At 43.0% G+C, this 72,089-nt stretch overlaps 1 long non-coding RNA gene across 1 annotated transcript; it reads right to left on the reverse strand.

The window, feature by feature from the left end:
• Positions 1-28,284: 28,284 nt before the first annotated feature.
• On the reverse strand, positions 28,285-42,280 carry LOC124231627 (uncharacterized). The gene is made up of 3 exons (XR_006886624.1): positions 42,116-42,280; positions 29,671-29,986; positions 28,285-28,512 (listed from the first exon to the last, which is right to left on the reverse strand). It is a non-coding gene; the product is annotated as an uncharacterized LOC124231627 (long non-coding RNA).
• Between the last annotated feature and the right edge of the window lie 29,809 nt (positions 42,281-72,089).

Here is a 72,089-nt window from a genome sequence, read left to right on the forward strand (position 1 = left end):
ATACCCCTAGAGTCAGCCCTCTTTTTCAGCTCTGTGTCCTAGACAATGAATGCCACGAACTGCTTTGCAACAGAAGTACCCAGAAGGGGGCTCTGCTAGGTTCCAGGAACCTCCTCTCTGCTCAGAACAGGCTCTTCTCTGCCTTACAGCCCAACTGGCTCAGTCCCCACTCCAGGATCACTCATCCTTAAGGGGATCGAAGGAGGGTGAGGGGAGCTAGAAGGGAGTGGGCAGCCCGCTTGCTAATGGTGGTCCCTCAGGCATCCAGGAGTCAGGAGAATTTCTGAGGGGCACGTGCTGGAAGAGCTGGAGCACCTTCCCCACTTCCCTCCCAACTGGACCCCATCCATGGTTGAACAGGATGCGTCTTCTGGGCTGCAGTGTGCATGGCCTCGTTTCCGGGGTCTGAGTCAGGAGAGCTCACTTTCCCACTTCCTGAATGGGTTGGATGCTCTGGGGACCTTTCAGTCCCTTCCCCGGTCTGGGGTTCCCCACAGAAAGAATGGCACCCATTCCATCAGTGATGATACAAAGCTTAGATAGACTCCAGACCATAAGAGCCTGCAAACAACTCTGGAAATTGCTTCCTTCAAGGTGAAGACATTTGAAAGATAAGGAAACTGAGGCCCAGAGTAATTAGGAAAGAAAATGTATTTGCAACATTTGACATAACCACTCACCTGACATTCACATGCTTTCCAACTCCAGGTTCAGTTGCTGCATCTAGGTCTTTCCATTTAAAAAATGTTCATAATGAGCAGATTTGCTGAGATGACTCAAGGTCTAGGTGGAGCAGTATAAAAAATCCTCTAGCACAGATAGGAGACTGGCCCAAAAGGAGGAGAGACTCCTGTCTCTCCACTGCAGATAAAATGTGGTGGACAAAAGCAGATTATAATTGGGAGCATGTTAACAAGGACAGCCGATTAAGCTAATTCTCGCTTCAGACACTGTCCGACTGCCAGTGGAGGTTATCATATCTTTTGTGTGATTAAACCAAAACCAATGTCCTGGGCAGTCACTGTGAATGTAGATATTTTTCAAACGGAAATGATAGCTCTTTACATGTAAGTAGAAAATGAATGAGCAGGAAAACTCGCCCATTCCAACAAAGACAATGCAAGTGACTGACCCTTTGGGAGCTGGTAAAATCTCTAGATGAATAAAACTAGTTGTAATGTGCCAGTTAAATGTTAAAAACAAGCCATTTAAACCAACCAACCAACAAACAAGCAACTTGTGAGTTAGCTAACAGAATAGTCTAATAAAGAACACCGAAGGCTCCCAAATGTGTCGTTTCAAAGATGGCCGCCATTACCATAACCACCCAGCCAACGGCAGGCGCAGTGCATTCTCGTTGCTCTCACATGGACAGTTCATCTTCTTCTTCTCACCCTGCCCACAAGTGTTTGTCTGGCTCCAGACTTTTCAAATAGCTTCTCATTTTGTTCTGCAGCTTTCCTAGTAAGTCTTTAGCCCAAGATAAATCACCAGGGAGGACTCCGGACTTTGGGACATGCTGGGGGAGCCTGCAGTTTCCATCCCTCACCAGCTGGAGAATGAAGAGAAGCACAGCCGGAGCACAAGCCTGGGCCTCCAAGTGCGGTGACTCTCCGTACTCCTGACTGGGTTTGTGTTCTCATTCTCCTGAAAGGCAACCCTAAGGTCTTCCCTAATAAGGACTTTCAGACATGAGAGCTTTCAAACGTAATCTGAAGACCAAAATGTAGTTTGGAAGCTTTTGAGGCAGCATTCGGAGAGCTGTAGGCTAAGCCTGATGCCAGTTACTTATTTTATCAAGTATCAACACTTATTTAACACCTGCCCTGTACCAGACACTGTAGACATGAGAACGTGAGTAGAAGAAAATCTGTTTTCTAAGAGTTTGAAATCTAGTGGAGAAGACAGATAGAAAGCATCTCTTTGCAGCATATGATAATCGCTATAATAAAAGGTAAAACATGATAGGGAACGGAGTAAAGACCTTTTGCCTGTTCTGAGTGAGGGAGAGCTTCTGAAGGGGGTGACACTTGCCCCCAGAAGGAAAGGATGACTAAGAGCTCAGCAGGCAGAGGGGATGAGGGTGTGAGCAGAGCAGGGTGTGGAGGGCATTCCAAGCCAAGGACCCAGCACATGCTAATCCACAGAAGCAGGACGCAGCGTGAAAGCAAGTGTGAGCTGAGTCCTCTTCCTCCCCATCTAGCTTCTTCCTACTCATCTGCAGGTTTTGGTTTAGAAAACAGTTCCTCCAAGATGCCTTCTCTGACCATCCCCACCCCACCTCTTGGGACTCTCTTCTTCCTTTTTGTTTTTCTTTTTGGAGAGGTTTTTTAAGTTGACAAAATATTGGCTTAGTTTTAGGCATACAACATAACGACTTGATACACATATATTGTGAAATGGTCACCACAAATTTAGTTAACGTCCGTCATCACATATAGTTGCAATTTTTTTTCTTGTGATGAGATCTACTCTCTTAGCAACTTTCAAATATACAATACAGTGTTGTTAACTACAGCCGCCATGCTATACGTTACATCCCCAGGGCTTATTTGTCTTATACCTGGAAGTTTGTACCTGTTGACCCTGTTCACCCATTTCCCTCACCCTCTACTTGCTGCTTCTGGCAACCACCAATCTGATTTCTGTTTCTATGGGTTTTGTTTTTTTAAATTTCACATGTAAGTGTGATCACATAATATTTATCTTTCTCTGCTGACTGATTTCCCTTAGCATAACGCCCTCAAGGTCCCTCTATGTTGTCACAAATGGCAGAATTTCCTTCTTTTTTAATGGCTGAATAATATTCCTTTGTATATTTATATATCACATCTTCTTTATCCATTCATCTGTTGATGACACTTAGGTTATTTCCATATCTTGGCTATTGTGAATAATGCTGCAATGAACAGGGAGGTGCAGCTATCTTTTCAAGATGGAGATTTCATTTCCTTTGGATAAATAGGAACTTCCCTCCTAATCACAGTCCTTATCCTCCCGCTCCTTCCTGGTCTGTTCACAGGTCTGTGTTCTCTGTTGTTGTAAGCTCCACGAAGACAGATCATTTTTGTCTTGCTCACAGTTTTAGCCCCAGTGCCGAGCAAACAGGCATATGGAACATGGCCTGCAGTAATCTCTCAAGAAATATCTTTTATATAGTTAAACTAAAATTTCTACAAAAATTGCATCATATATGTTTTCTAATAGAAGTGGAAAAAAATTCCACAATGTGCTCAAGAAGTCAGTGGTTAAATGCTAATTAAATTATCAAGCACTTGCAGTATCCATTATGTGAGATCTAGTTGAAAAAACAGGGGGTCTCAAGACACAAGTCCCGTCTCTGTTACTAAGGAGTTTTGTAACCTTGAAGGCACCTCCCTTCTCTGGGACTCATTTTCCTCCTCCGCAAAATAAAAGGATTTCAAAATTGTGTTCAATGCTCGTTCCCATCCTCACCCACGACTCTTCACTTGTTTACTGAAGCCCAAGGCAAAGCCTGCATCCAGAATTTTTAATGCAACTCAAATTATGGTCAACCATGAATACTTTTGGAATTTTCTCTTTGAATGTTTCAACACCTCTCTCTTTGCCTTTCAAGTAAAAACTTGATGTTGGGCCCAATTCTCTAGGGGAACCTAAGACACGTGCCCAGGGAATGACATGGCACTGGTGAGGATCTGGAGAGAAGACATTGGCAGAGCTTAATTAGCTGAGAACAGAGAGACATTTATGATGGTGCTGTTCTGTTCCCTGGGACCTTTGGGAGTCACAAGAGTGCAACTCTGAGAGTGGAACAAAAGGTGCGGCCTACTGGCAAACTTCGGACTCAAGGCACATCTCCCAGTTCCACTATCATCCAAGGAGTTCAGCTAGATCTGAACCAAAACAAACAAACAAACAAAACCAAACACTACCACGTAACTGCACAGTGTATTCTGCTTCCTGGGGGAATTGCAATGGCGCACAAGAAAACGACAGAAATGACCTCTTTAGCTACAGAGCCTACTGATGTTTTCAATTAGAACCAGATTCAATAGATGAAAATTGCTAGCTGAATGGGTGGCATTTGCCTCCCGGCGAAATTAAGATGCCAACAATATTTAGGATTTTTGAAGCTGTGAAATTCAAACAGGGTGCCTCTGGAATGTAGGATGCAGGTTAGACTATGTCAACATCAGGACTTGAGACTAACAAGAATCCATGTAAAATTGAATGATATTTGCCATCTTCCCTCCAAAAAATTACACACCAAAGACTGCTATAAATGTGTTGCTGATGAAGCTAGAGCATTCTCTGAATATTAGCCAAGGACTTAGAGTACTTCCCAAAAGGAAAGCCTTCATTTAGAATTCAGAATGAAAGATAAGTTGTAATCTTGGACACTGAAACATATCCATTATGAGGAAGTAATGTCATAACGGAAGTTTTAATGACTGGCCAGGAATATTGGAAAGAGATAAGTAAATTGTCAGAATTTGTTAGTGTGTGTCTGGTGTGGTTGTGTGCAGAGCACCCTGCCCCTTCTGGTCTGCATTTGCTTTAGTGAAAATGGGTATATTAAGCAATCAGAACTTGAACATCTAACTTCTTTATTCAACTCTACACCCACTGGGCAGCATTCTGATATTAATTTGACTTTTCAAGTAAATTTCCATATTGGAAAGAGAATGTGCTAACCTGCCAACAAGAGTTTTGAAGGACCTCCTTAGGAGATCTATTTCACAATAAAATTGATGACTTGCCTTTTTGGTCTGTTAGGCAACATCTTAGAAGTTGAGCATAAATGAACCAGGTTCCCATGAGCAAATAGGTTCTCCGAGTGAGCTGACAAAAGTTTCTGTTGTAGTGATGCCACCAGGAAGCAGCCATCCTGGGGAACCGACTTTAACACACTTGTTCACTGCCACACCAAGCTTCCAGTGGCCAGGAGCATGAACGGACCCTTGACAGGATGTACATTCCAGAGTGTTTTCTTTGAGAGGAAGTACATTTTTTAGAACACTTTCCAAGAGAATTGAGAAAGAATCAAACTCTTTATGGATAGGAAAGACAATACCCATGATGCTCTTTGTGAGTTATAGGTGCTGCCATTTGCAATGAGAGGATCAAGCCACAGCAGTTACTGTGGAAATCGTTCACCAGATATTTATGCAGTGTCTGTCACATGCAAGATAGTGTGAGAGATACAGAACAGAAACAGGCATGGATTTACTTCTAGGAACTTTCAGTCTAGGAAAGGAGAGAAGATAATTTGTATAATAGAAAATAGAAACTGGTATGCACCATAGAAGATATATTGAAATGTTATTAATAGTTCAGAGGAGGAAATCTATTTTATTTAACAAACACTTCTGTAGTACTTAGTGTGTGCCTGGCACTGTTTTAAGCCCTTAATATGTAATAACTCATTTAATGCTCCTAATGACTTTTGAGGTACATACATTTTTATCCCCATTTTACAGATGGGGAAACTAAGGCAAAGATACAGCGAGAAACTTTACCAAAGTCCTGTGGCTAGGAAGTGGCAGAGCTGGGATGTGAATTGTGGTGGTCTGATCCTGTAATCCTTGCTCTGCCCCGACCCTGCCATCTTACGATGGGCTGTTGGAGAATCCAAGGACTCTTTCACGAAGGCGGAGGTATTTACACAGAGCCTTGCAGAGGTTGGGCAGCTTAAGGATGTGCAGACATGGAAGGAAACACATTCCTGGCAAAATAAACAGTGTGAGGGAAGGTGGGAGTCTAGCATGCTTGGAACTATTGTTTCCTAGTAAACCAACAATAGTCTTTCAGCCTTAGCACAAATTCAGGTTCAGAAAGAATAACTTGTCAGAATAAAGGGCCTGAATAAAGGGTCAATTATGAGGAACAAACAATGGTTGAGAATCTAGCCTTTTGAACTTCAGTTTCCACGATTTCCATTAATTCTCTCTACCCCAGTCTTCAGGGGAGTAATTGACTTGACAAGAAGGCGTGGGTTTGATAGGAGCAAAGCTACATTAGGGCGCTGTGACCAGAGCAGTTCAATCATATCCTGACATGGCATGGATCCAAAGGCAGGGTTAACCACTGCCCTGGAACCTCAGGGTTTGGTATTTCCTGATCTATAGGGAGAGGTAAACAGACTACATTTATTTTTGTATATCCTAGAGCAAAGGAGAAGGCCATGCTGGAAGACCAAGGGTAATCCTCTCTTTCTTGAGAAAAAATCCACCCTATTTAAAAAACAAGATCTCTTCTACTGCTGCAAGGATGTCTCATGAGGCTTTAAAAGCAACCAAATCATGATGGTAGCACTCTTCATGAGCAACGAGATTACTCACTGAGTCATGGCGCTGAGTACACAGCTTGAAGAAACTGTGATGGGCAAATGTATGATATTTCCTTTAACCACTTCCTGATTTGCTTCATATCCATCTCCTGAATTAGGACCATGATTAATAACCAGGAAGACTGAAGAACAGGTATGTGATCCTACAAAAGCTGAGTCAAGACAAGTAAATAAGGATGCCAGGGTTCTGGACCGTTCCCTTCCAGGGTGATGTGGCTAGGGGCTGTACTTCTTTTGACCTGAACACCAGCCTCTGGCTCATGTCCACGGACTCTGGTGGAAGGCAGGGAAGGCGGTGCAGTGGTGGTGCAAGTAGTTCACATTTGAATAAAACCTGGTCCAGATGTTGGATCCCCAAGCTTGCCATCACCATCCCAGGGTCCTGCCTGGTAAAGAGGAGGAAGTTGTGAGCCTTGGCTCCAGATGGAGCTGGGTGTATGTTCTCACTAGCTGTGCAACTTAAAGGAAGCTACAGTGAATCTCAAATGGAAAGTGGAGATTATAACATTTTATTTAAGAGGCCATTTGGGAGAATCAAATGCAGTGATAGAAAGCACTTAGCACAATAATAGATGCTCAGAAAGAGGTCCCTTGTCCGTCTTCTCTTCTCTTCCTTGATAGATTCATCCACACCCTTGTAACACCAGACATCCTGAGTACATATATCACATCCACTCCTCACATGATTCAACAAGAAGGCAATGCTGAAAATCAGAGACTCAAGCCTTGTAAAGGAGAAAAGAACTGGAACTAAGAACTAAAAGTGGTATTACAATTGGAGCCTGTTGGAGCCTGTGACAGGAAACACAGGCAAGAGAGAGGCATTCAGCTTAAAGGACATTATGAAATCAAAAGAGAAAAGTGTCCACACTTCCTGAACTAAGATTTCGAGCATTGCTTGTCTGCTGAAGTCATGCCTCTGGCTAACATAGTCCCTAACAGGATCTTCACACGAGGAACCTGAACCCTTTACCTCCTTCATCAAGCACCAACGGACTAGGATGGCTTGCCTGAACCAGAGGAGAGGGACTGGTTATTGACGACACACCTCCTAAAAAAATATATGAGGTTCGGGGTTGGTTGCAAGCGGGAAAAAGGCAGTCCTAAGCAGCCAGCACCTGCTATCAATTTCTCGACAGATATTTTTGTCCCATCCCAAACAGAATCGCTGTGGCCTAGGTCTCAGGCGCGCCCTAGGAGAAAAGCATGAGTGTGGAGGCTGGTATGTGGCAGAAACTCCCTAACAATCACCCTGCCCCTCCCTCCCACCCTTCTTCCTCCAACCTCCGGGCCCTCCCCAGCGTGAGAAAGCGCTGAAGCTGGAGCAACCACTGGAGGCCATCATTCCTTGCAACCTGAGCCTCCATTTCAAAAGGGGCAGAAACTCACAGGAGCCTCGGCTCTGCCTTTGCAGTGCTGTCCAGCTCTCTAAGGGCCAGGTCTTCTCCCAGTTGGTTGATTACAAATTTGCAGAAGGTGAAAGTGCTGTTTTCCCATGAACTGCAGGACGAGGAAGGTTCTGATCAGTCACTGGGATGTTGATCTGTAACCCGAGGTTGGGACTCCCTGGCTATAACTCTTTGGGGATTTCTTACCCTCCCTTCTCCTCCCTAACTAGCAATACCGGGAAGGCAGCCTGGTGTGGAGAAAAGCGTGGTTCATTGCACAGCCGGCTTAGGAAAGAAAACACTGTATGTGAAAGTAAAGAAACCCCACTCTAGGTCCACTTGGGTGACAAACACATTTGAAGGGTGTAAGGAATAAAGTATAATTAAGGATAAAGCGAACTTAAAGTTAGCATAAGTACATAAGCCTAAAAACAGCAAGTTTGAGGCCTAAAAGAAAACAAAATATTAGCATAAGAAAAATGACAACTATAAAATCAAAATTTTGATTTTCTACTAGCTGTTTATCAACTGCTGTCAGAGAAAAAGTTTCTATATTCCTGATTTTGAGGCCCAAGAAAATCTTAGTGTGCATTGCTAAATGTTTCTAAAATAACTTAGCTTTTCTCTTATAATAAAGATAATACGTTTACTGTTTAAAATTTGGAAAACACACAAAAAAATCACCATGAAGAGAATAAAAATTATCCTGAATTCTAGAGCACCAAGGTATAGTTGTTAGCATTTTACTTTTCTTCTGCTGCTTTTATGTATTCATAGATATATTTACATAACTGAGATTAAATTATACATAAAATGCTATCACCTGAATTTTTAAATTAGTATATCATTAATAACTTTGTGTATTATCTTATAATATGTATTCATATAGAAAATAACTGCCTTTTCAGATTTTAAAAATAATGCATGCTTTTTGTAAATAATTCAAAAATAAAAGCATATATAATAAATTCAAATAAAAATCATGCCATTAATTGGTACTTAACAAAGACGGTTTTCCAAATGGGGAAAGGAAAATGTATTTGACTAATGCTGTTAGAGCAACTGGCTATTCATTTGGAAGTTTTTTAAATTAAATCTTTATCTCACACCATACACACAGAGAAATGCCAAATGTGTTACAGTGCTAAATATAAAAAGCAAAACTACAAAAACCATTAAAGGACCATATAGGGACCTATTTTTCTGATCTTAAGGAGAGAAGTTCTCAAATATGTAACAAAAAATCAATAATCAGAATATATGTTGTTAAAAATCTTACCAATTATTAACTAAAAGATAAGCAACCCAACATGAAAATGAACAAAGAATACAAATATGGATTTCCCAGAAGAAAATCTAATAAACGTAGGTATAAGGACTCAATCTTGCCAGTTATCAGAGAAATGCAAATTAAAACAATATAAAGACATATTTTCCTCCCTGTCAAGCCAGCAAAACATTAAAAGATTAGTAATATGATTCAGTGTTGACAAGAGAATAGAGAAATGTCATTCTCACCTAATGTTAGTAGGGGAATTAGTGTCACTTTTGGGAAAGACAGTTTGGTAGAAAATGATGATATTTAAATGCATAAATTCTTTCATCTGGCAATTCCACTTCACAACTTTTGTCTTGAGAATACACATGATATTTACAAAGAGAACCTAATGAGATGTCACTGCAGCGTTGTGGTTTGTGACAGCAACAGAGTGGACCCAGCTTAAATGCCCATCGTGGGGGAGTGATAAAATAACCTGGAATGCATCCATACTAGGTAACACGTGCATATTATAGATTATTGTGCAGCAGCTAAAAAGAACAAGAAAGGATCACATGTGCTGACATGGAGAGAACTTCAATATATATTGTTAAATGGAAAAAAGCAAATTGCAGAACAATATATACAGACTAGTCCCATTTTGTTTAAAGAATATTCACAAATAAAACTGTGTTGTTCTCCATAGGGTGTACGTTTCCACAAGTCTAGAGGGATATACACAAAATTGATAACAGGGGTCATCTCTGGGAAGAAGGGTGGGATTTGGCAGGGTGGGAAGAGGAGAGAATGAAAGGGAACTTCTGCTTTTATCTACATAGTTTTTCCATATTGTTGGAAGTTTATACATTGAGAGTGTATTTGTATATTATTTTTGTATTTATGGATGTAGATAGGGAGTAAGGGGTTGAGGAGATGGGAGAGAGAGCATCCATCACACAGAGCCAACCAATGCCAGCCTTTAGGTGAACTGAGCTTCCAGATGTCTCTCTGTATGACATATACAATGGAAATAGAGATACATCATATACAGAAGTGGAATTCATGTATTCATCTGTTCATTCAGTAAGTATTTTTGAATTCCTATGATGTTCAAGATTCTGGGTATGGCAATAAACAAATTCCCTGATCTTAGGTTACTGAGGGCAACAGATAATAAACAAATAAAAAATATATAATTTCAAGTGGATACAAGTTCGACATAAAAAAAATGAATGAATGCTCACGCTATAAATGCAACCAGTGCAATCTATCCAACAATATGGGAATCTTTCCATATATGTGTACATCCACAGAAATATTTTTAATGGGTGTGCATTCCATTCTATAGATGAACCATGGTTTATTTACACAATTGGCCGTTAATGAAAACTTGATTTGGTTTTACTACTATAAGCATCTTTGTCTCTTGTTATTATCTCCTTCAGATAATTTCCAAAAGTAGACTTGCTAGATGTTTCAGTGGTAAAGGAAGAATTTCTTCATTCCAAAAGTGCCACCAAGGGAAAATTTTTTTCTCTAGTCACGTGGGTCCTTAGCTGTAGATCTCTAAGGAGTCTTGTGTCTCTATCATTCAAAAGAGGAACAGCAATTTTGTCAGCCTGTTTCAACAGTTGAAACAGAAATGGCACAGAATGGAGGGCATGGCCTGTCACACTGAGTTGGCCCTGTGGCAGGACCACATGGCTCTTTTAATTATGGTGTAAACTGGGCATTAAGAACGTGGTCATGGCTCTTAAGGAAAGTGTCCAGGCATTTATAGGCTGAGATACAAGTAAACCATCATTCTTCAAAATGTCAAGCACACTGACAAAATTCAAACATCTTGGCACCTAAATTCAAACTGTTTACTATCATGATATCACATCATCTCATTAGTAATTTAGGACCTACAGGTTCAACTAATTTAAATGACGATGATAACTGGTGGTCAGTAGGAAAAAAAAATCTTCTTATAAGATGATTTTTGCTTACAGGGCCCCAACGATTTCAGAGGATTTTCATGAAGACCACTACTGATATATTAACAACAAACAGTCATGTTGATGTGGGTTCAAAATGGTGCCATTCACCATTTTAACTGCTTTATAGATATTAGTTCAATAAATCCTCATGATAACCCAAAGAGGTAGGTATTTAATATTCTCAGTTGACAGACAATAACAGTTAAACAGAGAGATGATATAAATTGCCTAGTATCACACAGCAAGTGTGTGGCAGAACCAGGATTAGACCCCAGGTAGTCTGATGCTGAATCCTGTGTGCTGCCTCTCACCATGTTGAGTCAAAGGGAGGTGTGCAGGATTTTTCATCTTTATCCGGTTTGCCAACTGACCCTTCAGAAAGAGTTTATCAATTTAGAAACTCACAAAAGGTGCTTTAAGGGGTCTGTTTTCCTAGTTCTTCTCCAACATTGAGTATTGTGTTGTTGTTTTAACCTTTACCAATCTGATAGCTTAAAAAAAAGAAAGAATATCTCTTTTGTTATTAGCATTCTATATAATAGAATAATTTTTCAAAGACTTACTCACTTTTTATTTCTGGAATTGCTTTTTCATATATTCTGCCTATGTATTATTTCTTTGTTCATCTTTTCCTTATTGATATTTTAGAATTTTTTGATATATAAATATATCTTTTGCTTGGCATACAAGTGACAAAATTTGCCCTATGTTTTCCTTACTTTTTAAATCTTGTTTATGATCTTTTGTTTTGATATTTGCTACATAGAAGTTTAAATCTCAATGGGTTAAGATTTTTCAATATTATTAGGATTTCTGAATTTCATATCATGCTTATAAATATCTGTACCATCCCAAGTTATAAAAAATATTTATCCATATTTCCTTCTAGTGTTTTTATAGTTTTATGCTTTTTCTTCATTTAAATCTTTGATCCATCTAGAATTTATTTTGTTGTAAGGAGTAAAGCAAAGATTCAGCTTTATTTTATTACAAAATTGCAAGATAGTTGACCCAATGTCAACTTACATAAAATACAAATAAAATTATGAAGACAAGTAGAGGAAAAAGATACGTTATACTGAGAAGAACAAAGATAAGAACTACAGGAGGCCTTTCATAAGAAACTATGCAAGCTAAAAGATAATGGAGGGACATCTTCAAATACCAAAAGAAAAAAGCAAAAATTGTTAACCCAGAATTCTATATTGAGCAAAAATATCTTTCAAACATTAAGGTGAAATAAACACATTTTCAGAAAAATAAAAGCTGATATTATACATTGCCAGTAGACCTGCACTACAAGAAATGTTAAAGGAAGTTCTTCAGGCAGAAGAATATAAGATCCGGTGGAAACTTGGATCTACACAAAGAAGCAAAGAGTGCCAAAATGGTAAAAATGAAAGTAGATATAAAATCCATTTTCCTTATTTTTAATTGCTCTAAAAGATAACTGATTGGATAAGGCAAAAACAGAAACAATATGTTGTAGGGTTTATAATGTATGTAAAAGTATAATGTATGACAATAATAACACGAAAAATAGAAGAAATGAATTTGGGAGTAAACTGCTGTCAGATTCTTATGCAATGTAATAAATGAAATAATATTATTTTAAGGTAGATTATGATAAGTAATGATGCATATTATAAACCCTAGGACAACCATCAACTAATTTTTAGAGAAGTATAACTAATAAGCTGATAATTAGGATAAAATGGAATCATAAAAAATATGCAATTAATGCAAAAGAAGGAAGAAAAACAGAAAGAAAGGAGCAAGAACACAGGGACAAATAAGAAACAAGTAGCAAGATGTTAATTTTAAATTCAGCCCTATCAATAATTACATTAATTGTAAATAGTCTAGACACACAATTAAAAAAAAAGATTGATTGGATTGGAGAAGATATTTGCGAATTATTCATCTAACAAGGAGTTAATATCCAAAACATATAACGAAGTTATACAACTCAACAACAAAAACAGAAACAGCCCAATTAAAAAATGGGCAGAGGATCTGAATAGACATTTTTCCAGAGAAGACATACAGATGGCTAACAGGCACATGAAAGGATGTTCAACATCATTAATTATTAGGGAAATGCAAATCAAAGACTCAAGATATCACCTCACACCTGTTAGAATGGCTATTATCAAAAAGATAAGTAATGACGAGTATAGGAGAGGATGTGGAGAAAAAGGAACCCTCACACACTGCTCATGGGAATGTAAATTGGTGCAGTCACTATGGAAAACAGTATGGAGATTCCTCAAAAAATTAAGAATAGAACTACCATATGATCTAGCTATTCTACTTCTGGGTATTTATACAAAGAACACAAAAGTATTAATTCAAAAAGATATATTCACCCCTATGTTCACTGCAGCATTATTTATAATAGCCAAGATATGGAAACAACCCAAGTGTCCATTGACAGATGGATGGATAAAGAAGATGTGGTATATGTATACAATGGAATACTACTCAATCATAAAAAATAATGAAATCCTGCCATTTATGACAATATGGTTGAACTTTGAGGGTATTATGATAAGTGAAATGTCAGACGCAGAAAGACAAATGTAGGTTTTCACTCACGTAGAATCTAAAAAAGCCAGACAAATGTAAAGAAACAAACTCATAGATACAGAAAACACAGTTGTTGGTTACAGAGGGGAAGGGGATTGGGGGTTGGTCGAAATTGGTATAGTAAGTCAATTGTACGATAATGGATGGTCACTTTGTGCTGTATACAGATTTCAAATTATAATGTTGTACACCTGAAACTTACATAATGTTGTATACTGATTTCACCTAAATAAAAAATAAATAATATATGAAAAAAAGAAATTTATTAAAAAAGAAAGACCCCAATATATACTGTCCAAGGGAAACTAACTTTAAATATAAAAACGTAGGTAGGTTAAAAGTAAAAGGATGAAGGGGCTGGTCCAGTGCAATAGTGGTTAAGTTCATGCACTCTGCTTCAGCGGCCCGGGGTTCGCAGATTCGGATTGCAGGTGTAGACCTACACGCCTCTCATCAAGCCATGTTGTGGTAGCAGCCCATATACAAAGTAAAGGAAGATGGGCACAGATGTTAGCTCAGGAACCATTTTCCTCACCAAAAAAAAAGGTGAAATGATGAAACAGACACACCACGCACATACTAATCAAAAGAAAGCTGGAATAACTATCTTATTTATCACAGAGTAGATTTCAGAATAAAGAGTATTACTAGAGATAAACAAAGACATTACTTAATGATCAAGAGGTCAATTCACCAAGAAGGCGTGTATGTGGAAGCTCTGTTGCTGGGTAAGTATGTGTCTAGGATTGCTATATCTTCTTGGTGAATGCACCAAACAAGGAAGCCCCAAAATACTTGAGGCAAAAAGAGAGAGAGTGGAAATTTCTCAATAGGCAAATCCACAATTTTAGTTGGAGATTTCGACATTGCTCTCTCAATAATTGACAAAACAAGTAGACAAAAAATCAACAGAGATACAGAAAATGAAAAATTTGACCTCATTAACTTTTATAGAATGTTCCATTCAGCAAGAGCAATATGCACATAATTTGCAAGGACACATAGAACATTCACATAGACCCTTTTCTGGGCCATGAATTGAACGTTAACAAATTTAAAGGAATTGAAATCATGCAATTATGCTTGCTGACTACAATGCAGTTAAACTAGAAATCAGTATCAGAGCAATATCTGGAAAATCCCCGAATGTTTAGAAATCAAACAGTATTAGTTGTCCCTCTGAGAACAAGATGTCTCATCATTTATTCAGAACTTCTTTTATGTCTCTTGGATGGATTTCACTATTCTCTTCATTTATCATGCACATATTTTTAAAGTTTATCCTAGGTATTTCATTTTATCGTATTTTATTTTATTGTTTTGGCTGCTTTTGTGAATGGGGTCTTTTATTACATTGTTGTTTTCTAACTGGTTCTTATTTGGCTCTAAGGACATTGATTTTGCTGTTTTTAAGAATTTGGTCACCTTATTGAACTTAAGATTTCCAATAGTTTTGTTTAATTGAGGTTTTTAATTAAGTGATCAGATCATCTGTAAATAATGTTTCCCCCTTTTAAAATATTTATATTATATTTATTTATCCTTTTGTCTAATTCTATTGACTAGCACTTTCAAAACAATGTTAAATAAAGTAGTGGTACCTGGGACGTTGTGTTCCTGATCTGGAATGGCATGGTTTCTAATGGCTGCCGTGAACTGATGGGTTGTGAAAGCAGACAAAACACACAGTGCAAATGAAACTGAGGAGCCTAGCTCCACACAGTGAACAAACCGTGCGTGTGTGATGGGGGGAGAGCTGATCTTAAAGCCTCAAACTTCAGCAGAGAACCAGGATTGTTGGATCACAGAAGCGCAAGGCCATATACCTACGTAGTTCTCTCCAGATAGCTTCCTATTGCCTTTGGAGAAGGGCGGGGCTGAGAGTGTGGTTTAAGAGGTGTGTGGACTCTGCCTGTCTCGGAGCCTGAAATTCCTCAAGGAGAGACTCATTTGAGATCTGGGTCTTTTTGTTCTTTGAGTGTCTTCCAGAAAAGATACCACTGTTAGCCTTTTCAGCTTTCAGGGATTAGCTGACAGCAGCCCTGGGGGTGAGAGGAGGGACAGTGGTTGAGAAAGGCACGTGTAACTGGCAGTCAGGAGTGGGGAAAAGGCTGCTATGGGGAGTCAAATACCACAAACCTCACTCATTTCACAGTGTCATCTGAGGCTACTCCACCCCAGCCCAGGGCCCTGGAACATTGTCAAATCTTAGTGGGGAAAGTTTCCCATCTGTGATGATCTGCTGGGGAACCTGATGAAAGAGCCCACGGCAGTCTTTGGTGCCAGAAAAACCTGGCCACTTCTTCACGAATGTGAGCTTCAAGGTCTTCAGTGCTACACTGGAAATCCACTTCCCGTGAAAGTAACTCAACAATACACATAAAATTCCTCGCCCCGTGCTGGGTACATAAATGCTTGTTGACTTGCTCTCCCCCTGTTGTAGGAGAGGGGAGCGAAAGATGTACCCAATCCTTATTGTGCGGATATGGCGATTCTTGAGTGAATTAGGGCCGCTGTGCCTCTGTGTATGCGTCTATTTTGCTCCTTTGGAGTTCCTAGAATTGTGGACTGCCGTGGTTAGAGTGGGGCCAGCCTGGGCTAATTTCTACAGTAATAAGAAGTGTTAGAAAATGCCTGTGTTTTGTTGCTTCCATTGCCATCCAACATACATGGACTGTGACAAAGACACTGTGGGCAAATCAAGTCATCTGAGATGATGGGACAATACTAAATCCCACCTTCGTGTTTCCCTAATAACCTACCAAAACGCCCAGAAGCTTCTCTCGCTACAATAGTGACACCGGCAATAAATGGCCAATGGAAAAGCATATGCTTTGGGTCAGGCAATTGCTGCATCTGACCTTGGCCTGGTCTTGCTTATGATGGTGGCACCAAAATGTACTCAGAAAGAACAATCATAGTGGCTGCCCTCCATGTGCTGACATAAATCTCCAGCAAGAGATCATAAACATCACCCCCATCTTCTCTCTAAGTAACTTTTCTTATGTGGGAAGACTGAGTTCACTCACAGAGGAGAAACACTAGGGGTGCTGGATGAAATGGGAAGTATGGATATTCCGTTTGGGGTCTGAATAGTAGAATGTTAGCCCCATGAGGGGAGAAAGTTCCCCTTCGTGGCCTCCCTGGGCTGTGACTGATACAGCAGAGAAGGGGCCAGGACTGGTGGCCTCCATGCAGAGGAGGAGGATTCCATCAGTGATGGCCAGGAGGGGAGACATCAGTCGCCATACTGATTGGGGTTCGAAGGAGCAGAGATGGTGCAGTCACAAAAAAGAACGTGCTTTCAGGAGGAGCTATGAGCCACCCCCGGCCGTGGCTCAAGCCAGAGGCTCTGCTGAGCATCCCTTACAAGAGGCAGGTCTGACCCAAGAAACACCCAGCTTACACACATGTTCCATGAAAAGGCAGTTTAAGCTTCTAAATGCCATGCATAAATTCTCAATTTTATAACTTCCCTGTGAAATAAGTTCCCATTAAAGCTACTGTTAGTGTTTCGTTATTCTCTAAGTTAAATGTTGGGGGGCCTGAATTTGGAGAGAGAAAAACCCTCAAATTTTTCTTTTACACCAGATACCATCCATGCAGCAAAGTAACACCCCCAACCAGCTATAATGTCATATGAAGTTGGGCCACACCTCTCTGACTTGGTTTCTTTGGCAGTTGACCCCCAGAGTGAGAATCTAGGGGGTCAGCAGGCCTACCCTCTACCAAATGACAAAAAGGGAGATAAGAGGACCCAAAGAATATAAATCACAGAGTTGTAAGTGTGTCTGGAGGCCGAGGGGCCCTGTCCCGTGCTGTTCTCATCTCTGGTCCCACGGCAAAGCTTCCCCTGACAGGTGCCAAGGAGTTGCTGTTTAGCACATGGAGGAAATTGGACACTTTAGAGCACTAGGTAAGAGTTTATGTCAACAAAAGCTTTCTGCCTTTTACATAAAGCAGCCACATTTACGCCTGGACTGACAGCTGTACTCGGGGTGGATTGCAAGGAAAACGCTGAAATGGAAAGAAAATCAGTCCTTCTGAAATAAAAAATAGAATGCAGAATAAGCTAACCTTCCTCCACATGCAAACAGCTTTTCCTGCATTGTGGCCCAAAGGCCTGTCCTGCACATGGCCTCTTCTCTGCTTAGACTGGAGGGCAGGCCCAGTGAGCACTTCAGGAGAACAGCCGGAGACCATTGAACCATAGCAAGTTGGAGACCCCCAATCCAGGCGGATCAAGTCCCCTCTGCTGGGAACCAGGAACTGAAAAACCAGAGAAATTAGTCTCGGCCTCTGCTTGTGACCAGGACAGAGGTGAAGCAAACTCTGGAACTGCAGGCCACCAGGAGGCCGGCCAGTTTGCAAAGAGAGAAGAGAAGGCAGGTCTAACCAGAAGACCATGCCACTCAGGGACAGCACCTAATGATCTTCTAGTCTCATGCCTTGCCTGGATTCTGTGAGAAACCCCTGAACCCTCATAACAAATAACCCCCCATTTTAGATAACATTTTTTTTTTAAAAACCCCAAAACCCGTATACCCACCCTGAGTGTTAAAGTGAATTTGAACTGGGCTTCTGTTGTTTGCCACCCAAAGGGTCTTAACTAAGACAAAGCGAAAGTCCTCCTTTGTCTGGGTAGCTCAGCCCTGTGTGACTGACTTCATTTCCCTTGTTCGTGGTGTTGGCCACCTCTACCAGCCACTTCCACCTTTTGATGGTGGGGGTTCCTCCTATCTGAGTCACCTCTGATTCTGTATGACCTGGGAAGGCCTCCTGGCCTCTCGGCATCTCAGCTGCCTGTCTGTAAGACTGCAGATGGCTCAATTGCCACACAGTGCTGGTGGGAGTACTTGGTAAGACCTCAGGAGCACTGAAACCCATTTTGCATAGGCAGGATTGTTGTACAAATGAAGCCAGCACTTATTAAGTTAGCCAGAGACTCTGTTCTTTCACCACCACATGTTTGGGACCCTCTGTGATCCTGTTCCTTTCTCAGCACCCCGGCCCAACTAAACAAAAGCCTCCTTGTAGGAGGGAAGTCTCATGACCCGAGAAGTAGGTGGAGGGTCCTGCCCTCGTTGGTGGCGTGGGGCCCACTTACAGGAGTGATAGAGTTGAAAGAGAAAGGGATTTGGAGTCAAGGGTCCTGAGTTTCAGAGCTGGCTTTAGTATTTGCCACAAGTATGACCTTGTGTGAGCCTGTCAAACTTGTTGAGCTTTAGTTTCTAGATCTGTAAAGTAAGGGTAGAAACGATCTCCCTTGTTGTGGCATTGTTGAGAGCATTCAAGGGGACAATATTTGAAAGTGCTGTGGAAGCCACAAATGCCTATTCAAATCGTGTTGTTATTAACTGCTATGGTAGCAAAATTTTTTTTCACACTATGCTCAGACTTGCAAAAGAAAAGTAACATCTTATTTTTCATAACAGACCTAGTGATCCCCAAAAGCGCCACCTCTCTGGGGAGCAACAACAGTCACAGCAAGGACGTTGATTACAACCTACTATGTTCCAAATGCTTTCTATGTGCTCTTCATCTATCCTCACAGCAACCGTGTGAGGTAGGCGCCAGTGTCAACTCCACTGTCAGCTATATCTGATGCTCTTCCTACTGCACCAGTCTCTTTTCAAGTTTCCAACAGTACTTTTCAAAGAAATACTCCGAGTTCTGCCCCACTCCATCCTTGTCCCCAAGATGACCTCTGAGTAGTATTTGGGGGAGTTTCTAAGTCCCTGTGGTCACAGAGGTGGCCTCTGATGTCTGTGGTGCCCTTGAGCTACTCTCTGTCCTGTGGGACATGGCGCCCCCTGTCTGCCTGGCGCTGCCAATGCTGTGGTAACGAGGCTGTGGCGGCTCTTGGTCTACCAGGCCCAACATTCCCCAGCAGACTCAGCCCCATCTGGCTCTCACTGGTGCTGAGTGTCCTCCTGACACTGGCTGAGGACACAATTGCCCCTTCAACTCAAAGGGTCCTCCTTGCAACCTCTGTGGTGTCAACATCCCACATAAGCTCACCCTCCAGCCCTCCCCACTCATCTGTGTCCTCCTGGGGCTCATAGAGAATCTTGGATGCCTTAGCCACATGGAGGGGTTCTGTCCAGAGGTGGCATCCCATCAATTTTACTCTAATGTAGTCGTCGCAGAAATATTTATTGAACACCCACTATGTTCCAGTCACTGTGCTAGGCGCTTGGGATCAGAGAACAAAATAAAGATCCGTGCCCTAGTGGAGCTGACCTTCCTGCAACTCCATGACAGTGGAGGGGGCACTCGTTGAAGGGTCTCCTCCCAGAGTCCTAATAAGAGGTGGAACAAAGGCCCTCCCATCTTGGCCTCTCTCTGAACTTATCATCTCCCTGGGAATCTCAGATCCACACTCCTTCTCATATTCTAGAGAGCCAGAGGGGTTGGCATTTCGCTTTATTGTCCTTGTTGGCAAGGACTTCCCCTGCCCCTGATCCATCCCCTTCTGGGCAGTGGATTGGGAAGGCTGGAGGCTACCTGCCCTCTCCACCACTCTTTGATAAGGCATAGCAAGGCTCAGTTCTTAACACGCCAAAGGGAAATACTGGGGATTTGGAAAAAGTTCCTCTCTCTCCACAGCCTGGCTTTCTAGAGTACTGTCCTGACCAGGCAAAGAAACTTTGAGACTCAAAGTCAAGTGGGATTCCTTTGTTCTAGGGCTCCTGCACTGTACTTCCCCGGGTGCATTCAGACTCAGGCTCCAGTGTTGGTGGTACACTGTTGACAGAACAAAAGCTTTAAGGGGAAAGTGAAAATACATGGGCAAATTCAGGAACTAACCAGGACAGAGCGCTCATCAAACCATGGAGGCTCATATTCTGACACATATGCTGAAGGTCAGTTACTTCTTAATGTGCTCCCTGGAGTTTTCCCTATAGCTCTTTACGACAATGCTGGTGGGAATTGTAAAAAGCCTGACACCCAGTAAATCTTTTGTGGAATGAACAAGTGATCTATTAGAGAACATGCTCCACGTTATTCATGTCAAGGAATAAAGTCTGAGGGCCGTAGACTACAATAAATTCACACAAAAAAATGTACCTCCTACTTTATACCCAGCATTGAAGAGTATACACAAAGGCCGTTCTTGCCTGTGAGGAGGAAAAGAAATTACATATGAAACAATTACTGACCTATTGACTCAGGGAAGAGAGAGACGAGAGTGGGATGGAATTGTCTGAGGCTCTTTCTGGAAGAGCTAGATGTTGAGATCAGCACAGCAGGAGGCAGAGGGCAGGAGGAATAGCAGGCCCAGAGCCAGGCGGCAGGAGTGAGCATGCTCAGAGCTAACAGAGACCTGGATGACCAGAATAGAGAAGGCAGAGGAGGGGACAGTGGGAATGGAAGACAGATAGGTGAAGGGGCAACTTACGGAAGATCTTAGAAATCAGATAGAGGACTTCAGACTTGAAGTGGGGGTAGTTGTGCTAGGCTGGGCTGTGGTAATAAATAGACCCAAATATTTTCAGACACAATACAATTTACTTCTTGCTGATGTAGATGTCTAAACTCATTGGTGGATGGCTTTCCTCCTCACAGTCATTCAGGGACCCAGGCACCTCTATTTCCTATGCTGCCATCTCCTGAGCTTCATCCTTGTTTGCTCTTCTTAAAGTGTTGGTTGTTTTATTCACATTCCACTGCCTAGAACTCAGTTATACACTACACTCAACTTCATGAGAGACCAGGAAATGTAGGCTGGCCACATGTCCAGGAAGAGGAAATGGATTTCTGATGCACAGGTAGCATTGTGTCTCGTGTGGAAATCCCAAAGGGGCTGCAAGAGCGGTTCTTGACACAGTCCATCATCTCATCATACTAGCATGACACAGCGCGTTTTGAGGAGAGAAATACCAATTGCAAGTCAACAGCTAGGAGATCATACCTGATGGTTTGAAGGCCCAAAGCTGTCTGATGGCAGTAGAAAGCCGAAGAAAAGAAGGTGGACAAAAAGAACAATGGAATTGGGAGGGGGAGAGCAGGATTGCTTTTAGGAAATGAATAGAAGGGTGTTCAGTGAATTTACTAAATCCAAGGAGACCCCAGAGTCTGTGACCTCGGAGACCAGAGACGTCAGTGCTAGATGGAGGGAGCCAGTCCAAGGGGAAAGGAGGCTAATGAGGTGAGACACCAAGTGTCTTGCAAAAACAGAAAGAGGGAATATCAATGAAAAAGATTAATGCTAACATCTCAGCTTTCTTATAGGGACTGAGACCTCAATCCCTTAGGACCATGTCCTCCTGTCCTCCTGTCTTCAGATGATGAATGGAGAGGCCATAGGTTCACAGATCTTCAAGGGCTGTATCAGATAAATCGGTGCCATCCTAACCTTCAGATTGGTCCTTGACCATTTTAGACACTGAAAGTACCCATGCTCTTTTTGAAAAAGGATCCAGAAAAATAGACACTCCTTCTACCATGAAGGCTAACACCTCTACCCGTGGCTGCAAATTTTAGCCTCTTCCCAAGACCCCATCTCAAAGGCTATAGTACTGTAAACCAGCCATGGGGCAAGAAGCCCAGAGTCTCCCACATAGGAGGCCCTCACTGATGCATACTGATGGTCTTTCATGAATCTGAATGATCCACAGTTTACATTCAGACTGTATTTAATAAATGGCTCCATTAAGTGGTAGGTCCCATTGCTCTCCCAGACCTCTTCTCCCTACCCAAATCTTCACCAGCACCCCCATACACATACACGACCCCTCTCAGAGAGGGCATCCTTCTCCCCTGGGTGCAATGACTAACACTTGATTCAGCTGTACTCTTAGCCTGAATGTCATTTTTTTCCTACCAGCACATCCACCCATTCTTTTCTCCCCACGTCAACCTGGGGAGATGACTCACCTGCTGTTAGCTGTGCCCCAACTCCTCCACCCTCCTCACACCCCCAAAGGTTGACTGGGCTGGAGCGAGGAGCAGAGGGGGAGCTTAGCAGACGGGACAGTCAGTAACAGGTAAACATTTGATGAAAAGAGGCAGGAGCCTGATGCGGGATGAGTGGACCTGGGGAAGGGTCTGGGAGAGAAAGGGAGTGGTCGACAGCGGAGGAGTTTGAGAAGAGCCAAGGCAAAGAGGAAGGAGGGCAGCCTGACTAAACCCTGAGCACATGAGATGGTATGAGCATCCTTCCAGTCCCGCCAGGGCCCCTCGACAACACCCAGAACATCCTGGTAGGCTCTATGCCGTGATTCATTGTGTGCATTCCCATGGTGGTGTTGAGAAGATCTGGAACAAAGGGAAAGCCAAAGGGAGAACATTCTAATGCAACCCTGTAGGATGACTTGGCCCAGGAAGTTACATAAAGGTGACTTAGGAGTCACAGTTGCATGAGAGATGTAAAGGCTCTCAGAGCTCTGGTGTGACCTGCCCGAGGGTAAACCCTCACTCCAGGCCAAGGTATAAAGAGAAAAGCTGCCTCTCACGTCACCTCTTCCTGAAACAGGGCCCTCACTTTGCCATGGAGCAACCAGAGATTCAGTTCAACATGTTCCATAATTCGGCATGTCTGAGCACTTACTGCATACCAGGCCCAGTACTAGAGGAGAGTCACACACTTTGGAGCTGGAAGGAAGATCGGAGACCATGTACTCACTAGGGGCCCCAAGAAGTGAAGTAACTTGCCTAGAACACCAACTAGTAGCAACTGAGCCAGAGGCAGAGTTCCTACTTCCTGTTTCTCTTCATGATCCACTCTATCCTGCCTTTTCCCAGGAAATTATTTTGTAACAAATGAAACATGTTTTCCCAGGAAACTTCAAATTTGAGAGTAGGAGAGAGAAATGTCTATGCTGTGCTGCGATTTCCAGGCCTGTGTACGCTGACCACGCCCGTGAGAGAAGCCAGCTGTCCTTGGCCCAGAAGCTTTCCTTTCTCATTGAACACAGCAGGCCTCTTTCCTTATTTTCTCTGCAAGATCATCTCCTGCCCAAATTCATTGGTACCCATAGAACCGGGCAGCCTCCCCTACCTGCTTGTCCCTTAAAGGCGAACAACCACTAAGAAATGCAGGAAGGGAATCTGGTTTCCCTCTCCCCAACTTCCTTCTTGGTGCTGTTTCCTCATATCAACCTCGCTTCCCCATTCCTCATCGCCTCCCCCCAGTTGGAGGAACCCTGATACAGTGCAATGAGCTTATAGTGCGATGAACTGCTAGAGTCAGATAGACATTCTTTGAATCCAGCCTACATCACACACTAGCTGAATGATCTTAAGCAAGTTATTAAACCTCTCTGTCTCTGTCTTTGCTTACAAATTGAAATTGATAATATCCTATTCTCAGAAGTTTTGTGAGAGCCCTAGTGCATAAATGACACTCAATACACACATGTGGTGTAAACATCGAACTCAGTGATATACTAATTCCTTTGTTTGACTGCTTATTCCAATCTATCCTGTCTGTTTGGATGTTGTTGTCAAACCACAGGGCCAGAGCTGGGGCAGGGAGGAAAGATAAAGACAATGAAAAGAAAGAGCGCCTTTCAGCAGCCCTATTTCTGTGCCTTCCCAGGTCTCACTCTTGGTCTCGCCCCCAGAACACCATCAGTTGGGTTTCCTCTTCCCCTCACTACCAGCCTGGTCCACAGGATCCCACTGGTGAGCTGGCCTAGTCACAAAAGGCCCAAGAGACTCCCAGCACCTGGATTTTCCTTTGAAGTGGCAATGCTCTGACTAGGTTCTTTTGTGACTCCCACAAGCCGCCAGTCTCATCTCTGGGATCCTTTCCCTACAAGGCCTAGTCAAGAGAGGATGGGGGCCCTGAGGAAGAAGTGTCTTTGCCTGAATCCTGTGGCCTTGTCTGCCGGTAGCAACATCCCTTAGAAGAGCCAGAAGGGCTCCGAGCTTGCCTCAGGACCAAAGAAGTGGGGCTCTGTTTCTCTGAGAATGTGGCAACTGTGTTTTTCAGAGATGGCTTGTGATAGCTAATTTTATGTGTCAACTTGACTGGGCCTCGAGGCGCCCAGACATTTGGTGAAACGTTGTTCTGCGTGTGTCTGTGAGAGTGTTTCTGGATGAGACTAATATTTGAATCGGTAGACTGAGGAAAGCAGGTGGCCCTTGCCAATGTGGATGCGCCTCATCCAATCCATTGAAGGCCTGAATAGAACAAAAGTGTTGAGGAAAAAGGAAGTTTGCCTGCTTGACCTTTGAGCTGGGACATTGTTCTTTTCCTGCCCTTGGACTAGAACTTACACCGTTGGCTCTCCTGGGTCTCCAGCTTGCTAACCTTAGATCTTGGGACTTCTCAGCTTCCATACTCATGTGAGCCAATCCCTTATCATTAATTAATTAATTAATTGATCTCCTTTTGGTTCTGTTTCTCTGGAGAACCCTAATACATGCCTGTAGCTTTAGCTCGCATCCCACTCGCTCTCCTTACAAGGCAACTTCGACCCTCCTCCATCAAGAGGTGGGGCCTGTGTTCCCTCCCTTTGGACCTGGGTGGGCTTGTAACTGCAGCAGAAATGACACTGTATGACTGTCAAGGCTGGGTCATAAAAGGTGATACAGCTTCTATTTGGTTCTCTTTTACTATTGTCATCCTTGCTGGTATAGCACAGAGAAGTTCCGAGTCCAAAGGTCCAAGAAAGCTGGAGGCAGAGCAGGGGTCAGGCCCAGTCCCCACCTCTCGGCCTTAGCTGTGACCCTGAGTGGATTCCCACCTCCCATGGCCTGGCCCCCTCCCTCACTGGCAGTTTGGTCAACCTCCAGGCCACCAGACCTGACTCCCTTAGGGGCACAATGTTGAAGCAATGATCGGCACCCCTAGAGGTAGTCTGGGAAAATGGAATGTCTTCCTGGGACAATACTGTTGTTTTAGGCACTGCAAAAAAACAATTGTCCTGCAGGACTGAGGATGTGGTCCAGGGGCCAGTTCCTCCCACCTTCACTTGCAAGACTCCTGCCTGCCTCAGAGCGAGTGAAGAGATACTGCTGTTCCTGTGACCCGGTGATCTCCCAGGGCACACCTTCCACCAGGGAAAGGGGAGAGAGAAAAAAATTACCTCCCTATTGCTGGCCAGTTTTTATGTCCCAGTAGAACAGCTTGGCATTCTGATCCAGGGAGGCAGAGATGGAGACAAGAGGAGACGACAGATAGACAAAGGGAAGCAGAGAGAGCCTGAGAGCCAAGAGCTCCAGGAGATGAATTTGGTTCAGTCAGTGGTGAGGCAGGACCTGCCGTTTGCCAGCTCTGCTCTGCACTGAGGGTGAAAGAGGAAGGTGCCCCTGCCCTGCCCTCGGGGCACTTGGCATCTGGTGGAGATTTGACCTATATGTGAACAAGGTCAAAACAATGACATGTGCTAAGTAAGCCTGGATGGTAAAGACAGCAGAAGTGAGGAACCCAGCCCACCTGGCTCAGAGCTCCAGAGAAAGATGCAGAGAGAGAGAGACTGTGCTGAGTTCTGAAGCTCTGTCAAATGCTTTTCTTGTCCTGCCCTTTGAAGTTTTAACACAATGAACATATTCCCTAGCCCTCGCTATGTGTCAGACACCATCTGTACCCTGTACTTATTTGGCATCATCTAATCACCAGCAAGCCTACGTGACTGATATTCCTATGATGTCCGTTCTGCAGATGAGAAAGCTGAGGCACGAAGAGGCATGACTCTCCAAGGTCACACTGCTGGTAAACCACAGAGCCAGGACTTAAACTCAGGCATGAGGCTCCAGGGCCCTTGCTGTAACTGTTGCCCAATTGCCTTTCTGGAGAGTCTCACAGGACAGTGAGGCTATGAGGGCCTTGAGAAATCGTCTCCGTCTTTCCCACACTACCTGTTCCCCACACTACCTGCTCCCTGAGATCACAGCCGTGCCTGTTAAAAAAGAGATGCCCGTGTTCCTCCATGGAGAGTTGGATTCACGTGGTTGGATGTGAGGCCCAGAGAGCCGGGCTTTTACTGTTGGCCTGTATGATTTTTCTGGTCAGACACTGCCCTGATTCCACCTGATTTACCACTAAATTTTATAGGTGAGGAAAGCAACTTTCAGAGGAGTTAAGGGAAGGGTCCAGGATCACATGGCCAGTTGGTGGCTGAGCCAGTCCGACCAGCGGGGACCCTGGCTCTCTCACCCTTCCCCACCCCCATTGTCCTGCCTGGTCTTTGAAGGAAACCTCCTTCAGCAGGAGATTGAGCAAAAGCTTCTCTCCCTGGGACTGACTTCTGAGGTGAGGCTGAAAAACCCCTGCAGACCTAAGTAAATAAATTCACTTTCCATGTTGGTCCAGGGTCAATTGAGTCCCACAGTATAGTCAGCAGCCACATATGTGCTGTGTTTTGAGGGCCTCTGAGGGACACCCCCGCCCCCGCGCCCCACTGCTCCGTCCACCATGGCTCTGAAATTCCTACCACTGGACTAGAGAAGGCTACTAATGTGCAGATGGCTTACCTGGAAACGGTAGGATGCTCATAGCCATAGGACCTTTGTTTATCAACAGATCCAAGCTTTAAACGGTTGAGGTAAATGCCAGCTGTGCTTTGATAGAGGAGGATGAGAAGAAGAAGAGGATGAAAGTATGAAATCTGAGGGTAGCCACAGATGTGCACCAAGAGGGAAACTAGGCGGGGTTTGGGGGTATCAGGAGGCCTCCAAAGACAAATTTTGTCCCTCACAGTTTTACCTGTCCTGCTTGGAACCATTTCTCCTCACCCTAGCTGCAAAGCCAAAGAGGAACATTGACACATAAAGCTTCTACTCCCCAGCGCCTTCACTGACACCTAGCAGGTAGGGAGGCAGGGCTGATGGAAAATGCACCACAGCAGAACCCCATAATGCCACCCAGCATCAGAAGCACAGCTTGGGAACTTATCAGCAGCAAAATGCTATTAACCAGAGGGTTTTCTGGTACTCCAGAAATAAATCCCCTTGGATGGAGACAGTATTGATCCAGCTAATATATAATTCTCTGCTGGAGAAGCTGATGCTGGAGATTTCCCTGAAAAACACACAGCTTCTGAGAAAGACTGACTTCAGGTCATGTTTTTTTTTTGGGTGGAGAACTTGAGGATAATTCCAAACAAGCACATGTGCCTCATACATGGGTAATAGTGACTGGATGATATAACGTCCCCACTGCGGGCCTCTGTTTACTTCTTCTCTTCTGCAGGGGAGGCCCTTCTCACTCAGTCACTCGACACTAATTTTCCAGAGTCACCCCCGCCCACCCTCTGGAAGGAATGACTGAAACCCAGCCAGGAGACAATCCCTGTCACTGCTTCAAAGAAATCACCCGGGCCCAGCTCTGAAAAAGGCATCATGTTGCATTCAGGAAGGAATTTCCTTCATCCTTCATAGTAATCAACCAGGCCATTGAAAGGACAGTAGACTGCAACATCTCCAAATACTCCCGAAAGATTTGGGTTATCAACTCACCGTGCCCATCCACTCGTTAGAATTTTAAGGCATCAAAGATGGAGAAGACTTGAGAGAGCATCTAACCCAGAGGGCACAAACTCAGATGCTCACAGGAGGCAGACAGGTAAAGTAAGAGCAATGCAAGCCACATGGGGAGCACTGTGACTCTGAGAGTTCTTACCCCATCCAAAGGAATGAAGCGCAAAGAAAACATTAAGATACAGGTCCTTCTGACTCCAAACCCCAGAGCCTTTTTCCTGAGGCCTGGTTTATCCATTTCCTAGAGCTGCCCTGACAAATTACACAAACTTAGTGGCTTAAAACAACAGATAGCTCTTACCTCAGTTCTGGAAGCCAGATGTCCAAAATCAAGGTGTCAGCAGGACCACGCCCCCTCCGAAGGCTCTGAGGGAGAAGGCTTCCTTGCTTCTTCCAGCTTCCGGTGGCTCCGGGCGTTCTGTGGTCTACGGCTGCGTAACTCCCAACTCTGCCTCTGTCTTCTGATTGCCTTCTCTGTGTGTCTGTCTCCTCTTCTTGTCTCATAAAGACAGTTTCATTGGATTTGGGGCTCACCTAAATAATCCAGGATGATCTTATCTTGAGATCCTTAACTTGATTACATCTGCAAAGACTCTATCCAAATAAGGTCACATTCACAGGTTCTGGGGGTTGGGACGAGGACATATCTTTTGGGGGCCACCCTTCAACTCACACCAGACTGGAGTGAAAAACACATAAACGAGCCCTTCCAGGATCTGCAAGTGAATCCCAGCAATGTAATTCTCTTTTGTAATTTCTGAGAGGAATTTGCATCCACATTTGTTCTTTTGTCATTGCTTCTCCTTAAAACTTCTGCATGATGTCAGTGGCAGGCATGTGCTAACTAAAAATCCAGGCTACCATGAACTATTATAATCTTGACTCACATTCTTCTTCCATTCTGGCAGCCCTCATCACTTTTCCTTTTCTTGGAGTATAACTTCTTTCTACTGTTTAGTCCATTCTCCTCCCCTTCCTCTTCCTCCCTCCTCTCAAACCCAGTGTTACCAAGATGTCTCTTCCTCATTCCAGAAGTGCTGCTAACAAATTTTAGTGTGCATCAGAATCACCAGGAGGACTCGTTCAAACACAGATGGCTGGGCTCCACCCCTAGAGCTTATGATTCAGTAGGTCTGAGTTGGACCTGACAATCTGCATTTTTATCCCAGGTGCTGCTGATGCTGCTGGTCCAGGGGCCACAATGAGAACCGTTGCTCTAGCTCAGCACTTTCTCCTTGCTCTTTTAGTGGCATTCACTTCTTACTGTTACCCCATTACCACATCCACCTTCCTTTGCGCTCTCTGGTCACTTAGTCCCATCTATTGGAGTTATCTCCAAACAGCTGGAGCCACAGTTGACTTAGTTTCCATCCTACACGCACAGACCGCCACCTAACCATTTCATACCTTTGACACTGATCGAAAGCCTCTCCTTCATCCCTCTACCCTCTTACTTCTCCAGGTCAAAGTTGAGGAAACTCAAGTAACTAACACTTATAATCAAAAAACAGGAAAATCTGGTCCCAAGCAGGGGAAGCAACAGCCTTGGCAACAAGCTGACTTTAGATACTTTCAATGGACTAAGAAAGTGGGCAGTCTGGAGCTGGCTCCAGCTCGGTCTGGGATGATCACAGAGAAAACATCCAACCCCATCTCCACCCACCCATCCACCCATGCTCCTTCTGTCCTCACCAGACCCACGTGCCCTAGAGCACTGCAATCCTTCTCCAGAGTGGGTGTCCAGATGCCAGCACACTGTCTTCCCAGGACGTTGAGCAACATTGGGTGAAGTATTTCCAGCATTCATGTACTCCCCAACAGGCTGCAAGACATTTTCTCTAAGGAATTTCAACACACATAACTAGTGCTTTGTTCCAATGTGAATGAGAGTTTGTCTGGGTGCCAGTGTTTCACCATACAGGAGATTAGCAAACATGAGCCCAAGACTCTTAACAGCCACATTTCAGTCTTGCTCTTTCTCCATATTATGCACAAATGTCAAACCACTCTAGAAAACGAAAAAAGAGAGGAGGTGTCAGTCCTGTGTGAAGATCTAATTAATCTAGACAATCTGCTGTTATAAACCCTTTTAATGTCAAGTACCCACCATCGGTTTTGCTAAAGATGGGCTGAGCTAAGCATGGGCTGTGTACTTCCGTCAGAATCTGGCTAATAGTGTGTTGACACCCAAAGCTTCCTCACACTTTCCCCTTATGCCCTCAAAAATGGAATTTTTTAAAAAATAAGAGGTTAAGTGCTGATGGTGAAGGTTCTCATACAGCTCTGGTGCTCCAAGTGAACAGTTGACTTCTCCATGAATTGAGACCCAAGTGGAAGGGAAAGTCTAATTTGGTAGTGGGTTAATTGAACACAAGGGACCAACTGAGGGTGGGCTGGAGTCTCCTGCTAAGACAGGAACTCTTATCTCAGTTCCTTGTCTTATGGTCTCAGAAAGCTTTATTGAGGGTTCTGTATTAGTTTGCAAGGGCTGCCATAACAACGTACAACAGACTGGGGGACTTAAACAACAGAAATTTATTTTCTCCCAGTTCGAGAGGCTGGAAGTCTGAGATCAAGATGGCAGCAGGATTGGTGTCTTCTGAGGCCTCTCTCCTTGACTTGCAAATGGGCATCTTCTCCCTGTGTCTTCACATGATCTTCCCTCGATGTGTGTCTGTATCCTAACGTCCTCTTTTTATCAGAATACCATTCCTATTGGATGAGGGCTACTCATATGACCTACTTTTATTTAATTATCTCTTCAAAGACCCTATCTCCAAATACAGTCACATTCTGAGGAACGGGGTGTTAAGACTTCAACACATAAATTTGGGGGGGACACAATTCAGGCCATAACAGTATCCTCATTCATTTAAACCGTTCACCACATTTCATTTATTGTAAGTCGCATATTTTCCCACATTTTAACATCTGCGAAATCAGATTACATCTAACAATCTGTGGTGTTCAGAGGTGAATTGGTAGATATTTTTCTCTATCAGTGATGCATAAAGTTATGGTCCACCATACAATGGGTAACTTCTTGGATTCAATGAAGTATCATAGTCCTCACAACACCTCATTGAATTAGGTACTATTTTCAGCCTCATTTTACAAATTAGGAAACTGAGGTGCGTAGGTTAAACAACTTGTCCAAGGACATCAGCTAGCAAGTGGTAGAGCTGGGTTTCAAACCCAATCAGTCTGACTTCTGGGCCCATCTTCTTAACCACTGCACTGGACCGTCTCATGGGGTTGCTGTGAGGCTAACCGAAGGTTTGCATACGAGGCACTTACAACGGTGCCTGGAACAGAGTACATGCTCAAGAAATGTAGGCAACTATTATCCTTTATTTGGGGGAATTGTAAATGGCGTATGTGTCTCTTATAAGTCACAGTGGACTGGACATGTGTTCTCTACAGCGATGTGTGACCATGATGCCTTCCCCCTTCATAAGCAAACATTTTCAGTCTAGGTTGGGTGACCAACTTGTCCTGGATTTCCTAGGACCTTCCAAGTTTTACCATGGAAAATCCTACATTCCTCAGACCCAGGCAAGCCAGGATGGTTGGTCCCCCTGTCAGCATGAAAGAAGGAGGCTTTAAACTTGAATACAGGAAATGGAGGGGAAGGAACTCAATAAAAGTGAGATACACCATCAGGGAATAATCTACTCCATGGGAACTGTTTAGGTGAAGAGATGGGTAAAGGACATGAAGGATTTAAGAACATTTCAGAGTTTGTGAGTCTGATTATTGAGGAAAAGGAATAAGTATGCCAAGGAGGAAAGCTGGGTTTGGAAAAGTAGATGAGGAATTTCATTTCAGATGCCCTGAGCTTAGGTGGTTTCAGGCCAACCAGATACACTATGAGTGTGTGGACCCAGGGACAGTCAGAGGTGCCAAAGACAGACTCCAGAGCCATCCCCTGGAATGCGACCACCGTCCAAGGTTGTGAGGGACCCATCAAGGGAACCCTGCAGGGGAGAGTGACCTCCTGGAAGGAAGGTAGACCACAGCCTAAACATTGGTTCTCAACCTTTACATGGGATGGAATCACCCACGGAGTTCACACAAACACAAACCCCATACTGAATCAGAATTCCTACATGGCAGCAACAATGAAAGGTATTGGGTGATATAATCTGATCCGAGATTCAAAGCTAGTGATGTTTGGGGAGGGAAGTGGGGAAGGGGTTTTAAGAGGCCATGGGATCCACGGAGAACATCTAGGCCTCCTCCAGGCCCAGAGGTACAAAGTCTACAGGAGAAAAATAGCTACCCCTTGAGGGGCTGCAGGGGAGGCGCTGTCCTCAAGGGAGATTCAGGGAAAGAGAAGAGATTAAGGACATGTAGGATTTTGCTGATGATGGTCCAGGAATTACAGAGACACAGTAGAAGAGGTTCACGAGTTAGGAAGGGGAAAGACTAGTGGGTATGCAGAGCCTACAGGGATTAGAGGGTGGGAGACACAAAGAGACCTGGGAGGCTGGGGCTTCTTAGGATAACTGAAATAAACAAGGACAGAAAGCATAATGAGATTAGTCCTACCGGACTCAAGACAAATGTTGCTGGTGAAGCTGTAAGCATTGAAAGGTAGGGAGGGGTGGGTACTTCAGGCCCATTCTCGAGCCCCAAAGATAGTGGGATAGAAGACCTAGGGAGGCAAGGTCTTAATTCCTGAGCTCAGGATCATTCTTAATACTGTCTCCCTGTCTCCCTTTTGAGCCTTGTATATGAAGTTACAGACATTTGGGAAAGTCAAGCACTACTCCAAGACCAAGCCTCCTCTTGATCTCTGTCAGTGGAGAGTGAAGGCTTATTGTTTTTTGGGATTTTGCAGATAGTATTAATCCCATCATATCTGATATAATCCAAAATACTAAGAGTGTTGAAGGTCCTAGTAAGAAGAGACAGAATTACTACGGAAACAAGTATAGAAATAAGTACACTGAGAGTGGTAAGAAAATGTCAAATGTTGCTTGTTTGAAGACACTTTGAACTCGCAAACAACTAGATTTAAGAATGACCTTAAGATCAAAGTGGAATGGTGGTTTCAAGGGCCTGCAGGGGCGGGGGAAATGAGGAGTTGCTAATCAATGGGCATAAAGCTTCAGTTAAACAAGATGAATAAGTTCTAGAGATCTTCAGTACAACATTGTATTTATAGTAAACAATGCTGTATTATGTACTTAAAAATTTATTGTATTCTTACTATAATAAAACAAAATTTAAAAAAAAAGAATGACCTTGAGAACCCAACCTGTTTGCAAGTAAAGAAGTTTCGATACACTCTGTAAATTCACTAGTCAATATTTTCAACATATTATGTCCTACATATAAGATGCAAGTAGTATAACACAGTTATTATTACAGGTAACTGATGGTTAATTCCACATAACTGTTGCTCTCTTGAATTATTTTCTTATGTTAATACAATCAGAGGAAGAGAAGAAAAGCTGTTTGGATGATGAAACTCTGACTTCAAAACAATTATTGTCAGATTCATACAATGATGGATCTAAAAACAGAATCTATGGAAGTCAGCTAATCCAGTCGTCCCCTCCCTCCATTCAGAGGACATTCTGCTACTCACGCAACACTTCATCATGTATCATCTTATGAGATCTCACCTGTCTTAGTCTGTTCAGCTGCTATAACAAAATTTTATAAACGAAATGGCTTATAAACAACAGAAATTTATTTTTCACAGTTCGGGAGGCTAAGTCCAAGATTAAGGCACCAGCAGATCAGTGTCTGGGGAAGGCCAGCTCCTGGCTCATAGACAGTGGTCTTCTCATTGGGTCCTCACATGACAGAAGGGCAAGGGAGCTCTCTGGGGTCTTGTTATAAGGGTACTAATCCCATGAGGGTTCTGCCCTCATGACCTAATCACCCTCCAAAGGCCCCACCTCCAAATATGATCACATTGAGGGAATAGGTTTCAACATATGAATTTTGGGGGGATACAAACATTGTCTATAGCATCAGTTTATACTTGTGTTGCTATTTACCTTTTCATCTATTCACATCTTCAGCTTTGAACCCACTCATAAGCTCCTGGAGAGAGAAGGTTGTCCTTTGCATACCGATGATGTACAATAAATATTTGATGGCCAATAATACTGGTTTGCTCCCAATCCACAAACTCCAAGGGACCACCTGAGTTTTCTTACACTGTTACTTTATGCTTCCAATAAAGAGTCTTTCTCTTGGGGATCTGCACTGGTATATACATAGACAGCATTATTCATCAATTTTACTGCACAGTCACTGCTTATCATTTGGAGCTTTGTGTCTTCTGGCCATTTCAAAGGAGATTCGTAATGAACACAAGCAACCCAGACAACCAGCAGGAGTCAAGGTAGGTAGAAACCAAGTCAGGTCTCTGAAAGTTGGGAGGAGGGGCCTCAGGAGGCACATGCCCTGATATGACTCTCTTTTGCCCTCAGCACAGCCTCTCTTATCTATGGTAAGGATATGTTCAGCTCTGTGTCACTTGGAAAACAAGGGACAAGCACAAGGGACAGACTCCAAGAGGACGAAGAGTCTCTGGCAAGCATGGAAGGAAGAGTAGGTGCCCTCCCCGCTTCTCTGACTCTTGAAGTCTCACTTATCCTTTAATGTCCTGACCAAAGAGAGCTTCTCTAAATTAAAATATTACCCCCACCCCCACCCCTGTGCTCCCATAGTCTTGGTGCACTCCTCTTGATGAACACATCGTATTCTGCTACCACTGCACCAATGCATCACTTGGAATTGTCGTCCTCCTGCTTTGGATGACAGGCATTACATCCAAGGTCCAGTGCACAGCCTTCTGTAAAGATCTACCCCTCACTGAGGACCACTTTTCCTCTTTTATTTATCTTAGAATAATAAACATGAGGGCTGGCCCTGTGGCCAAGTGGTTCAGTTTGTGCACTCCGCTTTGGCAGCCTGGGGTTCACAAGTTCAGATCCTGAGCACCGAACTATACATCACTCATCAAGCCATGCTGTGGAGGCATCCCACACAGAAGAACTAGAATGACCTACCACTAGGATATACAACCATATACTTGGGCTTTGAAAGGGAGGGAAAAAAAAAAAAGCTCTTCATTCTCATTTAAAAAAAAAGAAGAAATATGTGGGTGTATGTGTGCATGCATATGTCCTACTACAGACTGCAAACCCCTTGAGCATAGACACTTCATGTTTTGTTATTGCTTTTGTTTAAGTGACACCCCCCTCCCATCATTTGCTTAAGAAAATCCTGTTCATCTGTTAAATGCCACTGCCTCTGACACCTGCGTAGACGCTCCAAGCCAGAATAGCCTCTAGTTTACATAGCTCATAATGACACTGACTATACATTAACAGTGTCATGATTTCTTTCACTGCAAATCTGTCTTTTGCTGAGAGGCTGAGACTTTGACATTACTCATCTTTATATTCCTAGCTCTTTGCCTAGCGTCCAGCACATACTAAGCCAAAAAAAAAAAAAAAAAAAAAAAAAAATGCTTGCTGAACCTGAACTGAAGAGAATTCACAGGTAGAGGCCCAACTAAATAAGGTCAGAATTGTAGAGTGTGGCTACAGGAGGATGGACTGGTTTTCATTCCCCCCAATTTTTTCTTAACCTCTGACCAGGGCAGGAAATTGAACAGAAGGACTTGGTCTCTTTAGGCTTAAGACTTAGATGGTGTCACAGTGTGGGTTTCCTGGGATAGGCTTCCATTTTAAGCTGCCTCACCCTAGGAGACGTGGAGGGTCATGAGGACCCTGAGCATCCAAGCATTCTAGGGCAAGATGCACTGTGCCCGCTACACTATTTACTCAGGGTATCAGCACCAATACCATGACAACCCAGAAGCAGCCCAGTCCCCCGTCAGGACTGGGGACAAAAGTCTAGACTGCTCAGAGGGGAAATGTTTGGAGGAAGGAGATGGGCTACAGAGAAGATAAGAAAGGAGGTAACTCTCAACTGTACAATTAATTTGCAACTTACACCATCCCCTTACCAATTCTTTTGTGTAAGTCTGTTGCTCCATCATTTATAAGATGAAATCGCTTCTCATCTTGCAAGGCATTTAACACACATTTAGTGAGAGGACTTAAGGCTCTCGAATGCCAGCTCCCCTTTCACACGGTAGAGATCAAAATCAGAAACCGATCTCACCTTTGACAGAGTTACACAGGTTGCTTTGGGTGGGACAAGAGCAGGCTGCCACACCAGCCAGAAAGTGAAACCAACCTAGCAATAGGGAAGGAACAAAATGAAATTCTGTGCTGTTCGTGTAGAGGAAAATGCTGTCGGGGATCCATGGAGGCTGACACACCATTCAAATTGTGACAACAAAGTGATTCAAGAGATGATAACGTCTTTGTGAGTACGGTTGACACCACTCACAGAGTCACGGGCTGATAACTTGACATGATGTGAAGGTGCTGGGATTTTCTTTGATGGCTCTGTCTACTGTAAGAATCTAGCACTGCAAATAAACCGCTGGGATAGTTATGTGTGCTTTTCCATTTTTTATGGGTTTTCCAATAAAATCCATTTACAATCAGTACCTTTCGATTAAGTTGACAAAAAAGAAATTCCCGAGTATTTAATAGAATATTTTCTCTTCTTTTCTCCTCCTTCTTACCAGGTCCCCACCACGAGCCATTCCCTAATTCTGATGGCAAAGGTAACTGGCTCAGTGACAAGAACAAAGAGATGATAGATAGCAGGTGTTAGGGATTCCACAGACACAATTATTAGGTCAACTCTTTCCAAATATTGTTTCTCGAGGACCCTCAGTGTGCCTGGCACACTATTAGGTGCTAAAGGAGTTGCCAAAAAAATGCAAGCGCTATGCCACCTGCCCTCAAAGAGCCACATACTCATTGGAGACTCAGGGCTCCCACTCAGAAAACAACTGACGAGTTGCAACAGCTCTTTCCATTGGTCTGGACCCTCTCAGAAAGTTCCAGTAAAAAGGGCTCAACATCCTGAGACTTCGGTGTTTCCATCGTCGAATCTCATTAGAACCCTGGAGCTGGGTAATTTTGTACGTTCCTTTGATTACCCAGCTTCCCCCTCTCCCAGCCAAGCATTCCCTAAACATTCCATACCTCATTCTGCCAGATGACCACCTGGCTACTGCCCCTTCGGTCCGTTAAATCAACAAGCACTGCTCCAGGGATGAAGTCTCTGCTCTTTGCCCCTGGTTCTCATCCTCAATTGTGGCCTACGCCACCATCTCCCCTAGAAGTGCTCCTTGTCTTACAATTCTCCTATCAATTCTGTGTCGTACAGGCAGTGTTCTCAAGCCTGTGTCCTTGAGACTGTGTGCTCTCTAGACTTTATGCTCAAACCTGTGTGCTTTAAACTGTGTCCTCAAGTCCGCATCCTCGGCCTGTGTCTTCTAGACTGTGCCCTCTAGACTGTGTCCTCAAGTCTGCATCCTCAAGCCTGTGTCCTCTGGACTGTGTTCTCCAGCCTGCGTCCTTGAGCCTGTGCCTCTAGACTGCTGTTTCTCTTTAAACCAAACCTCTCTCATCTTGATTTTCCCCCTACACACTTTCTACCACCTCATTATAAGCTGCAACTTTGCTTTCCCTGACACCATGGGTCATTAGGAGGGTAGGAAGCAGATTTAAGGGAGATGATTTCAGTTGGAGCCTTGTTGAGCTTGGGCTGCCTGTGAGGTATTAATCTGGAGATGACTCATAGGCAATTGGACATGCGGATTTGAGATTCAGGAATGAAGTCAAGGAGTCATCTACATGCAGGGACAGTTAGGAAAAAAACACCCAAACTCAACAACTCTGGAGTAGTTGGAGATTGCTGAGGTACCGCAAGAGGAAGAAGAGAAAATGGCTGAGAGCAGCAATCCTTGAAGAACACATTTAAGAGGTAGGTAGGTGGAGGACAGGCTGGAGGGATGGAGAGAAACAAGAGGAAAGCCAGATGGCTGTGGAGTTATGGAGGTAATGGGAGGAGAGACAAGGGAGAAATCAACACTGCCAGCCACCGTAGAGACAGCAAATGAGATAAAGATGAAAGTGGTCGCTGAGTTTGGCCACTACATTATGGGTCTGAAATTTGTGACCTAAGCAGTTTCAGAGAAGAGAGGAAATAAACACCTAACTATATAGGCTGAGGAGCAAAGGAAAGGTGAGAAGGTAGACATGGCTACAGACGCTTCTTTCGAAAAGCCTTGACTGGAGGAAAGGAGTCAGGTGATAGCTAAAAGACAATGCAGGACTGGGTGGGGGTGGGGGGTGGGTTCTCTCCAGGTTTTTGGTCCTTATTGTTGCTCTTACTTTAAGATGGATTCAATCTGAGCATATTACCAATCTGGGAGCCAGAAGCCTATAGATGTGGTAAGGATGAGAATTCCAAAGAGGATAGTTAATGGAGGAAGAATCTGGAAGAGATGAGAATTAAGAATTTAGCTGGAGTTTTAGCCTTAAACTTATTTCTCTGAATCTTGAAGAAAAGCAGCCCAGGGTAACTTGATTTTGGAGTTCTGGCCTAAGTGCTTCAGCGTCTTTCCTGAAGAAGGAAGAAAGGTCATCTTCTAAGAATGAGGGAGAAAGGACTGGAATCGCGAGTTTGAGAAAAGAGGCGATGGTTTGAAAAAACATAAATGAATAGGAGAAGGGTCCCTGAGGACAAGAACAAAATTGTCAGTCCATCATTTATGGTCCACTGAGACAGTGTGTCCCCTAATCATGCACCCACATGCATGGAGTTCTTGAGTTTCCGGGGCTGTACTCTGCCACATCTATACTCTCTATTTAGAAGTAGAGAAACAATTTTGGGAGTTTGCTTGTTGAGTTGTTGAATAGAATTTGTGTTCACTGTAATATACGCTTATTCTGGACGTGGATTTGTCTTTCTTGCCTGCCATGCTTCTGCCATATATGGACTTACTCAATGCCTTATTCATCATCATTGCATCCAAGGCAATATTGCTCCTCTCAGGGACAGTTATTTTATGGGAAAACTAGTAAGGCCACGTGTGCATGCTCACAGCATTCATTGGTCTTACCGTATATCCTTCATCCGGAAACAAAGGGCCTCATAGAATGGGGGAATGGCCCACGAAGGCCCAGTTACAGTGCTACTTGGGAACAATGACTAGCAAGGTGGTGGAATGTGGCATATGCTCCAAATCAGAAACAAATGAATAGGAGTGTTTCTCCCTTAGCCAGAATGCATGGCCATAGGAACTAGGTAGCAAAATATCTCTCACCGCTACATCTGATGACCCGTTGGCAAAATATCTGCTTCCTACCTCTGAGACTTTGAGCTCTGGAGCTTTAGAACTCACAGTTCACCAGAGGACACAATCATTTTCCCACTGAACCAGAAGCTGAGACTGCCATCTAGTCACTTTGGGCCCTGGTGCCATTGAAACAATAGGCAAAAAAACAAAAACAAAAAAAGGAGTTATCTTTTAGCCAGCATGATTGGCCTTGATGAACAAGGTGAAAAAACAAAACAAAACATGTTATTATACAATCGGGGCAGGGAGAAAGATGTCTGGAAAGCAGGGGATCCTCTGGGGCACCTCCTAAAATGGTCATACCTATGGTAACAATTAATGAAGTCTGTAACAACCCCGGACAGGAGAGACCATCATAGGCTAGACCCCTCAGAAATAACTGTTTAGGGCACCCCACTAAGTAAAGAGTCCTGACCGACTGAAGTATTGACCGAGGGCAAAGAAATTGGTAGAGAAGGAAGAGACTATAAATACCAATCAACTATAACTTTGACCATTTACAGGAATGAGAACTGCAATATCTACCCATAGTTTCTTTTGTTCTCTCCCCCCCGCCCGCTTATAACCATATAAATATAATTTCTTTTATCTCTTCCTCTCTTTCCTGTACTGTTGTGGTTGTGATGGCTATCTTCCTAATCTAGACCATAGATTAGAGGACAGTAACACTGGATTGTAAGTGAACTAAGGGGGAATGACCATTGCTCAGAGATGGATGCTCTGACCAGTAAGACTTTGGAGGAGAGGGTAAATATGCATATGTGTTTGACCATACACAAGCCAGTTACTATTAAACCACATGAGTTTGCCATTTTTAGGTCAAAAACTCAAAAATCAGCAATTTCATAAGATCCACCCTAGTACCTTAGCTTAGGCAGGAATGTCCGTTGTTGCTGTTGTTTGGAAATTTAAGTTAAAGGGAAAGATGTGCATGAGTGTTGGGTACCAAAGTGGTGGATTGTGGCATTACTAGATATTAGCTTGCTCAACACCCATTCTAACTCTCTCTTGTCCTGTTGATGTTTCTCAGACTCCCTAGCAGTGAAGATTCCAGATGTGATTTAGGCTCTACCATTAAATTGTACTTGTGTTGGTTGTCAGTTATGAATTGACTTAGGTGGCAAGAAAGTTTGAGTACAAGACTTCCATTTGTCTGATGTGGATCAGGGTAGAGAGGTCTGTTCCCGGAGCCGGCAGCTACAATGCTGGCTCTCTGATTTTGTTGCTGGGTCTAGTGACTCCCTGATCATATCAAAGGCAATGTAACTCTGGGTCGAACACCATCTCACTATGCAGAAGCAACAGCTCACTTGTCAGTTCAGTTCTGCAGTGTGATTTTGGGACTCATTCCTGGAAATTCTATCTCGACTAATGCATGTTTATCAGCCTTCTCAATGATTCTATGAGGGATGCGTACCATTTAATAAAATGCTCAGTGCTTATACCGGCTAGAGTGGATTCTCTTGTTTGTACCCGAGAATCCCATCTAATATACAGGATATCTGTCCCTCAGCCCTGAGTTCTGGCCCAATATTCCACTGCTCCTTCCACCCGCAATGATGAGACTCTGGCATCCAGAAGAAGGGCATCCACCATTCTTCCCTCACCTGTTCTTTACCTCCTCCCTCCTCCCCACACAGCCCGTGAATGTGTGACAAGGTTACGGAATGAACAGTACTCTGGTCAATCTCATCATCCCATTTAATGATCTTCAGACCGTGCGCCTTGGAAACCTGGGAGAGCACAGAGAGTTTGCAGGAGTTTCCCACTGAAGTATTTTCCATCAAATGCTGAAGAGATCAATTGCCCAGTTCTCCATTTGTTAAAAACCACTTCCCATGTCAAGATTCTGCCTGAGATTTCTTTGAAAAAGAGAGTTCTAACACTAAAATATTTTTAAGCCACTGTTCTTGTTCCTAACCACTGCACTAAAAATGAGGACGACACTTAGATACTTCTAAGGAACGACCCTGAAGCCGCTCTGTAGGCCTATTGCTTTATAGACAATGAATCACAATGACCAATGACACTGATTCCTTCAGTACCTACTGTTTACCTGCAATAAGCCCCATGCCAGGCTAGGTGCTGGGGACACGAAGGTGAATCATATTTAGTTCCTAACTTAAGGAGCTTCCAGCCTAATATTTTGTATTGGAAGTTAAAGCTGTATTGAGCTTTTTTCACAATACTTAATAAAAGTGCTCTGTTTTCTCTGAAACCCAATAGATTCACAATCAGATGCTCTGAGTTCTAGACCAAATTCTCTTTGTCTCTTCATCCCTCAGTTTCTCATTGGTGGTATGTAGCTAATAACTCACTAAGTTACTGTGAGGGACAAACGGACTAGTGTAAATATACAATAGCGTAAAATATCTATGAGTGTAAACTAGTGGATGTAAAATCATGCTGTAAATGTTTAAGTGCTACACAAATAGAAGTCATTCTGCTTATTGTGACTCGAATCTTTCTCTGAAGTGTCCCGTCTGGCTCACCCGAGCCCAGTGGCCACTCTGCTGTGGGCTGACGCAAACAGCAGAGGCTTTGACCTAACTCTTAGCTTTGACTTTGGAAATTGATGCATCTCCATTTCCTCGTCACTAAAGCAGGGCAAGATTTCCTCCTTAGGAAATATTCACTGTGCAGAAGAAGTGAAATAACGCAAATACCGTGCCTCATTCAGTGCCTGGAACACGGCAACTGTGCAAAAGAAATGTTAGCCGCCAGCTTCCCCAAATTCCCCTGAGCCCGCAGTGCTCCGCTGTCTGGATCTATCCCATTCAACCTTCCAAATGTCATTGATTGCACTGGAGCAACAAATAAACTTTTCTAGGCTTCACTGGGCACTCTCACTATAGCTTCTATTTAAGCCAGACTTACCACCACATTGGGAATTCTTTAAAGTGGGCAAGTGATCCAGAAGCGATTCCATTTATCCAATCCACTCAACAAATATTTATTGAGGGCTCCCCACAGGCTTCACACAGGGTGCTTGTAGAAGGAGAGAGACTTCAGGAAAGATCAGGTCACTGTCATTTCTCTGGCAAGAGCTACAGAGCGAGAACACCCTGTGCATGATAAGCCTGTCAGAAGACGATTGTTTCCAGGGCCAAGTGGTAAGAAACAAAAGGGCATCTCCAGCCTCAGCCTGGGGGGGTGGGGGATGGGGGGTGGTGTGGGAGCACTGGCTGCCTCCTGCACAGTGGAAATAACTGGCCAACACAGCACTGACAGAAGCAGGAAGCCAGTTCGGCCCACCAGACCACACTAAGTTTATTCGTGTGCCAGGAACATGGGGCGTTGAATGAAATCCAAGCCGTGCACCTGGATAACAGAAGGTGACAACACAACAGACAATGAGCTCTGTCCCCAGGGCCCTAGCATCCTCCCTGTGATTTGCATCTAAAAGGTTCAGAGAAGAGTGAGAGGCTGGCTGTAGGCTATGGGAAACACTATGTTATTTCCTTGGGGGGGGTGGGGAGAAGGAAGGGCCAATTTCCTCTGTGCTTACCATAAAGGAAGGGTACTGCCAGCTGTTTGCTTTGGAACTGGAAGTGGACACTTGTCAGGCAGTCATTCATCCTGGGAGCACATCCTGCCACTATAGCGTGGACGCTGCCCACTCTCTGTGGCAACCTCTGAGCAATTCAAGCCACCAGCAAAGTCTGTGTGATGACAGACACCGGCCTGAAGGCTCAGCCAGACTTCATAGCTGACTCCTTGGCCAGCAAGGACCTCAGGGATGCAGCTAGACACCTACAACTTCAGTGAGTTAATTCTGAAAACGACGAGTTGGCACTTCGAGCATCTTACCCCCCAAAATACGATTAGAATCAAAGGACATTCAAGGCATCACTCAGAATTTCTGTAAAGTTCAGATCCCTATCTCTTCTGTTAGCAGTATTGACTTTAATAACTCAAAAAGGTGTCCCTTTTTTTTTTTTTATGGGCTGCATAGAGCTAAGAGTAAGACATATTTTCTTTTTTCAGGGTAAGATTCACCCTAAGCTAACATCAGTTGCTAATCTTCCTCCTTTTTTCCTCCTTTGCCCCCTCAAAGCCCCAATACCTAGTTGTGTATAGTTGTAAGTTCTTCTGGTTCTTCTGTGTGAGCTGCCGCCACAGTATGGCTCCTGAGAGATGAGCAGTGTGGTTCCGAACCCAGAAGTGAACCCGGGTCACCAAATAGGAGCACACAGAACTTTAACCACGAGGCCATTAGGGCTGGCCCAGGTACCAACTCTTAAAAAGAGCCAAGTGCAAATATGGCTAAAATAAATAACCCTTGATCACAGTTACCACCTTAGTTTTAGTTCTGTTTAGTTAGAAACAGACAAGTTAAAACTCTCTCCCAAATTCACTGGAACCATCAAATAATTGGGTGTTTCTCAGCATAATTCTAAATCAACCTATTACTGCAAAAAACCCTCACAATCATTAAATATCACAAGAAAGAGGAAAAAAGTGACCCAGGCCATGGAGCTTGAGTTTGGGGGATAGAATTGCAAAAGAGGATCTGTTGGTAATGATAAAATCCTAATAAACAACAAACAGTTCTCTTCTCCCTTTTTTCTTTGAATCTCAAGCAACAGCGAGTAGCTCAAATTCCAGAAGGCGACGGAGACACTCAGTGCTATATTAGACAATCCGTACTGAACAGGAAGCACCCACACACCTGTGCGGGATCTGCTCCGCTACCTGGTGAGCTGATGTTCTGCAGTGGGGCGGTTTGCATTATTTAGAAGCATAATCAGCTGGTGAGTGTGAATGAGGTCATAAATTCTGCTGTCTCATCATCCCTTTTGTCTACATAAAGTCATCTCAAAATCCTCCCCAAGTATTTCTCAGAGCCTTCTGGGAATGTCTTTCATGTCTGTGAACAGTTCTGGGCTTGTTGTTTTCACTGGGCTCGGCTGGGAGTCCATCTGGTCTCCGCTGGGGAAGGCTGCCCTGCCCAGGGCCTGTCTTCCTGTGTCCCCAAATCTGTCATGCCAGTGTCGCACGTAAGAGTTGCATTTCTCTAGCCCTCCCTGTCCTAGAGCCAGGCTGGTTCCCTGCAGAAATACAGAAATGGGGAGGATGCTGCTACTTTCCAAAGGGATTGGGCTGGACACCCCTCCATTGCGGCCGTCTCTTCCCTCTGCCCCCCAGGACATCTAAGCACCTAAAATTTTCTACTAAAGTATCCTCTTCTGGGTTCCCAGGACACTTAGAAATCATTCCCATATGGTTTCTTACCAGCTGGATATTAGCAGTCTGAAAATATATTTTTTAAAAAAGGATCTCCTTCTGGGCCCTCCTCCCATGCAAGGCAACTCACCTAAGGACCCCTAGGTGCCCCATACGCCCATTCTCAGTTTCAGCTCAGCCAGGACCACTCTAAGAAACCCAAACACTTCACAAGGACCAGCGAGGCAAGCATTTCAGAGAAGGCTCCCAGAGGAGGTGGGACCTGAGTGAGAGTTTGAAGCAGAGGAGCCAAATTGGTAGAAAAGTGGGTGGAAGGATGCTACCAGAGCTCAAGGACTCACTGTATCCGTTTAGCTATGAAGAAGAAAAAAGAGGGAATGGCCAAGGGCACCAGTGGTTCCTGGGAGCCAAGCTTGGGGAAGGTTCTTTCCACAGGTGTTATTTCATTTAATTCTCAAACAACCTTATTAGTTCCTGTTACCCGTGTTTTACAGACGAGTAAACCAAAGCTTTGACAGATCAAGTAACAGCATCTGTTACACCGTGGATTACAGTTTGGTAAAAGCTGCGCCAGAGTTCTTCTCAATCCAGGAGTCAGGATTCCAGAAAACTCATAGGGTAGCTCTGAGAGTCTCTTCTCTGGGGTAACAGGGGTGAAGTGGGCTGGAAGAATGCAGGCAATTGTCTTCCCGACTTCTTGCACACTCGTGTCCTTGGTCCACACCGCAGAGCTCCTTTGGGCACCATGGTGTCTGCAAGACCATTGTTATTTAACAGGTCGAATGAGGTACAAGGTGTCAAAACCCTAAAGAGGAGCATGGGATGGACAATATTTTATATCCTCTTTTTCCTGAGCAGAGAGAGAAGCCTCAGAAGAAAATGATGCTATTAATAGCTCTGTTCTAAATATAACTATTTTTATACCTCCCCTGGAGCTGCTTCAGAGGAGACACCATTCCAGGGCTTTATTTGGATTGGCGTATCTAAATTCAGGCTAGAGGGATTATTCAAAGCTTTTTAAAGTCCTAAACCACGGATAGGAATGGAACCCAGCAATGCAGGGGATGAGCAAGCAGGTTTCTGGGTTCCTTAGTCACTTATGCAGAAAATAGTGTACTGAGTATCTTCTATGGGCAGCACCTTTCTGGGTGCTGGGCTAAGGACAGGGGCAAGATGTAAAGATAAATAACTCAGGGTCCCTACCTTCAAGTGAAAATCAATCTCTCTCTTTCTCTCTCCCTCCTTGAAACAGCTTTGTTTCTTCTTCAATAAACAAAGGAGCTGATACAGTGACATCATCAGGATATCTTCCCCTATTGAAAACACGCAGTCTTAACAACCTGGGCCCATCTCTACCCTCAACATTTTTCAAACTCACTCACAGTTTGAAAGAACTATACTCAAGTTTTAAAGAACAGGTATACCAATGGGTTAAAAAAATTGCCAGTGGTGAAACCAGGAAATGCTCTGCTGTACTTTGCAAATCCCAAACACAATTTTCTCTGTGTACAAATGAACACGGAAGTGTGGAGTGGAACAAAGATGACCCTGTAACACAATCCTCTCTGTGCAAATAAGGATGTGTGAGTGGGGCTGTGCGCTCCTTGACCAGAACTTTGCTCAGGGGAGTGGGGTCACGCCTCTGCCTCTGACCACAGTTTTGTTGGAGGTCAGCAGCATCTCAGGGCCCGAGTAGCGGAATGGGCTACTAGAAAAGAACTTTACTAACGCAGAATCAAAATCAAGTCTGCTTTTTTGTGTGGCAGAAAGGAAAGAACACTAGACAAGGGGTCAGAAGGTTTAAATTTGAATCATGGCTGTGCAGCTCGCTGGCCACGAGTTCCCAGGCAGCTCACATAAGCAATTTGAGCCTCAGTTTTCCTATATTTAAATGGGAGGGGGTGGTAGCAACACCAGACCTGATGATCACAAAGCAGTACTGTGAGATTCTAAGGATAGGATACATTTGAAACCACGCTGTAAGCTGCCTGATGCATCACAAATAAGAGATTCCCATTATTATTGGTATAATAGTCTCCAGAACAGTATATTTAGAAAATTCAAGTAATCCAGTTGTGATTCTGTTTGTCTCCTACCATTTCCCTTCTGTGGAAGTAAAACGTAGCTACCTGCTAAATGGAAGGCATGCCCAACAAAGAGAAGGGCAAGTATTTATGAGTTTTATTAAGGGTCTGACCATCCTGTTTCCATCTAGTGTCATGTAAATGCTAGTTATTATTAGGCATGCTGCTTACTAAAACAACAACCTGGACTCGATTTTTAGTCTTTCCAAAAACCTGTCTTCTTTTCTTCTGCTAGAGGCAGAGAAGCCTGCAGGAGGTAGGCCCCGTGAGGCCAAGGAAGAAAGCTCAAAGCTTAATTCTGTTCCAGCATTGCCACATTGATGTCACAGATGCCCTTAGAGGAAGCTGCAGCTAAGCCCCTACTGTCCCTGCCTGCCTTGTCCTGGGCTCAGGAATCCTAGTCCCTGGAGCGAAGCTGACAGCTGCTATGAGAATGGGGCCATTTGTCCTCAAAGAGGACTCCAGCAACTACCCACTTCCTATTTTATGGTTAGTAATTCACGCTTAGCTTTCAAAAAGCAGACAGGCACTCAATCTATAAAATCCTCATCCAAACACCATCTCAATGGTTTTCTTTTGCCCAAGAGAAAGCCCCAATTCCTTAGCGAGGCATGCAAGGTCCCTCACAATTTATTCCCAATCTGGCTTTTCAGCCCCATAACCATCCATCCATCTACCTACCTATCTATCTATCTATCTATCTATCTATCTATCATCTATCAATCATATATCCATATATATATAAATAAGTATATGGGAAAGAATGTCTAAGTTCCAGGGGAACACGCTGATGTAAATTATGTGTGAAACAGTATATTGATTTATGCATTTATTAACTCTAATAGCCACACAAACTTACTCAGATGCAAAACGTAGTTGTTCAGATATTACACATACCCTTTCAATGTGGGCAGAAAAAGCTCTTGGCAGCATTATCTCCTCATACAGTCACTATTTCTTGTTAAGAAAAGTTGAATTTTAACCTTTTAAATCATTCTCACTTGCAACCCTCTCCGCTTGCCTTGTACTTCTCGAATACTCATCTGTTGTTCATAAACACTTTTGTGTTCTCTCTCAGAAGGTTGGATGTCCTCTTTCTGCCTTTGTTTTAACTCCTGGTGAGTTTGTGTCCACACTCAAATGGTCAGGTAGCTACAGAAACCCCCCAGGAAGTGCCCACCTTGTGCGGATTGTCCTGTGACAGCCACACTCTACTTTTGGGTCTGTTCCAAACAACTTTGTTAACTCATGCTCTCATACTTTCCATCTCAGATACACATTCAAATGTCAACTGACCAAAATTTGCTGTAAATAACGTGTTCAGTTGGTCAGCTCCCTAGTTACGCCCATCTGGATGCTGAGATCTGAACACCATCACCTTCCGCTCTAGTTAGTTCCTTGCAGAGGACCCAACAACCCCTGACTGTGTCTTTGGTCTGTTTGTGACCTCCACCTATATTGTTGCACTTCATTGCCTTTGCTATCAGCATCCTATCTTCCTTCAAACTCCAGCATCAGTCCCTCTTCCTCTGAGAAGCTTTCCTGGCCGCTCACAGCCAGATCTGATGCAGTGTAAGCAGCCACAGCACTGTACTCCCTGCCCTGATTTGGCACTTAGTGTACTTCCATCTGTCTGTTGTTATTCTTTCTGCAGTGAGATGATAGCACCTGGAGGGCAAGGATTGTCTGTCTCTACACAGCACTTTGCTCTTGGTGGGCACCTCCCTGCTCACTTATGGATGAGATGACACAGGAGCCTCGTAAGACTGACGTGCAGCTGAAATGCAGAAGAGCAACTTAGAGAATTCCTTGTGAGCCCGAGCTCTCCTATGCCTGCCTTGGTGGAGAAGGTGAGTTCTGAGGTCCCAGAAGAGCCTTGACCATAGAACCTTGACTAGAAGGCTCTTTGGAGAATATAAAAGCACCTCCCTTCAGACAAATGAGGATACTAAAGCCAATATAAGCGGGATAAGTTCACATTCATACAGCTAGTTAACAGCAGAGCTGAAACTAGAATAAAATGAAAAGTCACAACAATCCAGAACAAGTAATACAAAACTAATTTCCTTACTGAAGCACTGGAAGTCTCAACAACATTGACTGAGCGCCTTCCAAAGTCAAGGCTCCTCTGAGTCAAGGTAATGAAAGGGAGAAAACGGGCAAGAAAATCTGCTCCTAGCTCAGTGTTATCTCAGTGCAGGGCTGTCCAGAGACCAGCTGGGGCAGATGAGCCTGGAGAAGCAGCGTGGGCAAGTGGGAAGAGAATTGGGTTGTCATTCGAGATCTGTCCCACACCAGCTGTGCCATCTCAACCACTGTCCTTTGGCTTTCTTATCCATCCTTTCCAGCTTACACATTCTGAGACCATTTCTCCTTTAGTATGTGGATGACAGGACCTCAAACCTTTTATCCTCCGGCAAAACTTGAACACCTGATAGACCAACTGCACGCCTGTGTGTAGCTGATGTTTACATTAAAGTCCCTCTACTCCAGGACTAAATGCATGATTTCTGAATGTGAGGTGGGAGACACTCACTCATGTCTTCCTTGTCATTCCACATCTTGTCTTAACCGCATCTTCTTTTCCCTTTCCTGGCTGTTAGTCTTTTTCACAGTGGAGTGAGGATGCTCAAGTGCAAAGAGTTGCATTCCTTATATCTCACAGGTCACATCACATCATCATTACTGGGCCCTCAGAAGGTCCTCTCTCCTGTCTTGTGGATTCATTTGCTGCCTTTTAGGCCTATTCCCATTTCTATTCCCCACCCCTGAGAGCAACCATTATAACGAGTTTAATATATTTCATTTTGCTTGAATGTGCTCTTGTAAAGTGTGGATTTTTGCTTTGTGTGTGTGTATTTTTAAGCTTCTGTAAATGGGATTGAGTTGCATCTGTCTATTTTGCTGATGAAGTTGGCAAGAGAGTCCCCACCCACAAACCCCTTCCTCTCCACCACAGAGGATGTCTTCAACAGAGGAGATCTGCTAATATCACACTCTCGCCAATGGGAAAGAGCCTGTATTATTCATCCTTTCAACAAAAGGAAGGGAAACAATATAGCACAGTGATTAAGAATACCAGCTCTTGAATAAAATGTACTTTAGCCTGAATCCTGTTGTCCAAGTTTATACGACTTCAGGCAAATTACTCAGCCTCTCAAAAATCTCCATTTCTTCATCTGTAAAGTAAGGACAAGAATAAATCATGAAGTTATTGTGAAGATTAAACAATATAGACTTAGAACAATGGGGGTTGGCCTAGATTAAAGTCTACATAAATGACAATTGAATTATTAATAAATACTTATTCAAGTGCTCACAGATGCCAAGCCCCACACGTCTCATGCGTGGCAGTGAACTTAGGATGAAAGACAAACAGAAAGTTAAGAACTTTAAAGACACATCTGAGAACATAGAAACTTGCGCAATTAAAATCATCAACCCTTCAAATCCCTAAGATAAAAGGTTCTGATGCAGATGCTTATAAGTGTCATAGCTGGTTGTTTTCTACACTAGCACAAAGAAACAAAAAGAAAAGGATCGACCTTCCATGGGTGAACCTTCCTTTTTTTTTTTAAAGGTTAAAATACGTACTTTGACGCATGTGCTTTGTCTCAAACTGGCTTTCCCCACCCGCAAACGAGAGTCTCGCACACATGTAAATTACCTCCTGTCTGGAGTCAACTTGGTCAAGAGTGTTGTGCCACGGCAATCTTTATTCTGAGATTTACTATTCAAGGAAGGTTCGAGTTATAGAAAGTTGGTCAGAGCCTGAGAGGTCCTTAGTGACCATCTGCCCTGCCTCTCTTTCACACACGAGGAACTTGAGTAGATTAAGCTTCTGTCACGTCATGTGTTTCTGTGTAACGTGCGCCAATAGAGAGGCAATGATCCTACAAATAACGCCTGTGACTGAGTGTTACCAAGTTCCGGTGTTACCTCAAGTTCACAGGCACCCTCATGACGACAGCAGTGGGGAGATGCCTGACCTTTCTTTAGGGCCAAGAAACACTCCAGAATGATGTCTGGAACCAGAATATACTAGGGAAGAATGCAGCCTAAACTTAGCAAGTCACATGTTCCTGAGCCCCAGCGCCTGTCCTATCGCCCCACAGATTTAACCTTTAAAAGCCACACCCTGGGGAAACAATGATCTCAGCCATTGCCCTTCAGCAGGGCGAACTCTGGACTATGTGTCTAAAGCAGCCTGTGCCAGGTGAGTCAGAAGAGTGACGCCTGAAGCCACAGCGATTGTAACACGATTACGAAAACCCCAACCTGTAAAGTTAGCTCAGGGAAGCAGGTTGAGTACTTCCTCAAAGAAATGTCTTTCAACAAGCCTAATGATTCATAAGAGATCAGAAAATACGTTATGTTTCTATTTATACTTTCCAAACCAGCTTCACTGCCCTTAACAACGCCGTGTGTTGTTAGCATGTGGGGAAGATATCTACTGAGTTCCAGCAGAATGATAGATTTAACTCGTCTTTTCTCTTTGTTTCTCAATGTAATAGTTGTGTTGTTGCTGTCAAATACCTTCTTTTAAATGTACTGTCAGCATCCACAGATATCAGTCCATTAAATTAAAATTAGAAAAGTCACATAATTAATGCTAAACAGATGTCAGTAATGGACAGTAGCTGGTCAATGGACTGTAGACATAATTAGTGTCAAAAGTTTAAGAAAGGGCAATTTGACTTTGTATTGTTCATGTTAACAAAACCAGAAAGAAAAAATATACAGAATTTTGTGATTCTAGAATAATTTTCCTATAGATACATTTTAGAGTTTTATGTGCCTCGGCTCTGCCTGTTCTAGTTATATAGAGTTCCCAAAATTTATTATATTTTTTCTGATTAGTTTCAGGTTTTATAAAATTCTGCCTATCAAATAAACTGCATTTATTAAGACATAATTAACCTATTTTCCCACTTTAATCATCTAAGACATATGTAACTGCAATCACAGCCTCACATCAGCGTGATGATCAATGTTATCAAACTGAATTTACTTAGCTCTAATCAAAAGCAAAAATACCACAGCATTCTAGTTAATTCATGCAGTTTTATTTTGGGAAATGTTCAATTTCTGTTGGACTTTTTGAAATAACGAAAATAATTCAAAAATCCTTCTTGTTTCCTTCAAAGACCCCAAAAGGGCTCAGACACCCTTGTGTAGGGCCTCATAAAGGGCCCAGGAGTAGAAGTTACATAGCCTTGAATTGGAGAGGGAAAGCTGCCTTTTATTTCCATCTCTGTCCTCCCAAAAAAGGTGTGTGTAACCAAGGCATGAGCATAATACTTTTCCAGTGTTTCAATTTTCCCATCGGACAAGTGGGAACAACTATCAGACAATTAAAAAGAAAGGAAGAACGAAGGGAGGGAGGGAGGAAGAGAGGAAGCGATTGAAAATCTTCACCTCAGGGCTATTCTACAGACAACACTTTGGTTGTTCTGAATTCAGAGAAAACCCTGTAATGTTGAAGTTCACCACTTCTTCTGAGTCCCAGATACATTCAATTTGTTTGAGGGTTTAAAGAATTCCAAAAATTCCACTAGGCCAGATTAGCTCCATTTCAAGTGATTTGAATTCAATAATATTCAGAAAAGGAGTACAAGACCAGAGGGAGAAATTATTTTGAATTCTAGACCAGTGAACAAAGCCAAAAGTTTTTTTTTTTTTTATTAATGTTATGATAGATTACAACCTTGTGAGATTTCAGTTGTACATTATTGTTAGTCATGTTGTGGGTACACCTCTTCCCCCTTTGTGCCCTCCCCCCACCCCCCCTTTTCCCTGGTAACCACCGATCAGATCTCCTTGTCAATATGTTAACTTCCACCTATGAGTGGAGTCATACAGAGTTCGTCTTTCTCTCACTGGCTTATTTCGCTTAACATAATATCCTCGAGGTCCATCCACGTTGCTGCGAATGGGCCAATTTTGTCTTTTTTATGGCTGAGTAGTAGTCCATTGTGTATATATACCATATCTTCTTTATCCAATCATCAGTTTCTGGGCACGTAGGTTGGTTCCACATCTTGGCTATTGTAAATAATGCTGCAATGAACATAGGGGTGCGAGGGACTCTTGGGATTTCTGATTTCAGGTTCTTAGGATAGATACCCAGTAATGGGATGGCTGGGTCATAGGGTATTTCTATTTTTAACTTTTTGAGAAATCTCCATACTGTTTTCCATAGTAAGCCAAAAGTTTTGACTCAAGCCCTAAAGACATTCAAATTTTACTTCAGTTGGAAACAAAAACTTATTGAATTATGTCCACATCTTCTTCTGCAGTTTATATCACAGCTGTTTACAGTGACTGTCCTTAGGAAACAGCCTGTACCTTAATAGCTAAAGGGATCCTATAAAATGTGCACTAACTTCTCTAGAACAAATTTACTGAGACCTCAATTGATGGACTAGAGTGGCATAAATTAAGAATGAAGCCAATTCTTAATTAAATGGATCTAAAAGACCAATTCACTTTCCCTGTGCTCTTGAGTTTATAGCAAGATGAGAGTAAAAATTAACTTCCCGAAATTAATGAGATGACCTTCTCAAAGCTTTCCAGTGTGTATGTAGGGTCCTGAAGTGACTGATTCCATCGGACTATTACCATACAGAGCAGTACTGGTGATATTACTTAACTGAATGCAGGTGACAGAAACCAGAGAGAACAGAGACAAGGCCATCTCTTTACAGCAAAGGGGTCATTTTTACAGTCCATTGTAGTGACTTCTTGATAGGAATTTAGCGAGTATAGATGTTAAGAACACCTTGAAATTTCAGCACTAAAGTGTTGTTCCAAAACCCCATTTCAAACTGACCCTGGGAAAAGAAAGCAAACAAAAAATGTTTCCTACCATGCAGTATGCTTCCGAACTATTTGTATTCGTCATCCTGAGGCATATTTACTGACTCGAAATCAGGTGCTGTGCCCAACTGGTAATACCAGTCCCATTTATGATCAACAACAACCCCTCCCACACCTGGCACCTGGGAAGTCACACACACATCAGGAGCTCTCTGCTGATTATGCAGCCTCAGCCAATAACATGGATAGGCAACATTGATGAGCACGTACTGTCTACAAATTCTTAGGCTGTACCCCACATTCTGATTCAGGAAGATTAAGGTAAAGCCAGAAATCTGCATTTTTAACAAACACCCCAGGTGGTTCTGATGTTAGAAGTCCTTAGCCATATTTTTTAAGGTGCTGATTTAAAGGAATACTCTTATTTTGGCCCGCATGAGGCTGAAAAGCCCTAACCTCTGCCACTTTGAGACTAAGTGAAAGAGCAGCAGAGGTTCTGTCTGATTTAGAATGTTCCATGACACAATCTTCCATTGTCTCTCACTTCATTTACGTGTTATTTAGCTCTCACTAAAAGATCTTTTAAGGGTGAATATCAGCCCAGTGGTATTGTCATTTGCACACGGAACTTCCAAAAAGCACAGAAATTGGTGGCACTGAGTTACTTTGGAAGTGGAGTTAATGACTGAAAATAGAATTGTTTAAAAGATTGTTTAGGGCCCGGCGGGGTGGTATAGTGGTTAAGTTTGTGCGCTCTGTTTTGGCAGCCTGGGGTTCACAGGTTTGGATCCTCAGTGTGAACCTAGCACCGTTTGTCAAGCCACACTGGGGGAGCATCCCACATAAAATAGAGGAAGATTGACACAGTTGTTAGCTCAGCAGCAATCTTCCTCAAGCAAAAAGAGAAAGATCGGGGTGCCGGTGCAGTGGCGCAGTGGTTAAGTTCACATGTTCTGCTTCCGCGGCCCAGGGTTTGCAGGTTCGGATCCCGGGTGCAGACCTGGCACCACTTGGCAAGCCATCCCGCATATACAGTAGAGGATGATGGGCACGGATGTTAGCTCAGGGCCAGTCTTCCTTGGCAAAGGGAGGAGGATTGGTGGTGGATGTTCACTCAGGGCTAATCTTGCTCAAAAAAAAAAAGAGAGAAAGATTGGCAACAGATGTTAGCTCAGGGCCAATCTTCCTCAAAACAAACAAACAAACAAAAGATTGTTTAAGGAGCAGTTAAAAGGAGCCTACTTCTGGTATAGTAGAGTAAGCTCCTACTGGACTTGCCCTCCTACAGATAACTATAAGTTCTGAATGACATTTAAAAGAAATAAACGATCTCAGGGCACTGTAGAGTGAACAAAAGTAGGCAGAGACTGGAGAGGGCGTTCACATTTGGAAGAAGGAAGTGGTACAGTCCCCCACCCCCCACCTTATTTTTCTTAGATCAAAGGAAGGTGACCATTTCCAACAGAAAATTTGCAGTCTAGCCTAAAGAACCAGAGAACACAGTCCAGGGCAATCCCAGCCACAGGGAAAATGAAGTTTTAATATTGGAAACATGAGGGCCAGTGACAGGGAGCCAGAAATTTTGTGTATAAACTCTAATCAAATATCTGCGTGACTCTCAAGCTACACATGCACAGAGAAAGCTGAAAACAGTCCAATTAAAGGTACAAGAAGTAATAGAAAATTTGAAGTGCCCCCCAAAATCAGAGTTTTTCAGTTTGAATGCAACCAAGGTAATTGCTTACTAAAATAAATAAATAGGAAGAGACAATACTCTTCCAGGTTATCCACAACGTAGCATTAACAATGTCCAGAATATAATCCAAAGTCATTCAACACAGGAAGAAACAGAAAAATGTGATTCATATTCAAGAGAAAAAATAATCAACAGAAACTGACCTTGATACGACCCAGATGTTTAAAGTAGCAGACAAGGATTTCAAAGCATCTGTTATAACTGTATTCAATAAAGTAAAAGAAAACATACTCATAATTAATGAAAAGGTTGAAAAAGGGAGAGATATGGAAACTATTTTTTTAAAGAGGAAATTCTAAAACTGAGTTGTGTATCTGAAATAAAATATTCACTAGGTAGACTGAGTAACAGTAGGATGGAGATAAGAATGGAAAGCAGCAGTAAACAAGAAAATAGATCAATACAAATCACCCAATCTAAAGAATGGAAAAAGTAGTTAGAACTACAAATTCCTTCTCTTACTCATCTCAGCCAGATGATTTCCTGTCCTCGACCTCAGCAGAAGATAAGGGTTTATTTTCTAGAGAGTGTAAAACAGAGCGTCTGTGGATTGGAGACCGTGGATAGTGGAGGGTGGTGGCACAATATGGAAAATAGAAAGATAAAGTACAAATTTACATACTGACTATGGAGATGGCTCGCCTCAATACCCCCCACCCCCTACCCCCTACCAGCTCTTTTTCTCAAAATGTTAGCAGCCAGGCTTCAGGCTTATGCTCTCCAAATAGGATATTAGAAATTTCTATGTTAGGGAACCTTATCAACCCAGGAGAAAAGACCCAAAGATGTTGACAGCCAAGGTTCTATTCTCCAGCAAAGCCACCCAGCCAGTTGCTATCCAGGAGAACACGTTCCTGGATGGTTGCATTGTAGAATCAAGGTGAAGAAAGAGAGCTGGGACTCCTTTCATTCAGTATGCAAACTTTCATAACACACCCCTGTTTTTCAGCCTCATCCTCTGCTCAGCCAAATATCCCTACCAAGGTGGTAAATGGATGTCTGAGGAATGAGGAGCAGAGGGAGCCCTACTTCTACCTACATTCTCTTTTGTGATTTTGGAATTTTCTTTTCTTTTCTTTTCTTTTCTTCTGGTGGGGAAGATTGGCCCTGAGCTAAGAGTCACCAATCTTTCTCTTTTTGCTTGAGGAAGGTTGTCACTGAGCTAATATCTGTGCCAGTCTTCCTTTATTTTATATGTGGGATGCTGCCACAGCATGACTTGATAAGAGGTGTGTAGGTCCATGCCCAGGATCCAAATCTGCAAATCCTATGCTGCCAATGCAGAGCAGGTGAACTTAACTACTACACCACTGGGCTAGTTCCCTGTGATTCTGGATTTTTAACATAAGCATATATTATTCCTTTAAAAAAAAAACCCTGCAGAACATTAATTTTTCAGTGTTCAGTAAAGAGATTGACAGATAAATGTGAGGAAATATCCCCAAAAGTGCAACAAAAGAAAAATAGAAGAACAGAGGTAAGAAATTTAGAGAATCAATTCAAGAAGTCTGACATCAACTAATAGTGGTTTTAAGAAAAGAATGAAGACAAGGGAAGAGAGGAAATTGTCAGTGAAATAATAGAAAACTTCCTAGAACTCAATAATACGAATCCCCAGATTGAAAGTAACCACCAAGTGCTCAGCACAATGAATGAATAAACAATGAATAAGGTACACCAGCATAAAAAGGAAGGTACTAAAGCATTTAGAGAGAACAAAAGCAGTCAGGGACAAAAGAAGTGAAATCAGAAAGGCATCAGAATGCTCCACAGCAGCACTGGAAGGTGGAAGACGTTGAACCAATACTAACCTCAAAATTCTGAGGGAAATGATTTTCAACCTAGAATTCTATTACCAGCCAACTGATTGATCAAGTGTGAGGGTAGAGGAAAGACACTTTCAAATTTGCAGGGAGTCAAGAATTTTACCTCTAAGGCACCCTTTCTTAATAAGCTCCTAGAGGATGTGCTTCAGGAAAACAAAGGAGTAAAGTCTCATAACATACTTATGTCCTCCTTTTGCAGATAAAAAACAGTGGCAGGGTGAAGTTAAGGAACGTGTCCAAGGTTCATACAACTGGTAAATGGTCGAGTCAGGATTTGGACTGAGACAGGAAGTTCCAGAATCTGGGCAATTTACTAATTGCCTCTTTAGGGGAGATATTACAGCAGATTTCTGAAATTTCTTCTAACTCTCCTCCCCTTTCCGTCTGTCTTTTGTTCTATTTAGATTCAATGATGACACTATATAAAATATATTAAAATAAATTTCAATTTTTAAAAATATTCCAAAAATATTTTATTTGTAAGAATCTTAAAAAGTAAACATTTTTGACTATGGTAAATTGTACAAATTATAAAATGATGTAAGATTTATAAAAAAGTCAGAAAAATATAAAGAACAGATTACTCTTGTCCTCAAAGGTTCAAGCTTCTCAGATTTCTGAGGAGGGCAGAGAGATTTGAAGTCTATTGAAACAAAGATGCTGGGTTTATACAGCTTCTGTCCTGTCGAAACTGTTTCAGTTTCAAGCTATTTACATCTTGAAATATCACCATCAGAACAAGCCATCTTGTTTGCATCATTACCATCACAATTTTATATCAACGTCCTCTCCATGTCTAGAAGTATCATTTCTCCACGTATGGGCTGCTGAACAATCGCACTAACCATTCTGCAGGATGAGTGGGTACTATTACCATCACTGTCCCAATGATCATGGACCCTGAGCTACATGGTCAGGTAATCCCAGGCAAAGCAAGCTGGTTTCGGTACCCTAATAGAAGAATTTGAAAATAGATGCAGAGGACCCTCAAGTTGGCATGCGCTAGATTGGTTTGTCAGAAACCATGACATTGTTTCAGATCCCATGTATACGACCATGTTCTCTTTGTTGCCTATGTCAACTTTGTTTCTTTGTCTCTACATCTCAACTCTATGTCTCCTTTGTCTCCATTGCCAACATTGCATTCTCAGTAAGAGCCCTGAACTCTGAGAAGGTTCATGAATTACTGTGGTTGTTTTTTCTTACTGTATTACTTATAAAAAGTACCTTTAGGAGAAATACCTTATTGCTCATATATTGAACACTGTGCTCAAACACAAATTCATCTACTGTTTACAATAAGCATGCAGGATAGTATTATTCTTACTTTAAAGATGAGAAGATAGATTCAGAGAGCTTAAGTAACTTGTCTAAAATCACACAGTGGTATCTCAATAAGTAGCATTCAAATCCAGTTGTATTAACAATTTCTCCATTATCCAAACTGTTTTTGGTTCTCTTGTCTGCGAGAATAAAGCTGTAATATACTTAGATGATTTAGACCTATGGAATAATTTTCAAAAGTCAGATGTCCCTTCTTCACAAGTAAGTCTAAGGACCTTGACAAGAAATCATTACTTTATAGAATGGTTTGAGATGTATTCAGAATCTTTCATTAAAGTCTTGTCTTTCATTAAAGTCACATATGCTAAAGGTCAGTCTAACATTATGAGCACTGTCTTGGGGATTTTTCTGGAAGGAGGGAGAAGGATGATGTTTAAATCATTTAAATTATCTCTTAAGTTTCCCTTAGTTTCAGCATAATTCCTTAGTAAGTTGGTGGTACAGCTTTGAAGGGCTTTTGCATATATTTGATCTTCTGCAACTCCCCTTTCCTGTGAAAGAAATATTAGTTATCTTCCAGAGAGCTCTAGGAACATTTTGGAGATCTACGCATCTTTGGGGGAAAATGGTTTCTTACATAAAATATTGCTTTAAGCATTTAAAGCTGGCTTTGTTAATCTTCCATGTCTTAAAAATTGGGACATCACAGTAACATTATAAGAGAGCAGTTGTCTATAATTTGAACCGCTAAATTTGGTTTCCGGATTGTCAAATATGCAAGTGTATTGTTTGGAATAATAGTTAATAATAGTTTCCAAGCAAGTCGGAAATAGAGCCACTATCATTTAAAAGCTGGAGCCAAAATGCAACTGCCTCTCCAGCAAGATAATGAGTTAATGAGGAAGACCTCTTTGGAACCAATAAACAACACTACCATTCAGTTATCTAGGTCCCCACTACCTTGAACTTCAAGTCACTAACCCATCACAATGTGATCACTAAGAATAGATCCATTACTGCCTCTTTAGCAAGGGCTTGAGCTAAGCAGCTGGCACTTGTATCTGGGTTCTGCAGGAAATGATGACTACAATAAGAAAAGGTCCTGGGTTTATAGAGCTTCTGCTGTGAACCAGGGCAAGCTATGGGATTACGAAAGGGAATAAACTTGAAACTCTGAGATTCTAGGGCACCTGGAATAGCTCCTTTGATGCACTGCCAAGAAAGCCTTCCTGGATCCCCCCAGCACAGGTTTTGCACTGGATATTCTCCGTCTGTCCCTCCAAATCCACCCTTTGTCCTTTTCCACTCTGCACTATACCCAGGAGGCTGACCTCTAAGAACTGTACCCACACAGCTCCTGTGACCTCTGGCTTCCTGTTGGTTTGGGCAAAGAGGAGGAATGAGGAAGTGATCAGAGGGTGCAAGGAGAGTGAGGAATGGATATTTATTCCTTGACCAGAAACTCAGCACATCGGTTGTAGCACCCCTCTCTGTCCCCTTGCCCCTCACAGTTGGGGACGGCAATGGCTTCCTGCTTTTGCTGGTCCTGGTGCTTCACCATCTCTTGTTGCTTTTTTCTAAACCTGCTCCTTCTTTGTAAATGGGCCCTCCAGGGAACTCTCTTCAATCACCCCCTTTGAGTGGGTCATGGGTTTCCTGTGGGACTTATGCCTTGGTCCTCATTGTCTTTGCTTGCCACTAACTGAAGTTGGCTCTTGCAATACAAAGGTTTCAGCTTTTGGAGAATACAGAGGTTGGTAAGATATATAACTAGGCAGGATGCCTGACACGTAATCCTAGCTCTGCTATCAGCTGGCTGGGTGAACTTGAGCAACTTATCAAAACGTCACTGTCTGGGATATTCAGATCCCCAACCTCACACCCAACGTCAAATACTCCACTTCCTCTCCCTCCAATCAGACGGTTTCCAGAACCACGTTGCCCTCACATCTCTACACACAATCTCCCACCTTATGCCTCGCTTTCCAACAACATGATATAGTCTTCGCCAGTGGATGCTACATCTCATCCTCATTTCGTCTCTGCCAAAGCACAGGACACAATTCCTAGGCCATAGTAACTTCTCAGTTCTTATTAACGAAAATACTTGGGAACAAATTCAATATATGTGTTTATATCAATAGCAAAATACACTGATTCGTGTCTTTTATGACCAGTTTGCCTCCATCTCTTGTTACAGACTGTTGTATCTTTTTCCTAAGCCTTTGGAAGTGTTTAAAATGTTACATATAGCACATCCTGTTACGTATGTATATATGTGTCTGTGTGTGTATCTATCTGTATATACATTGCTGATATTTGTCTCGTGGTCAGGAACAGAGGGTAGAGCCATGATTTGAAAAGGATGGGCTCTAAAATAATATAGCTCTGGGTTTCAATTCCAGCTCATGCCACTTACAATGTCACCTTGGACAAGTTGCTTAGACTCTCAGATCCCATTTCCTCTTCTGGGAAGATAGTGATAATCCCATCACTGTTTGTGAGGGTTAAATTATTTATTTCATGTAAAGTGCTTGACATATTGAAGGTGCTTAACAAGTGTTCATTTCCTTCCTCCCAGGATTACTGCTTATAAACAAAGGAAATCCTGAAAGCCCATGGAAGTTCTCTTCTTCCTAGAATCCTTGATTCTGTGAGTCAAACTGCCCAGGACCAGAATCTCTGACACTTAAAAGCATTACAGGACGACAAAATAAGTTTTGGATTGCAAACACCTTCAAATTAATCTTATCAAAGTCCCTTGAGGTCAAATGTTTAATCATCAGAAATTTAAGTGATTAGTAAGACTTAGTAGGAGTAAAGCCTTAAATTTTGTTACCTACCTCCTGGCTGTTAAGAAACTAGAGGAGCCTCGAAGAAGTGTAAATCAGCTTACTGTTAGATGTCTTCAGCCCCGTTCATCAATCTGTTCCATCTCAGTAGCTAACAAGAAATATAGAGGCAAGAAGAAACTTCCAAGGAGGATACATATGTATATGCAGTTTATTATTGTATGCCAATTGTACCTCAATAAAACTCCTGTTAAAAGTCGCACAAGAAAAATAAATTTTAAGAAAAGAAAAAAATTAATCAGTCTGTGTACTTATGTTTTGTGCATTTTACTATCTATAAGTTATACCTCAATAAAGTACCATTCGTGTGAAAAACAAAAGCAAGATGTCAAATAGTGTATATAGCATGCTATCTTTTGTATAAGAAATAGAAGGGGTATGAGAATATATACCTTTATGTGTAGTTATCTGCATGAGAGTCCTGGAAAAACAAATAAGAATCTGATGGCAATTACCCACATGCACGGCCCAGGGAGAGGAGGAGGATGGAGGAACGAGTGAGGATTCTCAGTGCACACTTTTTTATATCATCCTGCTCTTTAAACTCTGTAAAAACAAAAAATAAATGAAGAGTCTTTAAAGGAAGAGGAGGAACAGGGTGATGGGAGTGGGGAGTTGAAGCAAGGAGAAGAAAAGGCAAGACGAGCATCTTCTAAAATCAGGACCACCTTGAAAGTACAAACAAGAAAAGTCCAAATTAGAAGGTTCTACCAAGCTCAGTGACAAGGCCATCTACAGTGTGAGGTCTCTGAGGAGAGATGAGCTGCTTGCCGTGTGACTGATATCCTGCCCAGGAGTATAAAGATATCGCTATACGCTAAGCAGATTTGCCAGGAATACTTAAAATTAAACAAATCAAAACCACCCTAGGCTGTATTTTTGTTATGATAACAAATCACCCAACCAGTAAACATACATTTAGAGACCTGTGCATGCCACGCTCACTGCCGGCACTGACAGGAAGCCACAGAAAGGTCCCTGTATGCCAAAGTCCATTCCCTTAAGGACTTCAGGTCCCATCACAGTTGAAATGGCAGAAGCCAGCTCTTGACCATTGTCATCTGCTGAATAAGAAGATGCAGGTTCAAATGGGATGAGACCAGCCAGCGATGACTTTAGTGACTTAATTTCTGGACGTTAATTCTTTAGCCACTGCTAGGCCCCACAATGACTTGAAAGGAAATGGCCTCAGCTCATGATCAGCTAGAACAGGACCCGTCCATATTTCTTTGCTGTTCCTCCTGCTCACCTTTAGGTAGCACCAGGTAAGCCTTACATGGGCTCCAGTGAGCCCTTCTGCCTGGTCCCCTGACTCCTTCCTTCTCTATCCCATCCCCAGATCCTGGCTTCATGCAGGCTCGGCTTCCTGGATTCCAGCTAACAAGACCCATGTGGCATGTGTATTTTCCTAGGGGTGCTGTAACAAAGTACCACAAACCAAATGGCTTAGAACCACAGTTATCTAGTCTCCCTCACAGTTCTGGAGGCTATAAATCGAACCTATACCGTGGCGCTCCCTCCAGAGCCTCTACGGTGGATCCTTCCTTGCCCTTTCCAGCTTCCCGTGGCCCCAGGCTTTCCTTGGCTTGTGGCCGCATAACTCCAATCTCTGCCTCTGTCTTCTCAAGGTGTCCTCTGTGAAGGTTGTCTTTGTGTCTCTTCTCTTTGTATAAGGATGCCAACCAGATTGGATTAAAGGCCTACCCTACTCCAGTATGACCTCCTCTTACCTCATACTTTAATTACCTTTGCAAAGACCTTATTCACAGGTCAATACGTGAGGTTAGGACTTCAATATATCTTTTTAGGGGGCACCATTCAACCTACAACATCCTGGATCCCCACATTCTAATGAGGGATCTCAGTACCCACAAGAGTTTTTTGTTGGTACAAAAAACTTTACCAACAAGGTTTTTTTTTTGTTTTTTTTTTTTTGTCATTTGGATGGTTTCCCATAGCAAAACTTCAATGAGTAACTATGTTAAAAGCTTCTGTCCGCACCGCAGGGGAGGATGGAGATGAACAAAAGGGTGAAGAGAGTAGAAACCCACTTCCTTCCACCTTGGGGAGGAAGAGCAAAGACAGAGTGGGGAGATGGGCAGAGAACCCTGCTTTATGCTCTAAACTCTCCCGGGTGAGGCGCCTCTGAAGGATGCGGGCTTCAGTGGAAAGCAGGGTGAGGAGATGTGCCTTCCAGCAGACTCTACCACCACCTCTGACAAGCCAGTAAACCTTTCAGATCCCTGGTGCCCCTGACTGTAACATAAAGGAGTTGAACTATATTGCCCAGGTCCTTTTAAGCTTGCAGACGTCCCATGTTCATGGTGACATTTGAGGGTTTCCTGCCATTACTGACCTGGGTTAACCAGAGGTAACCGACTCAGGTGTGGTAGACAGGCCCTGGCAGGGCGGCCTGATTGACAGACTGCCCTCCTGCTGTCACTTGACACCGCTGGGCCTCTGGAAGGCCAGAAACCTGGACTGGCAAAAAGGAAGGGGTGGCCCCAGAAGGAGGTGGAATGGGTACGGTAGGCAGCTCAGCTCATACACAGGTCCAGCTCCATTCATGCTCCAGCTAAGGAGTCTTTTCGGTTCCTTCAACTCCTCCTTTTCCACCAGTCACTTTCCCTGCTCACTACCCCTCCCTCAGAGCAGGGCAAGGGAAATTGAAAAGACCAGTTAGACTTCCTGTCTATTAATTAGCACTTGACTTAGAAGGAGTTAAGCAAGGCCTCAGATTTCCTAAGACTTGACCTCCCCACATCTCCACCCCTCGGATATCCCATCCCTGCACACCCATTGCTCTCCCCTTCTCCAAGTGCTCTCTGCAGTTCCTTTGAGCTCTGCAGGTGCCATTGGGTGCTGGGTTCATCCCCATAGGTATGCGTTTGTCCATTCAACCAGCAAGTGTTTTCAAGCATCTGCAGTGTGAATAAGATACCTTCTCTGACCCCAGGGAGGCTTGGAGCACAGTAAGAATAATTAGTCTCTATTCTGCCTGCCTCTTCCTAAGGGGGGCACCGGGAGGACACGGGACCAGAGGGCAAAGAGATACACCTGATATTGTGTTTACAGACTAGAGTTCTAACTCAGGCCACTTAAAGCTTTAAGGCCTTTAGTTTGTGGGGATGGAGCGGTTTGTACTAAGAGTTCCTACAGCTGATGGAAGTGTGTATTCCTTAGGCCGTGTCTTATGCCAGTTAGTGTCTCCCATGTTCCTGAATACCCAGCCACTGGATGAACGTATATCCATCTGTATCTCTGCCTTCCTTGCTCCTGGGACTGTTTTCCTCTGGCAAGCAGTCTTGGTTTCCCCGCCCTCCATCCTCCAGCAGCCCCCATGGATCAGAACCATCCCCATGATGTGCCACCTCCATAGCCAGTGTTGACATCCATGTGCTTTTGACTCTTTCATTCAGATTACAAAATGTTTTCCACATTGCAACACAAGCTTCTACTCAAGATTGATCTCTTCCCTCCACGGTTACCCATTCTCAAGTCTTGTTTTTACATTGATTTCATCCCAGCAGTTTTATTTCAAGTGAATCCAAGCAGATTTTCTCTTTTAATTTAATTCAGTCTTAGGGGAATCTGGTCTTCAAGTGCATTAAAAGAGCTACTGACTCTGTTAAGTGTAAAGAATACACTTAGTGGCCTCCAACCCAAGTCCCCTCCTCCTGTGTGCCCTGGTACATGCTCTGCTACTTCTCTACCCCTAGTTTATAAGTAGAGGAGTGACAGGTCACAGGATGCCTGGGATCCTGCCTGCTGCCTATGACTCACTACTTACACGGCACTTCATAGAACTGCCAATCAGCCCCTATTGTTCCAGTTATGTATTTTTGAGAGTAAACTACTCCAAAACCTAGTGAATTAAAACAACAATCATTTACTTATCTCACAAGTGTATAATTTGGGCAAAATTTACAGGGAAGGCTCATGTCTTCTTCACACAGTATCAACTGGGGCGGCTCACCTGAGGGTTGAAGGATCATTTCCAAGTTGCCTTATTCTAATGCTTGGAAAGTTGGTGCCGGCAGTAGGACGGGAAGTCAGGCTGAGAGGTGGGGGCCTGAATTCCTCTCCAAGGCTGCTTGGCTTATTTTCAGCATGGTGGATGGGTTCCAAGAACCCAATTATGACCTAGCCTCAGAAGTCACATAGTATCACTTCCACCATAATCTATTGATACAGGCAGTTGTAAAGGCCCACTTAGGTCCAAGGGGAAAAGACACAGACCCTACCACTGGATGGGAGGAGTGTCAATGTCATGTTGTGAGAGTTTGTGGGACGGGATGGGATGTATTGTAGTGGACGTCTTCGGAAAATACACTCTACCATGATTTACTCTCTGGCCATAACAATTCACATCTATCTCACATACAAAACACACTTAACCCCTCTGCCAAAGCCCCCCAAGTCTCATCTCACTGGTATCCTCTTAGAAGTCCAGGGCCTCATTATCTAAAGCCAGTCTATGTGCAGATGAAGCTCCTTGGATTCAGTTCTTAGAGAATATCCACTTGGAAACTATTTCTTTGTGCCCAAAGACCTAGGAAGACCTATGAACTAAAGAAACAATTTATCAGCCCCTGACTCCACCACGTACACAACCAACGTACAATAGTGGGATATGCATGGGATAACCACTATAGACTCTCATTCAAGAAGGAGAGAAATGAGGGCACACAGCATTCACTGGTCCATAGTAATTCTGAAATCCAGCCAGTCACACGTTGCCAGTTCCTTGATTAGGGCTCAGCACTACTGCCCGGGAATTATTCACTGTGGCCTTTGGCTTTGCCTTCCGGATATTTAGTTCTTCTCTCCCAATTACCTTTTTTTCCAAAAAAAAAGTAAGACTATGTCTGCAGCTGGGTTGTTTTCCTAACCTGCTTCTTAGGAGTAGAAGTTTAGGGATCCAATGACCTCTTTTCATTTTGTGCTGTCTCTATCCTTTTCAGTTCAAGCTAGGTCAATTTATAAATCCATACCAGTAGCTAAAGGCTACACCCACAAATCTCTTCGAGATGAGTTCTCCTCTACTTTGGATTCCCAGTGAGACCAGTATGGGACAATGCCTTAAGATTTTTAGAAGTCCTATTTCGTTAATGGATTGAATCTGGGAAACGCGTTCAATATCTTTACAAAGGTTTTTGTCTGTCTGACAGATTTTATGAGGCACTGCCTTACATCTTTCTGATGTCTGAACAAAGAATCTTAGAGGCCCACTATGAATCTGATCTTTGCCTAGAAATTGTTTCTTAATTTGAATATTTATTTGAGGATAAACATTATTCTTAATTTGAGAATAGTTGCTACCTGGAGAAGTTGAGAATGAGAAAGTTTTCTTCTTTATTCTGGAAAGCCCTCACTCACTCATATTTCCTCTAGATTTTGCTTGACAACTGAGCAGCTCCATTTCTCTTTTTCTTTTTTAGTTCATTTCTCTCCATTTGAATTTTACTAAGACCAGCTAGAAGTTAAGTGGCACCTCTAACACTTTGCCCAGCTCTTTAGCTAGAGCACCCAGTTTATTAGGTACATTTCTTATTTTCCACATTACTGCAGTTGACAATGTTGCCAAAATTTCCACCGCTACATAACCAGGGTTCCCGTTTCCCCAGCTTCCTACGATATTTTCGCTACTTTAATATAAGCCTTCACTAACACTCTTCAGTACTTTTAGGCATTCACTGCTGCCCAGTCACCAAGTCAGCATCAGGATTTGGGTTCTCAACCCAAATCTCATCCAGTTCTCTACTGCTTCATAACAAACCATCCCTAAACCTAGTATCTTAAAACAATAATCATTTATTTAGCTCACCAATGTGCACGTGGGACAGAACTTGGTGGAATGGCTTTATTTCTGCTCTATGTGGTATCAGCCAGGGTAGCTTGGCTGGTAGTTTGAGAACTACTTTCAAAATGGTTTATTCACATGCCTGGCAAGTTGATGCTCTTGCCTGAGAGCTCAGCCAGAGATGGGCAGAGGGCCTTTAGTTCTTCTCCACGTGGGCTTTTCCACAGGCTGCTTGGCTTCCTCATGGCAAGGTAGCTGGGTTCCAAAAGTGAGTGTGCCAAGAGAACAAGGTAGAAAAACATGACATTTTTATGATCTAACCTTAGGTGTCATATAGCATCAATTCCACCATACTCTATCAGTCAAGGCTGCCACCACAAAGGCCCCCCAAAATCCACCCATGCTCAAGGGGAGGGAATAGAAACCCACCACCTGACAGGAGGAATATTAACATCACATTGTAAGAAGAGTATTTTGGAGGGATAGATGGATAGGGAGGTAGGGGAGTGGGTAGGTAGATAGATTGATAGATCGGCAGATCGATAGATAGATAGATATAGATAATCTTTGGAAAATGTAATCTATCCTACCCAGGAAGGTTTGGGAAAATAATTTATAAAAACAGCTTCAAGAGGCTCAGACATCTGGTTTTACATGGAGCTCTAAGCCCACATTGGACATGATTCCCTGTTTCTGAACTCATATTGCTGTGTCATCATGTGAGGCATAACACGCTTCTTGTCTGCCTGTTTTTCAAGGTGCTGCATGATCTGCAACCATCTCGCCTGATGAGATGAGTTCTCCTCTACTTTGGATTCCCAGTGAGACCAGTATGGGACAATGCCTTAAGATTTTTAGAAGTCCTATTTCGTTAATGGATTGAATCTGGGAAACGCGTTCAATATCTTTACAAAGGTTTTTGTCTGTCTGACAGATTTTATGAGGCACTGCCTTACATCTTTCTGATGTCTGAACAAAGAATCTTAGAGGCCCACTATGAATCTGATCTTTGCCTAGAAATTGTTTCTTAATTTGAATATTTATTTGAGGATAAACATTATTCTTAATTTGAGAATAGATCTGACCACCAGCAACTCTAGAAACACCTTCTCCTCCCATCTGCCTGGCTTCCTTGTTCTCCCTAGAAATATCTTGCACCTACGTCTAGAGGTGTTTTTGTGCCATTTTACTTGCCTGAATTGCCCTCTTTACCTCCCTTTCATTTATTCAAATTCTTCATGGATTAATTCGTGTATGAGTATACAGCACACCTTCACTGAGTGTGTACTATTTGCAGACCTATGCTAAGCAATAGGGTTATAACAATGAAAGGTAGGGTCTCTGACCTCAGGGAGCTTTGACTTCTGTGAGAAGACATAGACCAAAAACAAACAAAAACTATAATACCCTAAGATATTGCCATACTGGGGATGTGTATCTTCAGGGAACCTTGGAGGAGCCCAGGTCACCTCAAGGAGTTCAGGAGGATGTCAGAGAGGAGGCAACACTTGAGCTCAGACTGGAATGATAAGGAACACTCTCTAGGCTGTCAAAGTAGCAGGAGTAGATGCAACAGGATGCTGGTGCTCACTCAGAAGTAAGATGGAGAGGGAGCTGGGCTGGGATTTGTCTCTGTCTGCTTCCCACTCCAGGGCCACACTTCTCCAATAGACTCTATGGGTCCCCAGGTTCACCCTAGTACTATGGAATACAGTAAAAAAAACAGGAGTCCAGAAGGTGGCTTCATGGTGAGACCAAAGATGGCAAACACATATATACAGTTTTAAACCACCATAGCTCCATCAACTTCCTTGGTTAGTTTAAATTTATAGAAAGCTATCACTCATAATGACCTAGTTCCATTTAGGTTACATTTATAGAAGGTTGTCACTCAAAATGACCTCTGGCTACCAACTTTTGGGTCAATCCAAGCAAGTTACTCCTCTAGTAACTAGCAAGTAGGACAGAGATGGTGACGGCAGCGATTGGCTGGCATCAGGAGGAAGAGAAAGTCTAGACCTGATGGCTACCATTTACAACATTGGCTAGAGTTGTAAGCACGTATGGCAGGCAAAGAGTTAAAATGATCAAAAAAGAGATTTCTTGGTAATACATCTTTGTTCCCACTCTTTGCTGGAGCTTAGTTTTCTTACCCATAAATGAAAGGATTATGCTAATTGTCTCCGAGGTCTCCTTCCACGTGGACAATATGTAAGCCTGTGACTCCCAATCTTTCCTCAGGTGACTTTAGGCATAAGCTCACAACTGGCATGGCCCCTCCAAAGAGGGTTCACATTTTAAGGAATACTCTTGAAAACCAAAACCCCCCTATGACGCAAAGAGTGAAATGAAGATGGTGGTAGGACTGCCAGTAGGGTCAATAGTTTGAGCAAAAGAAGCCAACCTAGAAGACTTTCAACGATTTAGAGGCATATGCCTACTCTTAAGACCAGTTTTAAGGGCACAACACATGAAATCATGGCATATGTTAGACCTCAAAGGGAGGAGCCAAAGAACTGTAAGAAAACCAACAGACCCACACAATTACCAACGCCTTTGCACGGTGCATGGCAAGTATTTCCACACAAATACCACTGAGAGCAAGAAAAGAGCAAAGGAACATATCTACCCAGAAGTCTAGAGGTGTAGCCTAAAACAGCCTCTCACAAACTCAAAATGTCATAAATTTTTATTTAAAATTTATAGATTGTCTTTTATGCTGCAATATTTGCATACATATTTTAATATTAAAAAATCTGTTTTCTCCAAAATGTTCAAGCAATATTCACACTCTTGGAAGAAGTACCATGTTATCCTATGATTCTACACTGGTACAATACGGCATGCCTACAGATGTTTAAGAAGAATGGTGCCACTGTGAATAGTGAGCACTGTCTCTGACCCATAGTTGGCATGCGGTAAAGGGTAGTTACAACTTTCATCATTCTTTAATAATAACGTCTTCACTGGCTGGGAAACGCCAAACTAGGGGATGTCAAAATAATTCTCCCTGGTAAGTCCTAGTAACCTACACCAAAGTAAGCCAGACTTCTTTTTAAGAAAGAGAGAGCTATTTAAAACCACTAGGCTCATTTACCATCTGAGAGGCATTGCCCAACTGAGAAAGCCCGTGGAAACTTTTAGAAATTTTACACTTATAAGGTGTGGTTAACATTGGGCTCTCAGACGTCTGTTATTAGCAGCGATACCGTCCTAACTGATACATAGCCTCACACCTCTTTCCTAAGCTTCTCTTCTCTAAAGACTTGCTGTTTCTGTAGAAAATTAACTCCAGTAGCGCCTCTCAGCTTTTATGTGTTTTCCAGTACTATGCTTCTCAAAATGGGGTCCACAAACCAGCAGCATTTGCATCACCTTGCTAGAAATGCAAATATATGGGCCCCACATCAGACCTACTGAATCAGATTCTGTGTTTTAACAAGCTCTCTGCTGACTCTCTCGTGCACACTCGAGTATGAGAAGCACTGTCCTAGGAGATCTGCTCGTGGTCAGCTAAACTCTGCCTTTCCTTCCAGCTGCCCTATAGTGCTGCACTTCAGGCAAGTCTGCCTGCCTTCTGGACCCATGTTAATTAAATAACTTCCTCTGACCTCCAGTCAGTTCCTACATCCAGCCACCCCCTCGAAACAGCACCACCAATTGTTCAATCCTCATCTTAGTACAAACATTATTCACATCACAATTTCTTCTGTCTCCGCTGAACAGGATGCACGTGTCTCTATTTTATTCTCAATGAAGGTGCCAGATTTGCTGCCTGTCAGAAAAGTTATCCATAAATGCTGTAATTCCTCAATAGTTGACTGGCTTAATTTGGAGAAGAAAACTCTACTGCCTTCTAGAATGAATCTGCTAAAATTTGGTGTCATTACATCAGAGATTTAAGACATTGCCATGATCAGGGTTCTTCTGACTGATTTATTAGGTTCATGCATTATACCAACAGTCGTACCAATTTTCTTTAAAAGTCCTCTCTTTTCTTACTAAATTTGAATCTGAGATAAGATCTGAAACATCCTTGGTTTTAATTAACTCCTTTTTTATCTCTGGATGGGAGTTTTGTTTGCTTTACCAAGGGAACCAAGCTCTCTTTGGAACACTTATTTCTTATGCAGAACAAATCCCATATACCCAAAATCTAAAATAAGACAAATAACAGCCGTAACATTTGATCACATGGCAATGTAGGATGGGCTGTTAGCCTGGCGAATGCTGAGGTGGCTCAACCGCCTGGGGCTCCTTCGGTTGATGGTCATTATCTTCGTAAATTAGCACAAAGTCTGTTTCCCAGCTCAGAAGTTCAGAAACCTGGCTTTGTGGGCATGGCGATGGTGGCTCCTCCTCTCATAGCAGGGATGGATCGTGAGATGAATCAATCTGGATTTATGGTAAGCCAATTTATTAGCTTACAATGAGAAATTTCTCTCTCTGGAAATGGGAACCCTGTTCCACATATGATCAATTCATTATTTTCCTATAGTCCAACTATGTGGAAAGCCAAACCATTCTCTAAGTCTAATTTATGGATTTTACAAGGAGAACTCACTAACACAGGAACGACAACACTTAAAGTATGTATGGCCAAGACACACTACCCTGGAAGGAAGGCCCCATGGGAAGCAACATCATAATCTAAGGGTTTCTGGTATAGGTTTAACTGAGCCCTTGAAAAAGAGATGTTGAAGTCTTAACCCCTAGTACTTGTATATGACCTGATTTGGAAACAGGGTCATTGCAGATGTAGTAAGACAAGGTCTTAAGATTAGTGTGAACCCTAGTCCAATACGACAAGCATCCTTATAAGAAGAGAAGAGACTCAGAGACACACAGGGAGGAAAGACAGCCATGTGACGACAGAGGCAAAGATTGGAGCATGCATCTACGAGCCAAGGAACAGCAAGGATTGCTGGTAAACATCAGAAGCTAGAAGAGGCAAGAAGGGATTCTCCCCTTCAGGTTTCGAAGGGAGGATGGCCCTGCAGACATCTTGATTTTGGACTTCTGGTCCCAAGAACTGTGAGAAAGTAAACTCCTATTGTTTTAAGCCACCCAGTTTGCTGTGCTTTGTTACAACAGCCTAAGGAAACGAAAACAGTTGCTTTCGCAGTATAGAATATGAATGAAGGGAATTAGAGGAAATCTCACATTTAAGGGCATCGGCCTAAGAGAGTCGGCTCACCTTGCTTCTTACTGAGAGGCTCTTTCAAATGGGACTGGAATAT

Source organism: Equus quagga, chromosome 22 (genome assembly GCF_021613505.1).
Source record: "Equus quagga isolate Etosha38 chromosome 22, UCLA_HA_Equagga_1.0, whole genome shotgun sequence".
Lineage (NCBI taxonomy): Eukaryota > Metazoa > Chordata > Mammalia > Perissodactyla > Equidae > Equus > Equus quagga.